This window comes from Quercus suber, unplaced genomic scaffold (assembly GCF_002906115.3).
Source record: "Quercus suber isolate HL8 unplaced genomic scaffold, Cork oak 2.0 scaffold_564, whole genome shotgun sequence".
Taxonomy (NCBI): domain Eukaryota; kingdom Viridiplantae; phylum Streptophyta; class Magnoliopsida; order Fagales; family Fagaceae; genus Quercus; species Quercus suber.
Genome location: NW_027070009.1, coordinates 28517 through 100605, shown reverse-complemented (window position 1 = coordinate 100605; position 72089 = coordinate 28517). Strand labels below are relative to the sequence as shown.

Below are 72089 nucleotides of genomic sequence, written 5' to 3'. Positions count from 1 at the left end.
AGGTGAGGGAAAGCCTTTCCTTCCCAATCCACACCGAGGACCACCTTATCCTCGGCCTGACGAAGGTAATTTTGAGGAGAGACTAACCCCAAAGTAAGCTGTCACTCTCACATTTAATGCATTCAACTAACCCCCCTAGCCGCATTAATGGGGAGGTAACCCTTTGGCAGGATAACGTTGATCAGAGTGAACCACTTGAGTACCGATAAGGCCTCTGATGGGACGGACGGCCAGAAAAGAAGGCAAATAGATGATCAACAGATAGAAGGAGGGGATAGGAAGATGAAAATTATAAAAGAAAAGTTAGTAAAGAAAAGGAAGGGGGAGAAAGAAAAAAAAAGAGGGGAGAACAATAAGGCCTCTTCGGCCACAGGCCGAGGAGCTTCCCCCCATTTGTAAAGAAACTCTTAAGCACTTTTTATAAGAAAAGTTCATGCTTGGTGATCGACGGCCAACACCTAAACCTTTCACCCCACTCTCTATAAATGTATTGTTTGGGCTCATTGGGCTAAAAACCCATCATTCAGGGTCAATCCAAGTCGGGTCCCTACATGACTAATTACGTTTACTTTTAAAAAAATTGACTACTTATTTATATTTTTATGATAAAAATTGTGTTTAATTTTAAATGTATTTATACGTATACAGTGTTACTTGCTTTTTTTTTTTTTAATAATTTGAATAATTATTTATATTTTTATAATAAAAATTGTGTTTAATTATAAATGTATCAAGGCATTTGCATGGGTTACATGCTAGTTTTATTAATAAGTGTGCTTTTAAATCATGTGATTGCTAAAAAATATGCCTCCCTAGCTAAAACAATAGATAAGCGTAGTAAGTACATGATTGTCAAATATACGTGCATCTCAAGAATTTTTAAAGAACAAGTCCCTCACATTGGCATAAAAATCTTTTTTTTTTCTATTATTAAAATTTCACTAGTGTTATTCTCGTGCGTTGCACGGCTTAATAGAAAAGTATATATAAATTAAGCAATTTATTTCAATAATATAATTAAATTACTTATCTAAAAAAAAATTTAAATTAAAATGTTGAACTTGTAAAGGAGATTTTAACTCTTTGATAGTAAGATTACACACAACTAAGAAAAAATTTAATACACTGAGATGATGATTATATGAGAATAAAAATGATTATTTTAAGAAAGACATAACTAATCATATAATGAATATATGGCAATTTGGTTAAAGAAAAAGTTATTTAAAAAATCAGAAATAGAGTTAATAGAGAAAAAAAAAATATTTACGTGGGAATTGAACAGTTGCCCTTAAGAGTGAGAACTACATCTAACCAAGTAAAAAGTTTTAAAAAATAATTGTCTATTAATCTTGACCTTTCTTTTATGGTTAAAGGTTTGGAAAAGCATCCTCATTTATTTGCCATATCAAATTAATAATATATATAAAGGAAAAAAAAATATGTAATCAAAGATTTTATAAACAATTCAATTTTGTTCAAGGGAAAAAAAAACATGAATCATATAAAACAAAAAAATTAATTTGATTTCTGTTATTTTCTCAACCATTAAAGAAAATTTTCAAATGAACTCTGTTACAACATTAAAAAAAAAAAAAAAAAAATCAAATTCTTACTTTTTCCTTATCACTCCATTTTCTACTAAAAATTTAGGATTTTAAGTGTGGTTAAATAATAATAATTTACCTTAGTTTTCCAAGAGGGTTAGAACAAAAGCTTTGCTTCCTGCATCTTGTTTAGGTTGCGTGTGAAAACTTGGATTTGAATTTGGATTTTAAATTAATAGATTTGAAATGCCTTGATTCCAAATCCATTGAGTTTAGGAGTTATTTCAAATTCAAACATTTTAAAGGTTTAAAATTCTTTGTGGATTTGTCAAATTCAAATCCTTAACATTTTTTAAGCTTCCCAAACAAGATTTTTGGATATTAGTCACCCAAATCCAAATCCAAATGCCCAAATCATGTCATCCAAACACACCATTAGAGTTTTAAAGTGAGTATTGGTTCTTTTTTTTTCCTGGCTATGACTTTATTCATTTTCTTCTTGTCCCCTTTTGAATGAAACGTGTGTATATATATGTGTGTCAACTTCTTATTTCTTCAATTTTAAAGGAGGCAATAGTTAGGTTTATTGAATGTTGTGATCTTCGGGTTTGTAGGTCCTAAGTGTGCTAGACCCAAATTTTATCAAGTGCTACCTTAATTTTTGACATCTAAAATAACCAACCAAAAAAATAATAAAGAGGCTGAGAGCAACATACACAACATTTAGAAAATGAAAAGAAAAATAAGCATGATAGAAACCAACTCGGGATTCATGCTAGAAGTCAAAATAGGCTTTGGCCTGAGATTTATTCCCTGTACACTAAATGTCCTCCTAGCTTATGTGTTATGATCCTAATGTTCTACATTGCTTAAGGTTAAATTTAAACATGTGTGTCGACACCTCGCGGCTGCTCGACCACTCATTGTGGCGACACTCGTGCGCCTTCTTATCTGTCTTGGTGCAAGAGTATGGTATGGAGGTGTGTCATACCTTGGGTGTGTGACTGGAATCTGAGTTGATTTTAAGGAAATTACCAAGGGTAAGTGAAGTTGCCACCAATCATTGGATTTTTCTAAGGTATGATTGGTCACCTGACTCCATTTGATTTTATTACCAATCTTAGGCTAAAAAAAAGATCGTTTTTCCTAATCTTATGTGGATGGGTAAAAAATCTTGATTCTTGAGTTCGGAAGTCTGGTTATGTGTGAGGAAGGTGTGAGGCACCCTACAACGCATGTAGACAGTCATTTGTTTTGATAAAATCATAATTTAAGGACATTGGTAGTTGAAAACAAGCTATTGGCATTAACTTTCAGGGCTTTAAACGTATTGAGCCTTCAGGTTTGGTTTCAGAATAAGTGTGGTCTCGATCGATGTTTTCCTAGTGCATTTGGGATCGATGCCAAATTTCCACAGCAAAAATTCGACAACATTTCGCCTTATTTTTGCGATGGAAATCCGGCATTGCTTTACCTCAAATGCATCATAACACACAGAATGCTACTCCCACCAAGCGTTCAACATGAGAATATGGCAATGGGACGCCCTATTTTCACAGCAAAAATCTGGTAAAGTTTCGCGTTTAGTGTGCTATGGTGCACTGGTAGGGTTTCGCGTCTGTGTATATGGTGCATATTGACAAGCTCATACTGTGATGAGCCGAAGCCCTCTAAAGCATCAAGCATGTTAATGCGTGTTGCATACACGAGAAAACCAATGTCACTTAAGTGACTTGGATTAAGACAATCACACAGTGACGATCATACACACAATATAGCATGAATATGCACCTACAGCGATCGCCTTGAGTGCATGCCCACATTACAAGGTCATGAGCACTCGTGATCAACGAGCTAGGGTCACCTACATGACCACAAAAGTCCAACATATAGAGTGCACAATCACCCACACACACAAAAGCATATATACAGATATATATATATATATATATATACACATACATACATCATGCACAATGCTATTACACTGAGCAAGAAAGAAAAATAGACATTGCCAACATTCTAAGGGTATTGTCCAGCAAGGTATAGAAAATGTAAAATAGACATTGTCATGCTTAGGGAATGCGGCCCAAGCAAAGAGCAAGAAAAGTAAAAGGTACAAGGAAAGGGGAAACTCTAATACATGCTCTAGAGAAGAGGCTTAAAGAGAGAGAGAATGAGAAAACCACTCTAGAGGGGCTAGGCCCCCTAATCTATTGAACATAGCCCCTTGGTGGGCTTGTATTCTCTTGCTTGCATCCTTACTCTTTTTGCCTGCGCCTAGGAGGTCGTACCCTTGTTTCAAATTTCCATGCTCCATGCATGTACATGCAAAGACAAAAGAAACATGCCAGTAGACAAGTAAAAAAAAAAGAATAAAAAAATGGAGATAGGGAGAACATGCAAAGAACATACTAACAAAGAGAGCCAAACTGAGGCAAATAAAGCATGCTAAGCATATGAAAGGGCAAACAAGCATGTTATCCAACAAAGGAAGGTGTCCTAGGAGGACAAATGTAGGTTTGGATCGAGTGTCCATAGTTTCATTGGATTGGAGTATGGACGACACAGAGATTCATGCATGAACATGTAGGCAAGCATGCAAATATACAAAAGAAGTAAAGAAAGCCAAACGGGTGGCACCAAGCAAGCAAGGCAAGCATATAAACATCGTACGAAGTGGAGAAAGGTATGTATCAAACACACCAACACCACGGAGGTGTATCTTAACGCCTTAAGATGTATACTTGATATATATTTATGTTGTATAATTAAGTCATGATTTGCATTAATCCCTATTATTTATCTTTATATAATTTCTTGAATAAGATGTCATTCATTGCATGCAATTTCCTACTTTCCAAAAATCATGTGAAAAAGATGAGTTTACAGGAGTTTGTGAGAGAATGGAGGCCAAACTAGAATTAAAGAGGAGCTAAAAGACCATGCTTAAATGTTTAAGGAGGTGAAGTTGGAGTGCTTAGGTCATCTACCATGTTTGAAAACTTCAAATAAGGAAAGAAATCAAAGAGGTAGAATCTTAAAAGAAAAAATAAGATTTGGGCATTGATTAGTATTTTGGGCGTATCTCTCTCCTTAAAAAATCCAAATTGACACAAGGCCAGAAGGGTTGGAACCATGACTTAAATATTTATAATGTTAGGAACCTAGTGGTTCCTAATGGGGATGGATAAGAATTTTAGGTGAGTGTACGAATATGGTAGGAAAATGGACTTGATTCGAGGTAGTCACCCTCCATGGAGAAGAAAGAGATTACGAGAGAGAGAGAGAGAGAGAGAGAGAGAGAGAGATGCACTAATGCACTAACAAATTGGTTTATTCTTCAATTGATATCTAATGTTGAATTACAATCATGTATTTATAGGAGACTAGCTCTAATGTCATTGGCTCACATAGCTCAAGATAATTGGCTAGTTAATTCAACATGTGCTCTATGAATTAAGCCATGTGTTAAATGAGCTACATGTGCTCAAATCCTAACTCACTCATCCTAATCTCAACTACCTAACTAACTAACTACCTAACTAAAGGGCTTACAACAATTATTTCATATTCCTAACATTTCCCTCTCCTTGAAAACACCTTGCCCACAAGGTGTTGTTATTGAGTGACACCTTCATTAGAGGGAACCGGCCACTAATCCAATACGCCAAAGCATCTTGACCGTCGAAAACATCAAATATTTCCAAGCATTTGACCACTGCCCAAAATAAAGTAGCATAATCGGAAAAAACCAGTAGACTTAATACCAGCACTTATTGAAAATCCATATCGTGCTTCAGTGTTATCCTTTGCATCAAACAATGAGTTGTAGCAATAGCCAATGTGAATAGTAGCGTTAACTTCTTTGCATTCCAATTGCAAAGCACATGTAGATTCATAGTAATAATATTGCCACATTGACCCTGTAGAAGTTGCATTGCGTTGCCACCTTTGCTTTCCTTGTGTTGATAATATTTTGAATGATGTTGTTTCTAAAGACAATTCTTGATGCCCTTCCACGTGCTCCAACCTAAGGAAACCAAGACTTCCATCATTAGCAAGATACATCCCATTAAATGGAAAAGCAATGCTAGCATTGGAACCTTGGCACTTCCCACTGTTGCCACCAAGAACGTGAATGTGACCAAGATGATCCTTCAAAACTACTTTTCCAATGGAACCCATCTGCATTACGACATGTTCATCCATGTGCACAACTTCAAGACCAATAAACCGTGAACCAAGTGACACATCTTCATTGTCAAGGACAGTTTTTGTTGATTCAACAACCTAAAACTTGTCACTTGTTCCTTCAAGAAGCTGTAACTCTTCTTCGGACATATTTTCAAGATTCTCCTGCACTCTTGAAAGTTCTTCCTTCATGGCCATGTTAGATTCAGCCTAGGCCTTCATCATCTTTGAAATATCCTTGACTTCTTCTAAGGCTTTGTTCAACATTTGTTGTATTTCTTTCAAAAGTTTTCTTTGATCACAATTGCTCATCTCAAGATCAAAGGCTCTGATACCACTAGTTAGGAACCTAGTGGTTCCTAATGGGGATGGATAAGAATTGTAGGGAAGTGTATGAAAATGGTAGGAAAATGGATTTGATTCGAGGTAGTCACCCTCCATGGAGAAGAAAGAGATTACGAGAGAGAGAGAGAGAGATGTACTAATGCACTAACAAATTGGTTTATTCTTCAATTGGTATCTAATGTTGAATTACAATCATGTATTTATAGCAGACTAGCTCTAATGTCATTGACCCACATGGCTCAAGATAATTAGCTAGTTAATTCAACATGTGCTGTATGAATTAAGCCATGTGTTAAATAAGCTACATGTGCTCAAATCCTAACTAACTCATCCTAATCTCAACTACCTAACTAACTAACTACCTAACTAAAGGGATTACAACAATTATTTCATATTCTTAACATATAACTTTCCAGTTTTGAGTTTTTCAAAATTTATAATTTTTGAAGGCCAAAATTAACTCACAAGTTACTGCTGTAAATCTAGACGAAAATTAAAATAGTAGAAGTATTATTTTCTTTGGACACTTGGACGTGAGGGTTTTGAAGGGAGGCTGTGTAGAACGAATTTGGCAGAAAAAACCTTGTATTTTCCTTTCTCTAATGGCAGCTTAAACTCTTTGCTAGGGCTAAGGATTATGTTTCTTCTATACGGTATAAATATTTAATGTGATTCTTTCTACGATTTTATCAACAACATATTTGATTGTTCAATTAAATTTCTTTTGATGTATTGGTTCTTTCATGCTTTCAATTAGTTTTATCATGTTTTTCTTATTATTTAGATGAATTTCTAATAATTTCAAATAGAAATCAGGTTTTAAAGTAAATGAGTTTTTCTGAAAACTTTTCTAACCATATTATTAATCTAGGTTATCATGTGTTCTTGAATTGTCTCAGTTTAATCGAATCATAAGTATTAATTGTATAAGAAGTAAGAACAATCAATTATGAAACATATAATTTCTTAGATCACAAAGAATTTCAATTCGATACAGGGAAACACCCTGATGTCCTAGTATATACATTATTGATTTAAATCAGTTTTTATTATTATTCTTGTTAACAATCACCAAGTAAAAGTACTTTTCTTCTTCACCTAAATTGTTATTTAATTATATTGTCTTTGAATTTACCCTACTCCTTGTGGTTCGACCTCAGTACTCCGAGAATTATATTGCTACGATCTCCTGCACTAAGGAGTGAACAAGCAATTTTGGCACTATTGCCGAGGAGTTGTTGCGTATTCAGAGGCAATCTTTTTGGAGCAAAGCATACCTGGTGGAAATTCTTCCATTGGTAACTTTGTTCCATTTTTTCCTTATTTTGTTTTTATTTTTCTATTTTTATTTTATTTTATTGTGCATTCATTGTTACATGAGCATTTGGGTTAGAAACAAGAGAGGTGGATTAGAAAATTTTGAAACTTACTTTAGTAATCTTTTTGACACACCTTTGCCTTCACCTTCTTCATCAATCATGGGTGACGAAACACATAATAATCATGATGAGAACAGAAGAACTATGTAGGATTTGTTGCATCCCACACAAAATTATGTTCCTTCATGCATCATGTTTCCACCTAATGCACCACATGTAGAACTAAAACAAGATTTATTAGCAATACTTCCTAACTTTAGGGGACAAGAAAATGAAAATCCTTATGTCCATATTAGAGCTTTTGAAGAGGTAATAAGTAGTTTCTATGCATAAAATGTTATTGAGACTGCTAAGTTACATTTCTTTCCTTTTTCTCTAAAGGATAAGGCAAGAAGTTGGCTTTACACCTTGAAACCTAGGTCTATAGGTAATTAGGGGGAGATGACTCAAGAGTTTTTTAAGAAAAATTTCCCTCCCCATAAAGTCCAGCAAGTAAAAATAAGGATAGCTAATTTTGTCTAAGGAGAAAATGAGACCTTATACCAAGCTTGGGAAAGGTACAAAGATCTTTTCAATTTTTGCCCAACTCATGGGTATAAAGATTGAAGGTTGGTTAGCTATTTTTATGAAGGACTTACACCTAGGAATTGACAGTTTGTTCAATTTTCATGCGGAGGGGACTTTTTACAAAAAGAACCTGAAGATGCAATGGATTATCTTAATGAGATAGCCGAAAACTCTAACACATGGACTAGACATAGCCCTATGGACTTCACTGATAGGACTAGAACTAACACTACCACTTCTAGTGGAAGTGTTTTTAAGTTGAGGGAAGTTGATAACATGAGTGAAAAAATCAGCATGTTAACTAAAGAAATTGAGGCACTCAAAATGAAAGGAAGTACTAGTGTTAGTGCTACATTCAGAGAGGACCCAATGAAGGTGTGTAAAATCTATCATGAGATAAACCATACTACAAATGAATGTGCATCACTTTCATGAATGTGCATCACTTTCATCATTCTTAAATGTGCCAGAAGAATAAGTACATGCATTTAATTCTTATTGGCCAAATAATTCGTCATATTCTAACAATTATAACCCAAATATGCGAAACCATCCGTATTTGGGTCATAAGAGTGACAATGTGCTGAATCAACCTACTCCAAGAAATTTTAATTCACCACATGCATCATCATCATCTAGACCTTCCTTTGAGGATGCACTTAGTACTTTAATTCAAAGGCAAAGTAAGTAAAATCAAAAGTTTGAATCCATGCTCACTAGGATGAAGAGGTAAGAGAGACCAAGAGTCATATAACTAGGCTTACAAATTCATTGAGTGGGATAGAGAGAAGGAAGCTTCCTTCCCAAACTCAAATCAATTCCATCAATCAAAATCTAAAAATTGGCTCTAAGGATAAACGTGAGGAAGTAAAAGCCGTGACCATTTTGAGGAGTGGTAAAGAGATTAATAACAGTTCTCCTTTAGTAACTAAGAAATCTAAGGAGACCCTAGTTGTAAAAGAGAATGATGAAACTAAGTCACTTGGATTTGGTGAAATTGAACAATGCCCAATCCCTCCACCATTTCCACAAGCCTTAAAATTACCTAGGAAATTGGACACCACATCTGAGATATTAGAGCATTTGTATCAAGTCAATATAAATTTCCCATTATTGCATGTTATCAAACAAGTGTCTGCACATGCCAAAGTAATTAAGGACCTATGCACCATCAAGAGAAAGCATCATATGAAGAAGACCGCATTCCTAATAGAACATGTAAGTGCAAATTATTTAACATAAGACCCCACCAAAGTATAAGGATCCAGGTTGTCCAAAAATCTCTTTTACTATTGGAGATTACATTATGGAGCATGCATTGCTAGATCTTGGGGCAAGTATTAATTTGATCCCTTTCAGTGTATATCAAAAACTTGGACTTGGTGAGTTAAAACCTACTTCAATAAATTTACAGTTGGCTGACTGCTCTGTAAGGGAGCTGAGAGGGATTGTTAAGGATGTGTTGGTGAAAATTGAACAATTTTATTATCCAGTTGATTTTATTGTTATAGATTACCAACTTGTTTTATATTCTAGTGTTCGTACCCCGATTATTTTGGATAGACCTTTTCTTGCCACAGCTAATGCTTCAATTAATTATAGGAATGGAAAATTGCAACTCACTTTTGGTTCCATGACTTTGGAGCTAAACATATTTCATGTGGCTAAACAACCACATGAGGATGATGATTGTACTTATGTGGACCTTATTGAGGTGGTGATTCAAGAAGAGTTTAATAAGAATAGTTTTTCTAATCCTCTTCAAACTCTTCTTAATAATTTTGTTGGTTCTTATAATTTAGAATGTGATATTCATGTATCTGAAAATTTTTCTTTAGTGGATTCCTCATAAGTTTTGGAAGAACAACAGATGATGGCAATTAATAAAGGATGGAAGATTTGCTTTGAGGAGCTACTAGAAAATGAAAATAAGCTCGTGCATTCAAGTGAAGAGGCACCAGAGCTGGAGCTTAAGCCGTTGCCCAGTAGTCTTAAATATGCATATTTGGGCCCAAGTAAGTTAAAACCTAGGTGGGATGACCCTTTCATTGTAAGGGAAGTTTTTAACCATGGAGTTGTAGTAGTTGAGGACCCTAGAGATGGTAGGATTTTGAAAGTAAATAGACAAAGGTTAAAACCATACTTAGGGGAGGTTATACCAGAGGAGGAGACTATGTCACTGGAGATCCCTGCCTATTAGGATGCTAAGTAAACTCTAAAAGAGCCTTATGAAATTGTACCATATTTGTTTTAATTTTTTTCTTTGTTTTTTTTTTCTTTTATTTTTGTTTTTTTATTTTATTTTTTCTGTGAGCTAACATTTGTAGCTGTAAAAGAAATTAAAAAAAAAAAAAAAAACATTTTAAATGCCTTAAGTAACTTCTTCCCTTTATACTTGAATTTATTTTTGCTTTGATACATTAAGGACAATGCAATATTTTAGTTAGGGGGAGAGGTCTACCCATTTTGCTGCACCTTGCATTATTATTATTATTATTTTTTTCCTTTCTTTTTGGTTGCAACTTTTCAATTCTTAAAAAAAAAAAAAAAAAAAAAAAACCTTTAATTTGAATGTAGAAGAGTTATAAGCTTTATTTTTATATCATATGATGGTATGAATAATATTGAGTTGGTTATACTATTTGCTACATTAATACTATTTCATGAAGAGCACAATTGAAAAATTTTTAGCACAATAGCCAGGTCAGCAGACGGTAGGATGTTGGATATGCATGGATCATGAACAAGTTAGATATAAGTTGAAACTCAACCCATATAGAGAGTTCTTGAGCTTTTTCTTTGTGAGAGTATATCTTTGTTTGAACTTTTAAATTTCTCTCATATGCTTCAATTTTTGTAAAAGATCTCTATATTTTTTGGTTGACTATTGGAAACATTATTGGGAGTACCATGATCCTACTTATTTTTGTCCTTAGGCATGCTGGTTTATGTGGAATTTTACTAGATGAGAGCCTAAGGCCATCAATTTTTTGTCACTAGCTAAAAAAATATTCAGCCTACCTTGACATTCACCATTTTCACCATCATTTGAGCCATGAGAAATATTTCCACAATACCAAAAAAACATTTTTATTTATGGGTGTTCTCTTGGGGGTTTAAGTTTTGAGCTATTGAAACATTTAGATACCACCATTGTCTCTCTTTTCTTCCAAAAAAAAAAAATCAAAAAGAAGAAGAAAAGAAAAAAAGAAAAAAAGAAAAAGAAAGAGAGGACATACATAATCAATCAATAAATCATTGGTGTCCTACACATCTTTCATGTATTTCAAAAGGATTATATAGTTGAGTAAAGGTTATTTTAATTCAAGTTGGTTGTTACTGCTATGAGTTAGATTTGGCTTGAATTTTTTACATTTGATTAATATACCTCATATTTCAAGGAGAGCAGTTTACCTTTACCTAGCCATAAGATTATACTACCACAGAGCTTAAAGTCCTACTTGATCATAAAGGTGCATGGTTGGTATGTGTTTCGGATAAAAACTAGTGATGAGAATGTTGTTAACTTCATGTTTCCAGGAATTCAACATCCTTTCCAAGAGATTGTTTTCCGTTGTTTTAGTGGTTGTTTTGTATACACATGTGATATTCTTAAAACTTCATCTTTCCTTTTTGTTCACATGTGATTTGAAAAGAGAAATAAAAAAGAAGAAGCCATTACTTCTATGTGTTCTTTCATAGTGTTGATGACTTAAGAGAGGTTTTGGAGTAGAGTCTCTAATCTAGATTATTCTTGATCTATACATGTTTGAAAAAGCCGGTTTGATTGGATGAGCTATGCATACACTCACTCCAAAAGTGACGCTAGTGAAAACTCTTTAATATGATGAATAGTATCCCAACTCAAAAATTGAAAGTTCATTTGTATGATATAATAATAAAGCAGACTAACTTTTGCTGCAGGAATTTTTAGGAAACCTTTAACTTTTGTGGTTAGAGTCACTGCAAACCCTCACTAGAGTAAACTCATCCACTTGGGTTACCTAGGGGTTCAAAGACTTGCTGCACATGGGAAGTGCAGTCATTTAGCCTACGAAAGTGGCTTGTATTTTAGTTTTAATTTTTCACTTTTTATAGACATGAGTGTTTTGTGGATTACTAGGGACTAGCAAGATTTAAGTTGGGGGGGGTGTGATAATACCTTAAAATGTATACTTGTTATATATTTATGTGGACTTTATCTCCTTATTATTATACTTAATTTGTACAATTAAGTCATGATTTGCATTAGTCCCTATTATTTATCTTTACATAATTTCTTGAATAAAATGTCATTCATTGCATCTAATTTTCAACTTTCAGGAAATCGTGTGAAAAAAATGAGTTTACAGGAGTTTATGAGAGAATGGAGGCCAAACTAGAATTAAAGAGAAGCTAAAGGACCATGCTTAAATGTCTAAGGTGGTGCAACTGGAGTGCTTAGGTCATCTATCATGTTTGGAAGTTTCAAATAAGGAAAGAAATCAAAGATGTAGAATCTGAAAAGGAAAAATCAGATTTGAGCACTGATCAGTATTTTGGGCGTATCTCTCTCCACAAAAATCTAATTGACATAAGGCTAGATGGGTTGGAACCGTGACTTAAATATCTACAACTTTTTAGTTTTGATTTTTCGAAATTCATAATTTTAAAAGGCTGAAATTAACTTACAAGATACTGCTGTAAATCTGAATGAAAATTAAAATAGAAAAAGTATTATTTTCTTTGGACACTTGGACGTGAGGGTTTTGAAGGGAAGATATGTAGAACGAATATGGCAAAGAAAAACTTGTATTTTCCTTTCTCTAATGGCAGCCTAAACTCTTTGCTAGGGCTAGGGGTTATGTTTCTTTTATACGATATGAATATTCAATGTGATTCTTTCTAGGATTTTATCAACAACATATTTGATTGTGTTTGGTCACAATCTGAATGACCCCTAATTAATTAATTAATTAGCCAAGTTATTAATTAATCAATTTAACATGCAAATACGTGGAAGCACAAACAAATCACCAAATACTAAATATGCAGCGGAAAAAATAAATGACACGGTGATTTGTTTACGAATGGGGAAAACCCTAACGGCAAAAACCCCACCGGGTGATTTTCAGGTCACCACTCCCGAAACTCCACTATTATCAAATCAAGCGGTTACAAGAAAGGAATCCCAAGTACCTTACCAACCTACAGTTGAACCCTTACCCCAATACCCAATTGGACTTGATCTGTAGTGACAGTCTCCACCTTTGATGCATGGCTCCCAAGTACGTGACTAACCAATGCGCGGATCCAAGTACGCGACTTCAGAACACCAACTTGAGGAAGAATGGTTGGCTGCAAAGTTCTTCAGTTCATCCACATGATGAATAGCAGGAAGATGCTTGGTTACAAAACCCTATGGTGCAAATACACAGCAACTTCTTGATGGAAGATGAACTAGGTCAAGAACCTTGCCTGTTGAGCACAATTTGCATAAACAGAGATTGCTCAATGATAATCCAACTTGTGTCACCCAAAACGGCTCTTAAAATAATCCTTTTATATGTTTAGGATTAGAAGAAAAGAAAGCCCAAAAACATATTCACGGATCCCAAGAAAATCAGATTGGAATTCTGACTTTTTAATTCTCGACAGATAGCAGGTGTCGAGGTAGCTATCGAGAGGTGTCGAGCTTTAAAAATTCTGCACTTCAACTTGCTTTCTCTTGGACAGACTTGATGACTTCAACACTTGACCTTGAAACATTGTTTCTTGAAGTATTAAAACACCTAGAACTACCCAATTACAAGCAGAGTGCGTTTTGTCAAAGGATTAGCCAATTTACATAACTAAGTGACATATGTTCTTAAACAAGTTAAAACATATATGTCCTAACAGATTGTTCAATTAAATTTCTTTTGATGTATTGGTTTTTCCATGCTTTCAATAAGTTCAATCATGTTTTTCTTATTGTTTAGATGAATTTCTAATAGTTTCAAATAGAAATTAGGTTTTAAAGTGAATGAATTTTTCTGAAAACTTTTCTAACTGTATTATTAATCTAGGTTATCATGCGTTCTTGAATTGTCTCAGTTCAACTGAATCATATGTATTTAATGGTATAAGAACAATTAATTATGAAATATATAATTTCTTATATCACAAAGAATTTCATATCGATATAGGAAACACCCCAATGCCCTATATTTACGTTATTGATTTAAATCAGTTTTTATTATTATTCTTGTTAACAATCACCAAGTAAAAGTACTTTTATTCTTCACCCAAATTGTTATTTAATTATATTTTCTTTGAATTTACCCTGTACCACGTGGTTCGACCTCAGTACTCTAAGAATTAGATTGCTACCATCTCTTGCACTTAGGAGTGAGGAAGCATATCTCACAAGTGGTTACCTCCAAACAAGCCCTAGGAAGGATGGATGTAACCACACAAGCAAGTGGCCCCATAGATCGACAAGAACAAGCCCATTAAGGACACAAATCATGGAAATGCCTAGATCTAGACAGGCAAACATGGAGACAAAGTGTAGAAGTAAGCAAACAAACATAGACCAAGAAGGCTAGACCAACAATATCAAAGTGATAAATCATCGCAAAAGCAAGGAAACATGCTAGGATAACCATAAAGACAAACTAGGAAGTAAGAACATGCTAGGAAAAGCAAGAAAGCATATTATTGAGCAAGAAAAAGCTACAAAAAAAAAAGGGTGTGGTTTGTAGCTAAAAAGCTACATCTACACCCTTAAACCTCAAATACAAGGTATTGAACCAAGGAGATGAAGATTGGGTGCAAGAATACTACCTTGTGATTGTGGAGAAAAGAGAAGAATCAAAGGTGTTTGGATGTGTTTGGAAAAGAAATTAGATAGAGGAGAGAGAGAACTTGCCCAAAAAATTCCCCAAATTTTTTTTTTGGGCAAAATAATGGGTTTGGTAGAGGGAGAGCTCTTCATTGGGCTTGGATGGGCTGAGTAGTGGTGGAGACATTGTAGAAACTGCATTTTGTACCCTTTACGACTTAGACCCTTGTTCCCTAATGATTCTTGAACTCTAAGGCCCAAGGCTAGTTTAGAGTCCAATCAAATATTAAATTGACTTGAGAAGTGTTAAAATGGAAAATAAAACCTTTTAAATGAGAAAAGATCTATTTTTGGAAATAAAATAATCAAAAAAGCCCTCGGCCTATGTACGTGGGTTGCTGCCTGCGTACAAGAGCCAAAGCATAAGTACGCAGACACATTCCTGCGTAAGAAGCTAAGGTTTCAAAAGCATAAGAAAGACAAGTTTTCTGCAATAATGACTGAGGTTTAGAACGAATCCCTCATCGTTTGGGAGCCGTTCCAAACCCCATTTTCCCAACTATAAAAAGTCATACATGATATATTTTCAAAACACACAGAAATCCCACGAGAAAAACATAAAATTCACTAGAAAATAGTAAATCAAAAGGGATTTTTCACAAAACACCCTCAAGTCATTTTTATTTTATTGTGACATTTTTTGGCCCCAATCATTTAAGTTTAATTGCTAATCACTATTTTATTGAATTGTGATAGATCTGACTGAGGAGAATAGTCAAAAATCAAGCCTAGGAGCTTTTGCTTTAAGGTATTCTTTTGAACTTTTCTTTTTACATATTTTGCCTTTAATCTTTTCTTTAATTTGTTTCTTCATTTAGTTTATACTTATATATGTTTGTTTAGGTTAGTTTTAGGCTTTCTTTAAGTCTATAAGCATGTTAAGATGCTAGATTTTACGTTATTTTTATTATTATCTTGTTTAGGTTCTACTCTATTTCTGTGTTAATTAGGTTTTCTGGGTAAGGATCTGCATACCTATGATCTAGCCTATGCACGCAGGCTGAACTCATGCGTACGCAGACTTGTTATAGCGTACGTGATGCCGCTACCTAAAAACCCTAATTTTTGTTTGTTTTGCTTCTGCAATTCACATGCCAATCTGTGTAGCCTCTTTTTCACATCTTTTTAAGCCCCTTTTTTTGCTTGTTTAACTTTTAACATGTTTGTTTGTTATCACATGTCTAGGTTAGGGTTTAGATTAGGGTTTCTTAGTTTTAATTCCATCCATTTACATGTTCATGCATTGATGTCATGGGTCCTGTGTTGCTGAGAGGTAAATAAAAGGGTAAGTCATGCATGCATTTGTGTTAGGGTTTTACATTATGATGGAACATGTTTAGGTGTATGATTAAGGTTTTGTAATATGTTTTCCTTGCTATAATGATACGCTTTGCTGCCATGTGCAAGTTGCTACTCTATTTTAGATGTATGATAGGTTTTTCATATGTTAGATGAATGTTAGGGTTTCTTTTGTGTTTGGCTCTCTTTGGTTTGGGTAGATGGATAAGTATGTGTTTTGGGATGAGTAATGCCATGATTGTATGCTTAGATGTATGCTAGTGTGTGTGTGTGTGGGTATAGATACAAGTATTGAGTATATTTTTAATGAGATTATGATATAGGACACAATGATGGGAGGCCAACCTTAGAATTGGGCAATCTTGGGTGCCTAATACCTTCCCAATAGCGTACTTAAACTTTGAACCCAAACTTTGGTAGTAAGATTAAATGTCCTTTCTTGAAAGGTCGCTATATTCATGGTTCCTAGACCATATAATTAGGTGGCGACTTCGTGTTTCCATTGTGCCCACAGACATAAGGTATGCCTTCAACTCCTCAAAGGCCCTCTGGCATTTGTCAGTCCACTCAAAGGCCTTCTTTAGTGTCTTGAAGAATGGCAAGCATTTGTCCATCACTCAAGAGACGAACTTGTTGAAGGGCCACGATTCTCCCATTTAGACTCTATACCTTCTTGATGTTCTTCAAAGGCATCATCTCTAGGATGACTTGAATCTTGTCGAGGTTGGCCTCAATGCCCATAAAGCCAAGAAATTTTCTTGAAGATACTTTGAATACACACTTGCTGGGATTAAGCTTCATGTTGTAAAGACGAAGGGTCTCGAACATTTCCCGAAGATCATCTAGGTGGTGATCCTTCCTCTTACTTTTTACCAACATGTTATCTAAGTACACTTTAACGTTTCGTCCAATCTGCTAGATGAACATCTTGTTCACAAGCCTTTGGTAGGTTGCTCTTACATTTTTCAACCTAAATGGCATAACCTTTTAGCAAAAAGGCCCTTGGTTTGTGAAAAACGAAGTCTTCTTTTGATTAGACTTGTCCAACTTGATCTGATTGTAGTTGGAAAAAGCATCCATGAAGCTTAACAACTAATGCCCAACCGTCGAGTCCATGAGGAACTCGATCCGTATGAGTAGGTAGCTATCCTTTGGGTATTCCCTGTTTAAGTCGATTGTAAATTTGCGATTTGCAACTATTTTTTGTTAGCTTTAATTTTACGCCAAATTTGATTGTAATTTTGTTCAATCTTATGTACCCTGCATTTTATGTGAGATTTCATTTTATGGGTTGTGTGTGAGAGAGAGTGTGAAGACTCAAGACAACAATGAAGATTAAAGGAGTTTTCACAGGTAGCTCACGAGAAGACTTCCCTTGAAGTGAAGCCATGTGCTCAACACATGACTGGAATAAGAAGAGTCATGACAAATGGTGATAGCTAGTTTTCGCGAGTATTTCGTGAGTAAGGCCTTCTTGCGAGATATCCACGAAATATTTTGTTTTGCTATTTTGTCATATTTGATACACTATGTCTTTACCTACACTATATATTCTCATATTACCCACATATTGAGATGAGTGCTTTCAGAGAGAAAACCCTAACCATAACCCTTGAGAGTTAGAGATTGTCATACTGACAATCCTCTACACAATTCATTATGGTTTTCCTCAACTCCTACCTCTCCATATCCAAATCCTTGAGAGGTTGATAGCCCAAACACTTACCATACACATCCTGAGTGTAAAGTGAGGTTTTGGTACTGCTGAGAGGTATTGGAAGAAGCCATTTGTTTGGTGGATGCAATCGGGCTGAATTGCGTGATCCGGAGAGTTAGAGAAGATAAGGCTTCGTTAAGTTAGTTGGTAGCAGGAGCTTGGAAGACTCAAGTACATGGGGTAGATTTGGCTTGGAGGGTCTTTTGTTATTCGTGTACTCCAACTCATTCTCTAGTGGATCAATTTACCGCTTGGAGAGTGGCGGAGAGGTTTTTCGCCGAGTTATTCAGTTTTCTCTTCGATAACACATCGGGGTGTTATCTTGTGTTTGCATTCTTCTTTCTTACTTTTTTAGCTTTCATTTCATTGTTGACATTTGATGAATATGGCTTAAAGTAGTTACAGTATTTGTTTGCTCACATTTACTTTATTCTGCACTTAGTTTAAGTTAAAGTAAAATCAACCGAGTCGTAATTATTAATTTAGGGGTCTAAACAGCTCTTGCATTTTCACATAAATTTGAGCTTTCAATTGGTATCAGAGCGGGTGCACTTGCTGTAGATTCATTACCTTAGTGTGATCCTAGACCCTTTGGCTTGCTATGGATAATGCTATGGCAAAGGCCAACATGAAGCATTGTTCATGTGTTTTTGATAATGACTCTATGAGCATCTTTGGAGATTGTCCTAGCAATGAGCTTTTAGAGTTGTTCAAATCAAAGAAATATGCTAGAATTTTTGTACACATGCTGAAATCTTTAGAGCATAGGAATCACGATATTCATAATAGCTTGTGTGAGTCGAATTCACTAATTGCTAAATATAAGAGAAGGAATAGACATCTGTGTGATAAATTAGATTGTTTGAAAAGAAAGCTACACTCATCTATGAATGGAGTAAAGGAAGATGAGTCTTGCTTTAATGGTCAAGAATGTCTATCTCATGCTTGTCTTTTTGTTCATACCACATTGAAAGTGTTTAATTAATGTTTGTGGTATCTTTGGTTTCCTCTTCGATAATACATCGATGTGTTATCTTGTGTTTGCATTCTTCTTCCTTACTATTTTAGCTTTCATTTTATTGTTGACATTTGATAAATATGGCTTAGAGTAGTTACATTGTTTATTTGCTTCCATTTACTCTATTGTGCACTTAGTTTAAGTTAAAGTAAAATCAACCGAGCCGTAATTATTAATTTGGGGTTCTAAATAGCTCTTGTGTTTTCACACAAATTCGAGCTTTCATTGTTGAAGGTCACGCACATTTTCCACTTGCCATTTGCTTTTTTGACCATTACCACATTGGCCAACCAGTCAAGATAACACACTTCCCTAATGAACCCTGTCTTTAGTAGCTTATGAACCTCTTCTACTATGGCTTTGCCCCTTTCATGGGTGAAGACTCCCTTCTTCTGCCGGATGGGAGGGAAGGATGAAGAGACATTGAGCTAATGAACCATAACACTAAGATCAATTCCCAATATGTCTTTATGACTTCAAGCGAAAATGTCCAAATTATTTTTCACAAAGAGGGCAAGCTCCTTACGGATCAAAGGGTTGGCCTGGGTGCCAATATGGGTATTCTAGTTCGAATGATCGTCATCTAAAGAGATGTCTTCCAAGGCTTCCATAGATTCCATTGTCACTTGTCACTTTTCAATGTTCAGGGCCTGTAAATGATCATCCATTTCTAGCATGGCTATGTAGCACTCATGAGCCGCCATCTAGTCCCCACTTGCCTCTCTTATCTTGTACTCCATCGGGAATTTTACTAGTAAATGGTAAGTTGAGGTGGTTGGTCTCCATGTGTTAAGGGTATGTCGCCCAATGATGGCATTTTAGGTTAAGGAATAGTTGACAACCAAAAAGTTGACCTCTTTGGTAAGCTGTAGACGATAAGTGCCAATAGTGACTGATAGGGTAATGGACCCGATGGGGAACACTTTGGTATTGCCAAACCCTACATGTGGCGTGTCTGATGGTAGAAGCCATTCCTTATCGATCCTCATCTGTTGGAAGGCAAGATAGTAGAGGATGTCTGATGAGCTCCCATTGTCCACCGAGACCCATCAGATATTAAAGTCGCCTATTGGTAGCGTAATGACTAAGGCATCATCATGGGTATGGTGAAGTTGTTGAACGTCTTCTTCAGTGAAACTGATTTGTGGGTTGTTGACCATTTTTAGCTTGGGCAGACGACTAGTGATTTGAACGCTTTACACCATTCGTAGGTAGGACTTTCTCGTGTTCCTAAAGGAACCAACCATTGTGCTTCCTCCTACAATTACCCTTATCTCTCCGGGTAGGGCTCTTAGGCATTCCTTTGCTCGTCGATTGGGTTCCGGATCCTTGGGCGAGTTCTCTTTGGCTCTTTCTCTTATGACAAACTATTGTAGCTTTCCTTACATGACGAGGGATTCTATCTGCTATTTCAAGTCGTATCACTTAGAAGTGTCGTGTCCATGGTCCTAATGGAAATGATAATACCTGTTCCTTGGCCTTTTGTTTGGATCACTCTTTAGCTTATTAGGCCATATCAGTGCTGGGTTGTCCCTTATCTACATAAGGACTTGGTCGAGCAGGGTGTTTAGCGAGGTGAAGTTGGCAATCCTGCCAGGAGGAGGTCTCGACCTTTTGTCATCCCTTCTATTATTCGTCTAGGCTGACTTTCTTCCTCTGTCCGAACTGGGGTCATCCCACTTCTCCCTTTTCTTCGGTCTGCCTTCTTGTGTTATCATGGCATCCTCAACGTTCATGTACTTTGTAGCTCTGGACAACATGTCAATCATTGTCTTCAAGTTGTTCTTGTAGACGGAGAAAAGGAAGTCCCTAGATTGGAGCCCATTGGTGAAAGTTGTGACCAAGACCTTGTCGTTGGCTTCGTTGATTAAAAGAGCTTCTTTGTTAAATCGAGTTACATACGACCTCAAGCTCTTGTCGTCCCCCCCCCCCCTTTTTTTTTAATTATATCTAGTAAGCTTGTTGAGGACCTTTTATATCTCTGTCTGCCAATGAAGTGTATGACGAAGCGTCTGCTTAATTCCTCGAAGGTTGAGATGGAGTTTGGAGCTATCTTGCTAAACCATACTCTAGCCAGCCCTTTGAGTGTGGTGGGAAGTGCCTTGCACATGATTTCATTTGGGAATCCTTGCAAGTTGCAAGTGTATGAGGGTCTTGAATGACTCTAGATGGTTGAGTGGATCCCTCGACTCATTGTATGTCTCCACCTGTGGCATTCAGAACTTGGCTGGAAGGGGGCAAAAGGTGACTTGCATTGTGAAAGGCGAGTCGGATCGATGGACTAGTTCATTTAGGTTGGTATATACTCACCTTCTCATGGCATTCATCATCATATCCATCTTTTCTTCATCGCCTGCATGTCCTACACTATGCATATTGTGCCGCTTTCCAGTTCAAATGGACGATTAGCGTCCTCTTGTCAATCCCACCTGTTGACGGTGTTGATTTCTTCCTGATCTTCCCTTTCTTGCCGATCTCCCATCAGGAGGTGACTGTCATTGCACTCGTCATTGTCTCGTTCGTCAAGATGTCATTCATTCCTCTAGTTCAATTGTAGCTCCAACTTATGATTTTGTTAGGTGAGTCGTTCGATTGCTACAACAAGAGTTTGCACTTATCTTTCCAAGGTGCTTGAGGGGTTTTTGGTCACTTGGTTGATGGTAGCCATTGATCATGTTTGGACTATGCAACTCTTTGTCTTAAAAGTGGTGATATAGCTAGTCACTCGTTTCCCACAGACGGCACTAACTAATGATGCACAAAAAATTAGTGAGTTGATTGTCCACAGTCACGCCGATTAGGGTACTTGAAGAATAAGAGAACCAAAAACCAACAAAGAGCACAAGCGGGGTATTGGCCAAAGACCCTCTAAAGATTAAGTTAGTGATAAAAGAATCTCCAAGAACTCAATAGTATGAGAGCCAGGAAATTTTATGTACTTTAAGAGAGAGGTGGCTTAGTGCTTATATAGTGGCATAGAGCTGACCAAGATCCCTTGAGTGTTGGATCTTTCCTTGTAGAGAAGATTTGGAGTTAATCCCTAAGATATTAGGGCTTTTCTTCCCATACTGGGAAGATATAAACATGTAGTAAGGTTTTTAGATGTAGTGTGCAAGTTCTTTTCCATTTAGGGATGCATGAGTGGAGAACACGTAAAAGTTTGTGGGACCTTATGTATTCAACCATCGGTATGCAAATCATCCGTTGGGTTCAAAAGGAGCTGTCGTCGAGCTCAAATGCATGCTACCCGATGGGTCTAAGGGAAGCTGACGGGTCTCAAGGAGAGTAAGATGCTTGCACTGTCGAGCTTTAAGGAGATCACATGAGATACTTGTCCTGTTAGGTCTTCGAGTCCCATGGAGATTGAGTAAGCCATCTTCCCTGGCAGGTCTTAGGTGAAGTACTTTATCCTGACATGTCAAAGAGTTAAGAAATTTTCTTAACCAAAAATACCCTTATCAGCTACTAGTCCCGCAGCTCAAACCCTTCTCCTTAGACCCCTAAGCATTTTGTGCATGAGAATGTGCTAATAAAGCTACAAAGTTCTTGACTTATTGAGAAGATATGTAAGCTGAAAAAGTTAAAAAGCTATCCAAATGAATGTTGAATGTTTTTCAGGATTGATGGTAATGAGGCAGGGCGGCGTTGAAGGATAGGGTCTTCACCTCCACCCTGCATGGTTTTGTCTTACCCCGTCCCGTTTGGGGACATGACGGGGAAAATTTCCTTACCTTATCCCATCCCTTTGGGACTTCGTAGGCTCCACCTCTCCCTGCAAAACTTTACTTTGTGTTAATTTGTCACACTATGCCCCCACACCTATTAATTTTTTATTTATTTTATAAAACCCATTTCATTAATATAAATACACTTGAAATTGCAATTCAATTTATTACATCAAATCAAACTAATTTTTAGTAAAGACTAAATAATATTATCCAAGGCAAGGTGAAGGAAAATGAACATCCCTATTTGCTAGCGGCCTTGTGTTTTTATTTACTTGCTTAACCTTTTTTTTTTTTAAGAAACCACCCATAAGGGGCAACTTTTTTATTTAAAATGTAAATTTGAATTGTAAACATCAAAAACATCTGGTGGAACAGATTCCATCCTGATAAGATATAAATTTGAACCTCTAACTCTTCTAGCAAGTCCATGGGCAACATTATTACCCTATTTAGAAATGAGAATGCAGAAAATAGGAAGAGATTGTGTTGATATCATTGATGAGGTGACCAAAATTGGAGAAGGGTAAGCCATCACTGTTAATAGCCTTAACAATGATTTCCATGTCTCCTTCACATATCACCATCTTAAAACCTAACTCTTTTGCAAACCAAATAGCTTTATGTGCTGCTAAGACTTCCATCATCTTTACCGAACTAGGTAGTGGAATCAGTTGTGAAAAAATAGCCATAAATAGTCCATTATCATTCCAGACTATAGCTCCCAAACCTGCAGACTTCTCTTCTTAAAACATTGCTCCATCAATGTTGACCTTGACCCAATCTTTTGGGGAGAGGAGGGGGGGGGGGGGGAAGCCCTTTGATGGGTTGTTTGTTGCTGCTGGGGGGGGGGGGGGGGGGGGGGGGGGGGGGAAGCCCTTTGATGGGTTGTTTGTTGCTGCATGATTGAATCTTTCCAAGATCAAACCTCCAAGTTGCTTTCCTCTCCATGGAAACTTATCCCCTTTGATCTATGAAACCACACTCATCCAGGACATCACAAAAGGGTTGCATCAAAGATTATGGTCAACGGGCTAAACCAACCTTCTAATGAGACAAAATGATTTCGTTAAAAGCACCAACACAAATCTAGGGAAGAGAGTGTTGATGATGCAGATGACAGAGTAGAGCCCAAGTTTCTTATTTCCTGCCCATGTTAGCTATGTCATATATACTCGTGAACCTCCATTGATTCTCTTTTTCCTTTGTTGATAATAACATCAATATGGTTCAAGGAAGAGTACATCAATGTCCAAAGAGTTTTTCCAGAACAAAGCCAAACCCCCAACCTTGTTGATTATTGAACTATCCATTTCTTATCAAAATGTAAATCATCACACAATTTGTATAGCCTAGCTTCATCGGCCCACATTTTGGCTAAAAACAAGGTAGAATCTTGTGACAGTATTATATTAATGAGCTCTTGAACTGTATGCGGGCTCCTAAGCCTATGTGCGTTCCAACAGAACCAACTCATTGTTTTTGGCGGTTCTGGTGAATAGTCGCTACTATTGTGTAGACACCTTATTTTGTACCCCTTACGACTTGGGCCCCGTTCTCCAATGATGCTGAAATTCTAAGACCCAAGGTTGGTTTATGGTCCAATCAGATGTTAAATTGACTTGAGAAATGTTAAATAAAAAATATAACTTTTAATGAGAAAATAAATCTTTTTTTGGAAAAGTAAAGCCAAGGAAATTCTAAGCCCGCGCGTGCTGGAATCAACTTGCGCTTGCGGCCATAATGCATGCACATGCAGGTCTGAGCCTACAAGTGCATGAAGGGTTTCAGAAATTATGAAAGACAAGTTTTTTGCATTAAAAACTGAGGTTTGGAACGAATCCCACATTGTCTAGGAGTCGTTCCAAACCCCCATTTTCACAATATAAATAGCCATATATGGTACATTTTCTAAACATACAGAAATCATAAGGGAAAACACTAAGATTACTAGAAATAGTGAATCAAAGAGAGAGTTTTTCACAAAACATCCTCAAGTCAATTTTCTTTTGATTGGGCCATTTTCTGGCCTTAATCTTTGAGTTTAAGATTATTAATCACTTTTTATTGGTTGTGAATAGATTTGACTGAGGGAAACGATAAAAAATCAAGCTTGAAGAGCTTTTGTTTTGAGGTATCGAGTTCTAAACTCTTTTCTCTCTTTTACGTTTTTTAATCTTGTTGTTAATCCTGTTTCTTTGCTTGTTTTATGTTTTAATATGTTTGCATAGCTTAGTTTTAGGTAGCCTTTGTATTTCCAAGCATGTTAGGTTGTTAGATTTATTGTTTTAAGTATTACTTTGCTTTCTGTGCTTGCTGCGTTTCTGGGCTAGGGTTTCTAAGCAAGCCTGCGCATGCATGCATCCTGCATGCACGTGCAGGTCAAAGTATGCACATGCATGTAGCTGGCCCGCGGACCTAGGCCTCTACATGTGTGCACATACCACGACCTAGAAACCTTAATTTGGATTTTTGCTTTGTTTTCTTTGTTTATTTCACATGTTATGCCTTTATTTTCCCCTTTTTCATAGATATAAATCTTTGCTTTATTGTTTATTTGTTTATTTGCTTTTCACATGTTAAATTAGGGTTTATCTTTTGTTTCTTTATTTTGATGCAATGAACATGCATTCATGTGTTCATGCATTAATGCCATAGATGCTGAGATGCAGTAAGGTAAGTAAGGTAAAACATGCATTCACATGAATACGCATGATGTATGTTTAAAGATAGATATGAATATGCTTGTTTGGATGAGTTTTCCTTAATAGATGCAATCACATGTTTACTTGAATCTTTCTATGCTTGTGTTTCTGCCTCGATTAAGTGTTTATATGCTTATGCCTTGGATATAATATGATGACATGATGTTAGATGGATGCTAGGTTGATATAAGATGCCATGATAGATGTATGCTAGGCTTGGGTTGTGATATGCCATGATAGATGAATGATTAGGTTTTTGGGATGATTGATGCCATGTTGTATGCTTAGATATGTGCTAGTGTGTGTGTGTGAGTATAGATACAATATTGATTATGTCTTTAATAGGGTTAAGACATAAGGCACAATGAGACTATGAGAGGAAGCCAACCCTAGGGTTAACACCTTTCCAAAACTGTACCTAAACTCCGAACCCATACTTTGGTAGTAAGATCAAAAAGGTCTTTCCTCAAGAGGATGCTATATTCATAGTTTCTAGGCCATGCAAAAATTAGGTGGTGACTCTCTGTTGTGTCCTTACATGGAGGAGTATTTTCAAGCTTATCGAGGGCGCTAAGAGCTCTATGCTTGGAAAAAAAAGGATATCATGTAGAGGGCTTTTGTTAGGGGGTTGCTCATGTCATGGGCCGTGAATATAGGTAAGACCCTTGAAAGTTATCCATCTAGTATGGGAAAGGGCTCAATGTCGTTCATGATTTCACAGATCACTATATTCTTGTCTAAAATACCCTAATTTGAGTCTATAACTACATTTGCCTCCCCGTCGCTGTATAAATGAATGCCTTCATCAATTGAAGAAAGTTGTTTCACAAAATCAGCGAGTGGATCCATTTTTAGCAAAAATTCATACTTGGTTACATTTGAAATATTAGGGGAAAAAAATCCTATCATAATGGGAGCCTAAAGGCCTATTTGGTAGCAGATTTCAAGTATTGTTGTTTAAAATTATGTCAAAATTGTGATTTAAAAAATGTTGTGAAAACACGTATTTAAAGTATTCGTAATGCAAAAAATGTGTTTGGTACCATATTTCAAATAACATATTTTAAATTGTGAAAAAATATAATTGTGTATTTGGTATTTGTATATTTTTTTTAAAAGCTGACGAGTACAATAAAAGTATTATTATTTTATTTGAAGAGAGAGAAAGTTCCCTTAAGTGGTCTAATTAGGTGGGACCTATAGTTTACAAAAATGCCATTGAACAAACACTCTAAAATGAAAAATGTAATTCAAACACTGCTAAAAGAAATCCCCTACCAAACGTGTTTTTTTTTTGGGCTCACAGTTTTCAATATTAAACACATGTATTCAAACACATGTATCAAACATCTCTTTAAATACTGAAAACTGTTATTTGAACTCTCTTACCAAACTAGCGTATTTCTCTTGATTTGTAATTTGATTGCTTAGCTATATCTTATCAAATTTTGACTAAATAAAAAAAAAAATCATTAAATTACCGAAATAGTCCCGTTGGATTTAGGTGCAGCAGCCCTTTTCTACTTAAAATTCAAAACTTGGGGTGTTTGTAGCTGTGTAGGTTGAACCGGGAAATGTGAATCAAAATTATCCATATCCACGAAACAATGATTGGAGTAAAATGGGGTGACTAGTTCCACGTGGGCTGTTTGTAATTGGTTGAAGTTGATAGCAAGTCGTATAACTGTTCTCTAATGTTGAAGCCTCCGTCCGGTCCCAACCATTTAAAAACCTTTCCCCAACATCAGAGCACAACAAAACTCAAATAAAAAGCCGTCGAAGACTCCGACTCAAAGCCCTGCTTTTCTTTTCTTTTTTTTTTTTTTTCTTTTTTTTCTTTTCACTCTTCCCTCCCTCCCTGCCCAACACTGCCTAATTATAAAAAAAAAAAGAAAAAGAAGAAGCTTAAAACCCTAAAAAAAGCAATGGCCGCCGATCTGAATCAGCAGCAGCAGCAGCAACAGCAAGTGGGTCTCCTGTTGGGTCAAGACCCATCCCACTTCGAAACCCTAATCTCCCACCTAATGTCTTCAGCCAACGAGCAGCGTTCACACGCCGAGTCCCTTTTCAATCTGTGCAAGCAGTCTCACCCAGACGCTTTAGCACTTCAACTATCTAATCTCCTCCAATCCTCTCCTCGCCCCGAGTCCCGAACTATGTCCGCCATCCTCCTCCGCCGGCAGCTCACCGATATCTGGCCCCGACTCGCCGACTCCACTCGCTCCGCTCTCAAATCCCTCGTCCTCACCTCCCTCCAGACCGAACAAATCAAATCCATCTCTAAAAAACTGTGCGACACCGTTTCTGAACTCGCCTCCCTTCTTTTACCCGACAATTCCTGGCCTGAACTCCTCCCTTTTATCTTCCACTGCGTCACTTCCGATAATCTCAATCTTCAGGAACTTTCTCTCATCATTTTCGCTCAATTGGCTCATTATATCGGCGAAACCCTCGTCCCTCACCTCACCACTCTCCACGACGTTTTCCTCAGTTGCCTCGCCTCCCCTCGCAGTAATTCCGATGTCAGGATCGCTTCCCTTGGCGCCGCTATCAATTTTGTTCAGTGCTTGTCCAGTGCGTCTGATCGGGACCGCTTCCAGGACTTGTTGCCGTTGATGATGCAGACTTTGACCGAGGCGTTGAATTGCGGTCAGGAGGCCACGGCGCAGGAGGCGCTGGAGTTGTTGATCGAGTTGGCCGGGACGGAGCCGAGGTTTTTACGAAGGCAGTTGGTGGATGTGGTTGGGTCCATGTTGCAGATTTCCGAGGCGGAGAGTTTGGAGGAGAACACTAGACATTTGGCCATTGAGTTTGTGATTACGTTGGCAGAGGCGAGAGAGAGGGCGCCTGGTATGATGAGGAAATTGCCACAGTTCATCCGGAGGCTTTTTGCAGTGCTGATGAATATGCTATTAGATGTGGAGGATGATCCTGCGTGGCACAATGCTGAGACGGAGGATGAGGATGCTGGCGAGACTAGTAATTATGCCTTCGGTCAGGAGTGTTTGGACAGGCTGTCCATTTCCTTGGGAGGGAATACCATTGTGCCTGTTGCTTCCGAGCTTTTCCCGGCTTTCTTGGCTGCTCCTGAATGGGAAAAGCATCACGCCTCACTCATTGCCCTTGCTCAAATTGCTGAGGGTTGCTCCAAGGTATTAGAAACCAAACAAAAAAAAAAAAAAAAAATTAAAGCAGAAGCATTGCCCCTTGCTGAATTTGATGTTTTACATTCACATTCGGACTGATTGCCAATGTTTTTCATTATTCACCTGGAAATTACCGATTAGATAGGCTGCTTTTCTTAAATTTCATTATTTCTTATCCATGTTTTATGATATCGCCAAATAGTTGTTAATGCCACTCTTTACTTCTTGATAATTCTATACTTACAACAATGGGAAGGGGGGATTCGAACCCACTGAACTACAATGTTTGATTGGGACTCTTTAATATTTGTACTTTTGTTTTTACTTGTTTTTCACAAACATTTGTTATTTTAGTGTCTCTGGTTCAATATGGTTCTTGTTTCTGCTATGGTCTACTTTTGGTTTTTCACTATGTTGACTGGAAGACTTAATTTGCTCTCAAGTATGGTGTTCTTACCTTCTGTCTTTCTTGATACAGGTAATGATAAAAAATCTGGAGCAGGTAGTGTCAATGGTTTTGAAATCATTCCAAGATCCCCACCCCCGGGTGCGATGGGCAGCAATAAATGCAATTGGGCAATTGTCCACGGACTTGGGCCCGGAGTTGCAAGTTCATTATCATAGTCAAGTTCTACCTGCATTAGCTGGGGCTATGGATGATTTTCACAATCCCCGAGTTCAGGTTCGTGATATTAGGAGTACTATATCCTACTTGTTATTGTTTCTTTTTGGCCCCTTTTTTTCTTCTATTTTATTTTTTCCCTGTAAATAAATGTTTATTGTTTGTTTATTACAGGCCCATGCGGCTTCAGCTGTGCTCAATTTCAGTGAGAATTGCACCCCTGATATTTTAACACCATATTTGGATGTTATTGTAACCAAACTTCTTGTCCTCCTCCAGGTAATCCTCCTTGTCCTCAACCTCACCTTGAGCTTGTGTGCACTTTTCCATATTTTACTGTTTGATGATAGAATCAAAAGTAGATGGAATTCTTAGATTCTTTTCCCTCTTAGAAGTAAAAAAAGAAAAGAAAAGAAAAAAAAAAAAACTGCAGGAGAAGAGGGTGCAACCCTAACAGGATGTACATGAAGGGAGGTACTGGGAAAAATTACTTAAAAAGAAGAGGGAAAAAGGGAAATGTTGGTAAAACAAATGAAAATGTAAAAATTGCTAAAAAATTGAGCTAAACTAAAAAAGAGTAGTCATGGGACTTTTTCTTTTTAATTTTGTGGCTAATCATACGGTTATTGGATTTGTCGATTCATGAGAATGATCAGACTGCTGAATGAATGAGCTCTTGTTATTTTTGTTGAAGCATGTAATTATTGTTCTTGTTATTATTTTCTCAACAAGGATGATGCCGGACAAGATATGGGATTTGTTTTTATCATTTGTTATTTTTTTTTTTATAACAATAAATAACAGAACATCTTTGCAAAACAAACATCCAATCCAACGAAGTTCTAAAGAAAATTAATTTGAGGTTAGGCATAGTTCTCTCTGTATCCTCAAAACTCCGATCATTCCTCTTCCTCCATAAACGCCGCATTAAGCAATGTGGAGCAGCCATACATAAGTGACCATTCCGATGAAGCTAACAAGTCAACAATAGTCTTCAGCATTACCCAAAAAATCCAAATAAACCCAACACCATAGACTACAAGACATGGGATTTTGTTTTATCATTTGTTATTTTATTTTTTATTTTTTACGTAATTTTCAGAATTTTATGATTTAGGATTTTATTTTAGGTGTTTTTAAGGATGTCCTAGTAAACTTAGAGTCCTATTATGATTTTGTAACTATTAGAATCTGTTTAGGATTATCCTTACTTGGAAAATAAGTTTTTTTTTGGAGCCTTTAAATAGGCTAGTGATCTATAAACAAAAGCGAACAATCTGCTTTCTTCTTCTTCTCAAAAAAAAAAAAATTTTTTTTTTTAATTTTTTATTTTGGAGTTCTTCCTTGTGAATTCAAGGTTCCCTTATGGATTAAGGGTTTGCTTCTAGCTAGAAAGATATCTAGCCTTACCATGTTTCCTTGATTTAAGTGTGTATATATATGCTTTTATATTATATTATATTATTTTATATATTTGTAATTTTACTTTTAAAAAAAGACTCTTAAATCAAGGAAATAAAATCCTAAGAGCACACCAAACACCAAAAATCATGCTTCATGAGATGTGCCAAATCTCAATTTTTTTTACATGCTTCAGTACCCTTATACTAGTAGAAGGGCACTGTAGCATGTTGTAAAAAATTTATTCTTTTTTTATTCTCTCCTCTCTGCCTCTCTGTCTTCACTTTCTTCCCCTCTTAAACTGCTCTCTTTCTTCCCCTCTCAAATCTTCTCTCAAACCGTTCTCTTTCTTCCCCTTTCACACTGTTCTCTTTCTCAGTCGAATGTCCATGGCCGTAGCCTCTTTGCTCTGCCCCAAATTTCTCGGATCTAAACCTCTTTCCCTTGCTTGACTCCTTTTCTTGGTGATGGCTGGTGTTATGGTCCAATGTGGTCTCGTCTGTTTGTGGGTGTTGGTTGGTTGGTTGTATGGTTTTTTGTGGTGCGATTGGTGTTTATGGGTGTTTTGTGGTGTGATTGGTGTTTATGGGTGTTTTGTGGTTGTGGGTGTGGGTGTTTATGGGTTGTTTGCCAGTGGCTGTGGGTGTTTGGCTGTGGGTATGAGTGTTTGGCAGTGGCTGTGGGTGTTTTGGTTGATTTTGATTTTGATTTATGTGGATTTGGTTGTTGTCAGTGGGTGTGAACTTGGTTGTTGTCATTGATTATACACGATTGTGTGAAAACCAAAGCTTTTCTTCAATATTTCAATGGGTTAGCAGTGGGGGTAGTAGTGTGAAAACCAAAGCTTTTCTTCAATATTTCAATGGGGGTAGTGGTGGCTGGTGGCTGGCTGGTCGTGAGAGGTTTTTTGTTTTTTTTAATCAAGGTAGAAGTTATCTTAGGTTATTTTAATGGGTGATGTGTTAAAGTAAGAGATGGGATGCAGGGTATATTTTCAAATGCTATGTTAAAATAATAAAGTAGCTTTTTGATGTGTGAAAATAACATATTTTTGAAACAGCTGATGCTGATGCTCTAAGTCCTAAAATTACAAAAATTACATTAAAAAAAAAAAATGATATAAACAAAACCCCGTATCTTGTCCAACATTAGACCCCTCCACCTGAATGAAACTTGGCCTCGAGTTTTCATTTGAAAAAGTATTCCGCTCCAAATAAAAAAATATTTTTAGTAATTTAATAATTTGATTTGGTTTTGAAACTTGCATCCTTGTAACATAAATTTTTTCTCATTGGACTGCAATTCTTGTAACATCAATTAACAAAGGATTGAAGACAAAATCAAAGTTTTCTACTCAGAATATGAATAGATTGTGTTATAGTGGTCTTCTAGAAATCAACTTGATCTAGGGAATTATGGGTTATGGGCTAATCATCATATTTGAATTCAATTGGATCTTCCACAATATTCCATTTGATGATTCAATCATTCTCCTCAATCAACTCCATCTTCTTTTCTGTGACCTCTTCATCAATCTCTTGGAAAGTATTATCTTCAAGCTTCAATTCGTCAACTTTTTGCATGAATTTTCAACTTTATTAATCACTTCAAGATTTTCATTGAAACTTGGTTCTATATTGTCGATTCCCAATAATGTTATATCTTCTCTTGAAGGTTGAATGTAGAGTACATCAATATAATTCATGGAGTAAGATTTTTTTGCCATATAATCTTGTTTTGTAAAGCACAATATTACATCGTAATTCTTGGGAAAAATTTCGATTCCAAGCATCTTTTCATCCTTGGCCATGAACAAATTTTGTCTTGGATTCTATGAAATTGTGTTCATTCCCACCAATCTAAGGCATACCGAATAAGCTTATACAAAGTGAATTGACCTCTCTCCTTAGGAATATCCATAAGTCAAAGAATCCTCTACATCAAGTGTCCAATCATGAAAATTTGTGATCCTTATGAATAGTATGAAACGAAACGTGCTTACCAATAGGTTGTGCAGGGGCTATATATCTGCTATTTTTTATCCCTATTTCTAACATGGTTCAAACTAGCTTGATGAGCATGTCCCAAATGTCATGGGCTGCTAGTTATCTTCTCACCCTTAGTTTGAATAGCTACTTTGAGGGCTTGCACCCAGAAATCACCGTTAATAGGGTGCTGTTCTTGCTGTTGCCCTTTGCCATATCAGAAATTTACATAAAAAACAAGAAAACAAAACCCTATATGTTTCCTATATCAAAGGAGAATTACAGATTTCTAGATTTAGATAAATATATTGATTTTTTCATTATGTAAGAACACTAATATTCTTTTGAGCTCTATTTTCATTACTTTTGAATTTTTAGGTTTCTATGTGATAAACATACAAAACACACATTAAATATGCAAATTGGCATAGATGGCCAACCAGCCAAACAGCTCTAATTTTCATTTTTCCAGTTGTTATTCTTCAACATTATTGCTGTGAAAATACATGCTTTCAAACTTATTTTGTGCCCATGAGAGAATAGTTAAAAATGACTAATTTCCATGAATGTCTGCTTTCTTAACTACATAAAACTGAAATGATGACTCAACAAAGGGGTTGGTTGGGGAGTGACATCAATAGATTGTATTTACTTAGTTGCGAAGGAAATAAGGAAGAAAGTCATGGAAGAGAATAGGGAATGATGCCTGATTGATTATGGATAAAACCATGGAAACTACATTCTATTAATCATTTATGGTTTCCTTTTCTAGTAGGATTCAAGCTGTAGTTTTTGGAAATTAAAGGCTTTTTAAGTTTTATAGTTGAGGTGTTAATTTAGAAGTTGGAGGGTGATGGAGAAAATGATAGAACTGTGGGACAGGGAAATTGTAAAGAGTAAGACTTACAGGTATGAATGAGAAGCTCTTTTTTAGCTCTGGTACGAAAGTACGCTTGTTTTTTTTTTCTTGGAATGCAGATGCTCTCCCACATTACCTATAGATGATTTAATATAGCATTATGTGTTGGTGTGTTGGATTTGTTAAAATTGATAAGCTTACAATCCCTATGTTCTATGCTTAAAACTTCTTGGCTTGGGGATGGAGAAGTAGGAGGATAGAAAATGAGGAGGGGATGGAAAATTGGAGGGATAGAAGAGATTTTAGTTTTTCCCCTAGGCCTAGTGTGTTTGGTTGGGAGGATGGAAAAATAGAGGGGTGGAAAACTCCTTTGGTTGAGAAAAAAAAATGAGGGGATAGAAAATATAATTTGTATGAATTTACTCTCATGCCCCTTTTTATATAAATGTTATAATTATTTTATTTTATATTATATTACCCACAAACATATTAACTACATTTACAAGCATATTATATCAATTTACCTCTTTTTTTTTAATTACGCAAGTAATTTCTCATAAAAAACACACAAATTATAGAAATAACAACTGATGCTTGTATGAAAATACAAAACACATTTGGTAGTTCCATAAAAAAAAAAAAAAAAATCATCCATATCCATTTCCTCTGCCTCTTCCTACGAAACAAAAAAAATAAAATCTACTCAAAACTCCAAACTCCTTTACCACACCACGCCACCAAGCAACAACAAACATTACATTTCATTTCACCATGGCCTCCTCCAAGCTTCTTGCTTCTACTCTCCTTTGCCAAACCCTAAAATCAAAATTCACAACTCACCACGTCCGCCCACTCTCCACCGCTGCCGATTACCACGAGGATGACACAGATGGAATCACAGTGAAAGAAGTCAAAATCTCTGGCAGACCACTTTACCTGGACGTACAAGCCACTTCACCAGTGGACCTGCATGTCCTCGACGCTATGCTACCTTTCTATCTCTCTCGCTACGGCAACCCTCACTCCCGGACCCACCTCTTCGGCTGGGAATCCGAAGACGCCATCGAAACCGCTCGCTCCCAAGTCGCCTCTCTCTCTCTCTCTCTCTCTCTCTCTGTGTGCAAAATTCATGGCAAAACTGGGTTTTCTTTGGTTTATACCCTAGTGTTAATTCTGATGTTGAAATTATGGGTTTAATTTTCTGGGTTAGTTTGCTGAAGGTAGGGTAGTGAATTTGAGATGTTATAGAGAAGGGCAGAAGAGGGAAAATGTGTAAATGTGTTTATGCCCGTGTTTTCTCCTGTGTTTTCCTCCCAAATCAGGGGTATTGATTTTTGATTTTTGGTGGGCCTGGGGAGAAAACACCCGGGCCCCTCCAAAATCCACTCCCTTTTCTCCTATCAACCAAACAACCAAAAAATCATTTTCTTGCTACTTTTCTTTCCCCCATTTTCCATCCACCCAATAATCACCCTGAACCAAACACACTGTAAATTGCTTTCTGAAGATTAAAATTGAAAAGCTTCTTCTATATCTTGTTGTGGTGATATATTCTGGACCATGCTTTTTAGCTTTTTTTCATGGGAGTTCTTATTTTCTTTGGTCAGTCATTACACCTCCTCCCCCCACCCTCATTTCTTTGAGCTTATATCCTTTGTGTTATTTATACACATTCCAGAATGGGAAGCAAATGGTGCAAGAGGGTGCTTTGACAGCTCTAGCATCAGTTGCTGATTCATCACAGGTACTTTAGCTACCCATTATACAAGTGTTTTCATTTTTATTTTAGAATGCATCAATATGACATGGTATTGTTGAACAGGACCAATTCCAAAAGTATTATGATGCTGTAATGCCATACTTGAAAACTATTTTGGTGAATGCAAATGATAAGTCTAATCGCATGCTTCGTGCCAAATCTATGGAGTGCATTAGTTTGGTTGGAATGGCTGTTGGGAAGGACAAGTTTAGGGATGATGCAAAGCAGGTGATAATTTATAACATTTTCTAGTCTTTTGATTCTTAGATTGTCACACTACCCATAAATTATTACGGATGATGACTTTTTTTTTTTTTCCTCTCTCTCTCTCTCTCTCTCTCTCTCACACCTAGAATATTGGAGTGTGTCCTTACTAGTTTTTTTTTTCTTGGAAGGTTATGGATGTCTTAATGTCATTGCAAGGATCACAAATGGAGTCAGATGACCCGACTACAAGCTACATGTTACAGGTATGTTCTCACCATTTGAAGAAATAACTTGGAGATCTACGTAGATATCATGTTCTTTTATCTTCTGACTGATAAATGTTTAATTATATTATTTGTTTCAATATTAATGGTAAAAAAGTTAACTACTTGATTATTTTCCAGGCATGGGCCAGACTTTGCAAGTGTCTTGGGCAGGATTTTCTTCCTTACATGAATGTTGTCATGCCCCCATTGCTTCAATCTGCTCAACTTAAGCCTGATGTAACTATTACATCTGCAGATTCAGATGATGATATTGATGAAGATGATGAAAGGTTTCCTTTCGCCCTAGCTTTAAATTATAGTATTGGGTTTTTTTTTTTTTTTTTAATTATTTGAGATTATTTCTATAGAATTTCCTCTCCTTTATCACTTAGCGTGGTTTGTCTTATTTTATTTTATAAATATTTTAAAATCTGCCTTTTTGCTTTTTACTTGTTTACATTTTATTCATTTAGGGTGGAGATAAACTCATCATCCAGATTTTGAACTGCTTCTTAAATCAGTTTTGTTATCTATGGTGGTATTAGGCAAGATAGAGGTGCACTTAGCCATCTCATTAAAACATTTAGGTCACATACTAACATACATGTACATACAAACATATATCTGTAGTCATCTATCATTTCCTGGCCCCAGAACTTGATCCTAGACTTTTTATTTTTGTTGTAAAAACCATTAAGTTGAATGACTGGCCTTGGGTGTTTACCATGTTTCTTACCAGCTCATGGATTTATCATTATTATTATTTTTAAAAATATTTGTTTTAGGAACTTATCATATATTGCCTTCTGTTGTTGTCTTGTTCTTGCAAAAAAAGAGCACTTGCTCTTAAATGAAAAAGAAGAGGTCATCAAAGAAAAATAATGATTATGTTTAGATACCAATGTTTTTATGGTATTCTCTATGTTTCTTATTGCAGTATTGAAACTATTACTCTTGGGGATAAAAGAATAGGAATCAAGACTAGTGTCTTGGAGGAAAAAGCTACAGCTTGTAACATGCTTTGTTGCTATGCTGATGAGTTGAAGGAAGGATTTTTCCCATGGATTGAGCAGGTTTAGCTTGATTTACATTTTAGGGGCTTTTTTGTTTTTGCTTTTTTTTTTTTGTTGTGTTTTTATTTCATTTTAAAAATCTCCTTAGATCCTTCGGGTGCTTACTTTGAAGGATCTCAAAAAATATGATACTGACTACGAATATGTATAGGTTGCTCCTACATTGGTTCCCCTTCTTAAATTTTATTTCCATGAAGAAGTTAGGAAAGCAGCTGTTTCGGGTATGGTCATGAACTTTGCTCTTTCTTTTTCCTAATGGTAGTTGTTGCAGAACTGACTGAAATTCTTGATGTTGTCTATCCACTTTGTCCATAGCCATGCCAGAATTGTTGCGTTCTGCTAAATTAGCAGTAGAGAAGGGCCAGTCTAATGGTTGTAATGAGTCTTACATAAAGCAATTATCTGATTACATAATACCAGCATTGGTGGAGGCTTTACACAAGGTTGCACTTCTGTTTGAGTCGTTTGTATTTTATTTGTATGAGTTTGTTTAAGGTCATTAAATACCATTTAGGTTTGTTGCTGATTTATTTGAACTGTGGCCGACTTTCAGGAGCCAGAGGTAGAAATTTGTGCAAGCATGTTGGATGCATTGAATGAATGTGTACAGGTTTGTACATCCATTTATGAGGTTGGAGTATGTATTATTAGTACAAAAATGCTTTTTTTTTTTTAATATTTCTTTTTATCCTTGGTATATCCATTGTGTTGTGCCTCCTAGCAAAGCCTATTTTAACTAAGATGGGTCCTAATGAGATTGTCTCTTTTTGACTTGTAACATTACACCTGAAGAGGTTTTATTTGGTATTATTCTTTTGATACTATAACAACTTAGCCTTAGTCTCAAAACTTTGATGTTGTATATGGATCCTCAACAAGCTATTGATTCTTTTTATAATGGACTGAAATATCTCTGAACTTACAGTGAACCTTATGTTACTTTGTAGCATCCTATGATTCTTTCTTTTGGTAAATGTTCCTTTTCAGCAATAATAGTCCTGTGCCCATTGTTCAGCTGTTCTATGTCTAGAGTTTAAATATAATTTTTTTTTTCTCTTCCTAGTAAAAGGTCACATCACTCACATGCCACTTTGGCTGCTTCCTTTAATTACCACAAGTGGTGCTGTATTGCAGCAAGGCGGTCATGCCTACTAACTTTACGCCATTTAGCTCTAGCTCGCATCTTCTCCCCCTGTAACAGTAGGGTGGAGGTGAGGTTGTGAATTTGAGATCCATTTGGTGTGAACTTATCAATAAAAAAATTATTTGGTGTCCGTTTTCCCCATTCTGGTTGTTCATGCAGTTTCTTGAATGCTGTTGCTAATAGTGTTTCTTCAGATGTTCTCCTTCTGTGGAATTTTTCTATACAGTCTAGTAGATGCTGCTTGCTTTCTGTAGACATCTTCAATTTTCATAGCTTAAGATCTTTACATGCATGGGGCCAGCATGCAATGTCTGATTGAAGCAAGACCTATATGGTTTTGAAGCTAATATAATGAGTATCTTAGGGTTAAATTGAATTGAGTTCTTAGTTTATGAGTTGTGGATGTTTTTGTGTAAGGGCAGATCTGGAATTAAATTCCTACATAAAATTTTACTTTAGGGTTACTTCTTAATTGCTTGATCTGGAGTATTTTAGAATATGTAATGGAAGTCTGTTATTGGGTTTGACCATGTCTTTTCTTGTCAAATTGGGAGACTTAGTCCTAGTAGGTTAAGAATCAAGGAGTGCCCACGACCACCCTAAAATACCTAATTTTGCTGCTGTCCAGAATTCTTGCACCCTGTCATTCTCTGTTTCAGCTGCTTCTTCATCCCTTGAAATTGGAGTGCAGCTCATGTTACTTTCTTCTTGTTTGGTATTTACTCTTTTTTTTTTTTTAATACACCCAAAATCTCCTCACAATTGAATCCTGGTATGTTTTTGTTCTATGTTTTAAATTTTTATAAAGCATGGCGAGCACCTAGGAAGCACAGATACAACAAAATGCCCAATGTGTCTGTGTTATACACATGTTGGACACAGAATATATATATATATATATATATAAAATTTCAGACTCTGCTTGGTCACGGTCTCAACACAGCAGTAAAAAAAGTTAAAGAAAGGGGAAAAAGCAAGATTTTTTAGAACTTAGCACAATCCGAAACATCAGGCTTTAGGGCTGTAAAATTTTGATCAATCTCACTAGAATTTCTCATTTCTCTTGCCGATTTGGTTGATCGGCACCTTAGAGGCTCTAGACTTGGCTCGATGACAATAAAATAATTTTTGGGCAAGACTTAGGTACAATATTTAGTTGCTGTTTCTTAAGTTCTCCTTTTAAGATTTTGCCATGTGCATTTTTTCTCATGAATAGAAGTGTATTTTTTTATTTAAGTAGCTACATGGCTGAATCTTAAAAGGAGAACCTAAGGAACAACACTTAAAAGTATTGTATCTAAGTTTTGTCAATAATTTTTTATGTTTGTTGTTATTGTTAAAAGTCCATGAAACTAGAATGCCAAGAAGAAATTGGAAGAAAAAGTTATTGAAAAGGGATTGCACATATTGGAGATGATGAATGAGATGTCAATGAGGAAATGGTTTTGCAAGATGATGAAGAGGATGATAACATTGACTTGGAATATGGATATGAAGTTGATTTGGCTAGATAATGAACATGATAGAGAGAAATTATTATGCTGTCTTATATATCATGTCTACATTTGAGTTTGACCAATTTCGATGTGAATATTATATTTATATATTAATTTAATTAATTTATTTAGATTTATTAAATATTAGTACATAAGTGATGATTAAATTCATCATTAGGCCAAGAACCTCGTAGTTTAACTGGCATCTCTTGGTGTTTCCAATAGAGATGTCCGGGGTTCAAATCCCCTCTCCCCATTATAACAATTATTCGTTATTAGTTAAATGTGTTTCAAATTTATAATAAATATACCCTTTTATATGTGTGTGTGTATATATATATATTTTAATAAAAAAATAAATTTATAAAGATTTTTTGTATAAAAATAGAAAATAAAATCACAATACGATTCAGTTTTGACAACCATACTTGCTAGGTAAATTGCACTGCTCTTTCTTAAGGCTAAGCAAAATACAGAGACTGCCATTGTATCATCTCCCCGGCAGTGTTGTTATGTGAGCAATTACATTATTATTGCTTTTGCCTTCATTGTGTACTTTCCCATCTCTGTCACTGAATTCACTAGCTTCTCAGCACGGATCAAAACATTATAATGATTGTCATTATCACGATTTTGTACCTGCAAAATTGGGAACCCTACTGCCAACACCAAACCATTTGTGGCATTAACTATAATTTTAAGACCAGAACCATTCCTAAAACCCACTCCAACTAGGATGCTCAATCTAAATTTTACTAATGTGAATGAATACTTGTATTTTTCACCTAACTTAAAGAAAAATTTTAATTTGCCCCCATTTATTTGACGGACATGTTTGACTTACAAGTGACTAGTAAATTTATTTTTCAAGAACTCTGTTGTAACTACTTTTCTTCATGCTTCTTGGCTTTTATGACATCGGCTGTGTGTACAGGTTATGCATATCTCTATCTCTAATGGTTTGAAACTTGCTTCCTTTATTTGTTTGTTTTTGGTTGGAGGTGGGTGATTTGGTGGTAATGTCCCTAATAATTTCAGGATGTTTTGTCAATGAGCTCTAGCTCAAATGGCCCTTCCTCCATAAAGAATGGGGTGGAGGGTGAGCTCATGAGTTCAAGACCCACTTAGTACATGTGTCTCGAATAAAAAAAATTATCAGGATGACTGGATATATGTTAATTTTGATTTTTTTGGGTTAGGTTTCTGGACCACTTCTAGATGTTAGCCAAGTAAGGTGCATTGTGGATGAGATTAAACAGGTGATCACAGCCAGTTCTTCTCGAAAACATCAAAGATCGGAGAGGACCAAAGCAGAGGACTTTGATGCAGAAGAAGGGGAGCTGCTTAAGGAAGAAAATGAACAAGAAGAAGAAGTATTTAATCAAGTATGTTATACGAACCTATATGTCATGGTATCTGGTTTATCAGTTTCTGCATTCTATATTGATGTAAAAATGACCATTAAGTTGTCATCTCTGTTGACCTTGTATATCTTTTCTTGATCAAGGTTGGTGATTGCTTGGGAACTTTGCTAAAAACTTTCAAGGCGTCTTTCCTGCCTTTCTTTGATGAGCTTTCATCCTATGTTACTCCTATGTTGGTGAGCTTTCCTGCCTTTCTTTTATCTCTTTGATTTTAGTTATTTATTCATTGATGTTTTTTGGGGCAAGGGCATTATTTAGTACTGGGTTGTGGGAATGTGCTTGCAACTTTATTACGGAACTAATGCCCCCTTGGCCCCTCAAAGGGCTTAATATGTTACCACTTGACCAGCAGGAGGTTAGCAGCCACCTAATCAAAAGTGGAAATAAGAAACTACATTTATTTTCTTGCCACTAGATGTAGTTCATTGAGGTTTTTTTTTTATTAGTTTTAATTTTTTCTATTGAAACTGAAGGAAGCAGAAGGAAGGAAATGACAAAGCTAAATTGTTTTTATAGCATTGCCATCGTTTTTATTTTTTATTTTTCAAATGAAGTCATGGAAATCCATGGCTACCTTGAATGAAGCACTTTTTTTTTGGCCTTGCTGACCAAACTTGTTGATCAAGCAGGGCAAGGATAGAACGGCAGAAGAGAGGAGGATTGCCATATGTATATTTGATGATGTTGTGGAGCACTGCCATGAAGCGGCCCTCAAGTAAGCATTTGCATATTTCTGATTTATTGAAATTGTTATTGGCAGTTGGTTCCATGTATTTATTCAATTTGTTTGAACAGATACTATGATACGTACCTTCCTTTCCTATTGGAAGCCTGCAATGATGAGAGTTCAGATGTTCGTCAGGTTTGCCACGTTGATTAGAACTTTGTCATTGTGTTGTCAAGTTAATCATGGGTCTCATTTAAAATAACCTCAATCCCTTTTCAGGCAGCTGTTTATGGGATTGGTGTTTGTGCAGAGTTTGGTGGATCTGTGTTCAAACCTCTTGTCGGAGGTAGGCTGCTTTGCACTTGTATCTGCCTTTCTCCTTGGAGTTGTTGTCTTTATATATTATAGGTAGACAAATTGTTCATTTGAATTTTTGCAGAGGCTCTTTCGAGGTTGGATGTTGTAATAAGGCACCCTAATGCACTGCACTCGGATAATGTAATGGCATATGACAATGCCGTTTCAGCTCTTGGGAAAATATGCCAGTTTCATCGTGATAGTATAGATGCAGCACAGGTACGTAGTATTTTTGTAGCTATGTCTTCTGGCCTTCTCAAGTGTCATTTTTTCCTTTCTCAGTGGACTTTGTTTCTGGCATTTGTCCCTTCATTTGGAGAAAGTGGAGGCCTCTGCTCTTGTTTTGGTCTTACAATTGTTTTTGGATAAGTTTAAGAATTTTCTTCCAAAAAATTAAGGATATACAACAAAAGTGCAGAACAAGCTTAGTGACCTGCTATGGAGCACGAGTACCATCACAGTACAGGGTACATCGATACGACATATCTTGAAAAATTAGGGTACAACATGTCAAGGATACAACGACAATTAAATAATTAATAAATATATATTTTTCAATATAATTTGTTTATTATAGGCTTTAAAAATAAATAAAAGCCATCAAACTATTTGAAAATATATCTAAAATTAATTCAAAAGGATTGTCAAAAAACAATTAATTGAAAAGGAATAATATATAGCAAAGAAGTACAATGATAAACATAAGATGGTGTTAATAAAAACAAATAAGCAAACAAATGATCTGACATACTAACCTAAGTCTAACTACCATCAACTTTATTGATATCTAACAATCTTAGCTAGGGGTGGCAAATTAAGCCCAAACCCATTTGCCTACCCAAACCCACCAACTCTAATTGAACCCAAACCCACCCACTCTAATTGAACCCAAACTCACCCAATTATTAGTTGGGTTAAATGGACATCAACCTAATTAGACCCAATGATTATTTGGTTTTAACTTAAAACCCATTGAGCCCCATTTAATCCAAAAACAATATCCTCACATTCAACCTAGCCCTTCCCATTAAAAAAAAAAAAAAAATCTCAGACGTTTCAGTTTCAAGGATTTCATTTTCCTTCACTTTCTCAGCCTCCAAACACTTCTCTCTCTCTTGCTCTCTCTCTCTCTCTCTCTCTCTCTCTCTCTCTCTCTCTCACAGATAGGAGTGTCAAATGGAACAAAAAGATCCAAAACACCAAGTCCGACCTGAGTTGCGTACCCATTGTGCACCGTCGACTCAGCGAGTTTCTCCAAACTCACGGCCCGAACTCGCTCTTGACTCACCTCCCGGCCTTCTACTCCTCGGCGAAGCTCCTCTGCTTCCCCGATTTAGCGCTGAGTCTCAAGAAGCACTACAAAGACTTGAACTTTAATGGGTACGCGGGCCGGAACTTCACCAACTATGGCATCGATCGGCTCGGCGGAGCCGACTCGTTCAAGACCTACTCCAGCGACCAGAACTTGACTCGTTCTGCCGATACAGTCGGGACTCTACTGGTCATAAGGACAAATTCAACAACTACACATCGAATGGAAACATGTTGGACTAGGGTTTCAATGGTTACGCCACTGGCTCCACCGGCTGTTCCGGCGAGTTCGCGAAGTCCGACTCAGTCAATGCAGGTTGGATTTTCTCGGGAAAGTTAGAGAGGGATTTTCTCGGGAAAGTTAGAGAGGGAAATCAAACAGAGAGAGAGAAAGAAAGAGCAGAAGTGAAAGTTTTTTTGATTTAATGGCATTTTGGTAATTTTGATAATTGGGTAATTGGGTGGGTTGGGATTTACCCATAATAATTGGGTTGGGTTTGGGTTTCGGTTAGAAGCAATTAGTTAAATGGGTTTTAATTGGGTAAATGAGTTTTATATACCCAACCCAATTATGCCCATGCCAAACCCACTCAAACCCGCCCATTTGACACCCCTAATCTTAGCCAAACTAAATCTATAATAATTTTTTTTTTAAATAAAATAAATATTAGTAGAAATCATGAGCCACACAGTTGTAAGCAGGTTTTTAATCACTTTAGTCAGTACAGTACAAAGTTCTCGAATAGGTGTATTAGTGACTTGAATAGAAAAAAAAAGTTCTAAGAGAATGAGAAGAGTGCAGAGAAGAGAGAATAAAAAAGCCAACTAACGTCTATTGTTGCCAGTAGAAGAAGATTTACAATGGGATATTGATGCTTGGTGGCAGGGTCGGCCCAAGGCCCCCACCACAAAAAGTTTTTACACCCTAGGAAGCATTTTTCTTTTTTCATTTCTAACAAGGCCGTGTCCGATCTGAGTCCTCATTAAAATAGCATTTTTTTCCCCTTCACTAACACATACAAGAATCCTCACTACTTAAGGGCTAGAAAGAACCAAGTTTTACAAACACCTGGACTAATCACCTAAAATTTAGTTAAATTTAGAAGTTCTGTTTCTGTAGGAGGTTTCATAATGATATTGGATATGTTTTGGACCCCACTCTCTCTTGCCATCTCTAGTAGACACATTTTTTTATTAAGTTTCCTCTTGTTTACTTCTTTGGCTGGATCACTATTCTAAACAAGTTAGCTGAAAATGCTCATTACGTTATTTCTCTCGAAGGAATTTTAGTTGACTGATTGTAGATGGTTGTGCACCTGGTTGGGCTGAAGCAAGCTTCCTTATCTAATTATCTTAGAGTTTCAGTATGATTAAAAGTAATTTGATGAAGTGCTTTACAAGATTGAACCCTAGTTCTAGTATAAGAAATGCTGGTAACTGATAGTTGCTTCTCATTGTGCCTTGCTCTATTCTTATCTGCCATTCTATTATATCTGAAGTCCTAGGACTATTACTTTCTTAATTGAGATGTCCTTTTTTACTTCTTCTACATGGACTTGTAGAATCTTAATTGGTTCATTACCTTGTAAGGCTTTAAGCAATAGGACCTTTGCTGATGCAGAGGTAGGATTGTTTGTCTTATGGAGTTTTGGGTTCCATATCTGCTTCCGTTAGTAGTTTATGAGCCCTACTTAATGATAATTCTGCTTCCACAATGACTTACTGTGAGTTCCGGACGGTGGATGCATTGGTTCTACTATGTTTCTCATGTCTTCAATGGTTTTTCAGGTAGTCCCTGCCTGGTTAAGCTTCTTGCCCATAAAAGGTGATTTGATTGAAGCCAAGATTGTGCATGACCAGCTTTGTTCAATGGCAGAAAGGTAGAAATATGAATTGTTGGAACATGATAATATATATATATATATATTTTTTTTTTGTTTGTTGGGGGGGGAGGGGGGTGATTCATTTTTAGTGCATGGATGTATTGAAAAAAAAAAAAATCTGTGTTGCATCTACGTATCATATGATACGTTCAATTTTACAATACGATACAATACAATTCTTACACTATGCATTTGCCTATCATATGATTCATGAGTATTGTTGATATGTATCTACAATACAATACTTTTTCACTGGATACAATACGCATTTGCATATCGTACGTGCGATTCATGAGTATTGTCAATACATATCTACAATATAGTACTTTTTTCACTCAATAAAATACATATCGAGTATCATACGATACTATGGATATCAAATTATTAATTTTAATTATTGAAATATAAATAGCCAATTTTATAGTAAAAACATGTCTTAATAATACCATGTTGATATATCTTTTGAGAATACTAAGTATTTTTAACACACACACAAGGGAAGATGGGGAAAAGGTCTTTTAAAAAACTTACAGTGATATATATCCAAAAAGGCCTAACTCTTGGATACACAGCACAGATTTTAAATCTCTTTAACTCACACTTATTTTCCAATGTGGGATTAATCCACTGTTTTTTCTTTTGAGAATACTAAGTATTTTTAACCAAGGAAGTTAATTTCGTACCATACCGACCGGTACCGCCGGAATTTGCCGTACCGGTGCTTTGGCTGGTACAGAAATGCTCTTGTTTCGTTTCGGTTTAGATACCGGCTGTACCGGAGCCGTTTCGGACATACCGGGATAAATACCGGATTTCGGCCGGAAAATAGATACCGGGCGAAACAGAAAAAACTCAGAAAACCCCCAAATTTTAAGATCCACCTCGTCAATCTTACCTCGGTTTTTCCTCCTCTTCTTCGTATTTGTCTCTGCTACACATTTCTTCTTCTTTTCCTTTGTTTCGTTGGCCTCTGTTTGTACAGCCGCTTCATCTTCTTCATTTATTTCTCAGCGTGGTCTCTCTGTTTTTAGTTTTGGAACACTCAGCTGAAAGTAGAAACAAAAATGAAAAAAAGCAAGTGACAAGATTCAAAGCAAAACGTGTGGAGGTGAAAAAAAGAATGAAAAAATATAAATAAAAGACTAATGGGCTACAGCTGTTTAGCAAGATGTGTGGAGGTGAAAAAAACGAATGAAAAAAAAAAAAAAAAAATCCTAATGGGTTGGCACTTCCAGTAGAGTAGCTGACCCTATAGGTGTAGTCCTTGAAACTCTAGGCATTTCAAATAATAAAAATTTATTGGTTAACGTAAACCATTTTAATTTTTTTAAAGGTTTAAATTTTTTATTTTAGCTATGGCTTTATTATTGTAACATATATTTTTGTATTTTGATCAAATTAAAATAGCTATATAACTATTTAGCTTCACTGTAGTTAATGCTCTAACTATACCAAAACATATAAAAAGTTGTCAAAGTGATATATTGAGTTATTAGAAATATAACTTTGTATATTGTATAAAATAGTAAAAAATAGCAGTAAACTCGAAACGGTACACCGGTATTGACCGGTATCCGAAATATACCGTACCGTTGGCCAAACCGGTACAGCCTCCGGTACGGTATTAACTTCCTTGTTTTTAACACACAAACACAGGGAGAGAGGGAGAAGGTTTTTTAAAGAAACTTACAATGATGTATATCCAAAAATGCCTAACTCTTGAATAAATAGCACAGACTTTAAACCTCTTTAACTCACACTCATTTTCAATGTGGGATTAACCCACTGTTTTTTCTTTTGAGAATACTAAATATTTTTAAATAATGTAATTTCAACTATAATTTAGTTATTAATCCTTAATATAGATTTGTGATGAATAAAAGTTGTAGTCATGGCGTTTACTACATAGAAGAAAAAAATAAGTTGATTAAATAGCTCGTAAACGAACTCAAGCTTATTCAACAAAAAACTAAACTAACCTTTAAAAATAAATGAACGAATCCTAAATTTTAACCCTCGGCTCAACTTGGTCATTAAAAAATATAGAGATGCAATGTCATATAATGCACTATGCCCATCTTGAGGGTTGTAAATGGAGGTATTTGAGTAGGTTTGACAATTATTAACAAGTTGGGTAATTAACTACCCATTTTCCTATTTATTAAATCCATTTAACTAAATAATCAATATCTATATAAAATATTACTCCATTTATTCCATTTTGTTTAGCTTGTTTAGAAAATTCAATTTTTTAAGTGAACATCATTTAATGCATGTTTTTTTAATTAAAAAGAAAATTACAACTTTCCAAAGCTACCCTCCTTAACTTAAACTTTAACAAAAGAGAGGTATTGACTTTTAAAATAAAGTGTGGGTATGTTAAGAAATTTATTTATCTTGAGACTCAAATAGGAAAAAGGACATCATCTTACGACATCCCGAAATGAAATAAATGCTAAACAATTCAAAACACAAGGAGTATAAAACATACAATGAAAGCATTTGGTTTTTTTAAAGTTATTATTCCAAGCACCAAGCCAATGAATCAAAAGACCCGACTAATACCAACACCCAAACAACCCGAATCTGATTACTGGTACAATGATAGATCTTGATTGATAATAACTCACATTCTTGGAAACCCAGCTTAATCAGATCACTCTACCCTTACCCCTTGAGCTTTGAAATTCTGAGACTCCCTATCTCTAAGACAGGAACAACCTCTGATAAATTGCTATGGAAACATTCTTACTCTGGTTACTTTCAAGTTAAGAATGCTTACAACTCCATAGAAATTAGAGCTCATCCCATCCAAATCCTAACAGACGTCTGCACATCCCTTCAGAAGTTTGGTGCCTCATTTAGAAGGTGAAAGTTCCCTTGAAAATCTGTAACTTTGTGTGGAGACTTCATCACAGCCTTCCAACAAATCTCACCTTAAAAGAAAGCGGGATCCCAATAACTAGCACATGCCTTCTTTGTAATGCAGGGGATGAATCCACCTCACTTATTCCTTTTTTGCACATTTGCTAAAGCCAATTGGCACGGATCTCCTTTGGCAGTTCACACTTCTGATCTAAATAATACCTCTGTACAACATTGGATTGGGACTATTTTGCTCAAATATAAAGGAATGGATCAGGACATGCACTATCATCAAGCCATTTTCATAACCCTTTGGACCATATGGACTCAGGAGACTGGTGGCACATGCTTTCAACAGTTGCTTGATTCTTCTCATCAGAATGCAGACCAGAATTGAGCTCACCAAAGAATTGGAGGTCCTTGGCAGTTGATCATCAAAATTGCTGGAGCTAGGAGGAGTGGCTTTGCCTATGAAGCCAAAAACATGCAAGGAGTCATCATTTTCTACGGTAGTTTAAGCTGTGCAGTAGGGTCAGCACTCATCGCCATTCAGGAAGCAATGGTGGAAGCAGCTATAAAAGCTAGGAATCTTGGTATAGTCAAATTTTGTTTCTCAGTGATAGCAAGAGAACAGTCCAAGTTGCCAACAAAAGAAACCACCAATTGGCAGGAAAGGATTCTGATGACAGATCTGCTACACTTGCATCAGAATGGTCTAGCTTATCATTCTTGTTTTGTTTCCAAGGTTACTTTGCAATGTTTGCAACCTAGCTAATTTGGCAACTAGAATGCCAATTCACTACCGTTGGGTCAACCCAACCATTTTGAAAGACTCTTGTTTCCTTTGAATGGTATCAAAAAATAATAAAAAAGACTAGACCGATGATGTTGCCATGTCAACTACAACCCATCCTCTGACGCCAAAGTGCTTCAACAGGTAATCTTGATAGTTGGGTCAATCATCTTGAGTACATGTTTCTGGTCGATGATTGCTCTTTCATACATAGCATGATCTTTGACAATTGACATTGAGCTGAGAGATACCATTTGAACTAGAGCTATTGGCTTAATTTGGAATATCTTCCAACCCCATGCTTAATTACTTAACTCAATCTATGGATTGAAGTACCCTGCAAGTGCAAGCTCCGAATATGTGGACCATAATGAAGAGGTTCAGCAGTAGTCCATGTCTAGCAAGATAATATAGCATAATGTTTCATTCAAAAAGTGGTAGGAAACAGCACCCCAGAAACATTCACACCAGAAATTATCAAGGAATATATGTTGAGGACAAAATAAAGGTATTACACTGGACTGTTTTCACATTCAGCAAAAATTCAAAGCACCAAAACTGCTAGAAGTTTGCTTCCATGACACACCTCAACCTCACATCCATCCACTAAAAAGCTCCACACTGGTATGTTTTTAACAATTTGCTGTTATTTCATTTGGTTCCTTTTTGACAAGGACAGACTATCAACAACTCTAGTATACACATTCTATACCAAAAATTCTCTACTCCTCACCCTTACTCTCTATTAACCAAAAACATTGCCTCAGTAGCAAACCATACAACAAATTATGTAATACAATTTGTAAAAGAATGGGTGATCAAAGCACACCAACCGGACACAACTGCTTCTCCAGAAACAAAACATGCCACCAATGCCATATGGAATAAAAATTGATCCAGCAGCTTCCCATATCAGGAACAATGACACTGTGACAACCCAAGGAAGGCATCACAAACACGCTCACCAATATAGAAGAAAAATTACGATGACCAGGTGAGGCGACTTCCCAAAGAGGTACAATAAAAAATCCACCAATTCAAAAGCAACTAAGATGAAAGGATAGATTGTAGCGCAAGCTGCTGTTGAGGCTGCAAGGATGACCACGTTGATGCAAGGGTAGAAGGAGGTAAAGTTTGTTGAAGCTGCCTCAACAGATTAATCATTCGACTGGCAGTTTGGTCCGTTGCAAGATCTTTACCTGCACATAAAACCTACACCAACCAATTTTACCAAAAAGTAAGTGTAAATGAACCCAAAAAAAAAAAAATTAAACCCAAAATATAATTTTAAACGATTGAAGTAAACGGGCATCAGAATACAGAAGATTATACCTCAGCAAAGACTGCAACTATTTTAGGAAGATACTGATTGTTAGGCCCTAAAAGTTCTCTATCTGACCTGCAAAGATGCAACACAGATTTTTTTTTTTTTCAATACATCCATGCACTAAAAATGAATCACCCCCCTCCCCCCCCAACAAACAAAAAAAAAATATATATATATATATATTATCATGTTCCAACAATTCATATTTCTACCTTTCTGCCATTGAACANAAAAAAAAAAAAAAAAAAAAAAAACCCTAAAATCTCAATGAGAAAAACCCATAACTTTTTAGAGAAATTTGCCCCAAAGTCTGTCAATAGAGATACCTTCAAGTTGATCCACCCTCCTCACAGCACTGCAAAAACCCCCAAACCAATCACATTATTTCCCGTAGTGATGAGAATGAGCAAGAGCTGTCGAGAAGCAAATGAAGAGAGAAGATGAGAGGAAGAGCTCAAGAATGAAATAGGGAGAGACTATTGAGAGGCGTTGGTGTTGCTTAGGTGAGAGGAGAGAGCAAAAAAGAGTGAATTTTTTTTTTTTTTTTTTGTAGTATATGAAGAAAATATTAAAATAATAAATAGACGAGCTACAGTAACCATGCATATAAGCACAGTTACTGTAGCAATTGTGCATAAGTGCACAATTTTACACCCACTGATGTGGGTGCTTTTTTTAGGTCAAAATGTGTAAAATGGGTACATTTTTCAATTTTAGAAGATTATACTCATGCTGATGTGGTTGCTCTTATAATACTTATTTGGTAGCTCATTTATTTGAAAGATAATATAGAAAATGACATTGGGTTAAAGCGGAAATTCCTATCCTTGATGAGTAGAACCATTCAATGCTTTATTCTTATATATGTAAGACTCTGTTTGCTTAACTTACTAAGCAAATCTAAAGCGAGAGAGGATGACCCAAACTCAGTAGTAAGTGTAAATAAATAAATAAATAAATAAAAAGAACCAAATCATTTCTTTTTCTTTATATCCTTAGTTGTTTGTGTTTGTTTTTCTTCACTCTCTCTTCGTTTCAAGTTTGTTACTTGACCAAGAAATTCAATACTAAAGATTAAAGCATTATCATTTCTTTGCTAATTTTTCTTATGATTAATTCTTGATGGCGGCTTTAGCAGTGGATCAGAGTTGGCAAAGTTTGTGGTGAACCTTGATATCCTACAACATGCATGGACTGCAATTACGGAGCTATGCAAAGAAACCAGTCAAAATGAAGGACCATCTTCCTTAGTGAAATTCAAAGTTTTTGAGCTACCAAACTATACCATCATTGCTTTTTTCACTTGGCCTGCTAATAGCAAAGACTATGTCCAGGGAAATGGAGGAGGAGATTTTGTTACATCATCAACTCTTAAGGATTCTTTTCTCTAAAGCACCGATGTAGCTGGGAGGGTGCCACTCTAGAGTCCGGCGCGGCCCAACGCGAGGTGCGGCGTCCAACGCAGCTACTTGGGCATCGGTGCCGCATCTGAGGCTTTTTTTTTTTCTCTCTCTCGGATTCATGCCGACTCAACTCGATTCGCACCTATTCACACCAAACTGGGCTGATTCAGCCAGAATCGGGCCATATCGGTCAAATCAGGTTGTATCAGCCGACGATTGAAACGGCTGATACCGGCCTTGAATCATGCTGGAATAGCCAAAATCAGCTTTGAATGAGGCCCAAATATCCTAAATCTATCCTTCCTCAATTTTATTCTAAATATTTGTTGCTTTTTTGTGTTTTCTTTTTGTTTTGTGTTTCTTGCCTTCTTCTTTCTTTGTTTTGTGAATCAAGGCCATAGTAATGTGTTTTTTTTAAGAATATTTTAATAGTAAAAATATATAGAAAATATAAATAAAAATATTTTTAATAATTTTTTAATCACCGCACCCCGCCGCACCCGCACCCTACTTTTTCAAAAATTGCTGAGTCCCGCACTCACACCCGTGCTTCATAGATTCTTTTCCTCTCTTTAGTTTCCTGTGCACCAAAGCTAAACCAAATTTCTCCATTAACAAACCTGCATTTTATCTTTTTAGCTCCATTTTTGGTGTGCTCTCTTTCTTGAAATCAAAGGTACCTATATATATACCCTGAATGTTTTTAATTTTTAAATTTTTCATTTTTGGGGTCATATATAGCAGTTGTAAGTATTAAGTTCGACCCATGTGTCTTCTTGTCGAGAAACTTGCACTTGCTGGCTTCAATGATTTGATCCAGCTCAATGTTCCACACTTGATTGAATTACTATTTGGATGAAATCTGATCTCTCTTTTTTTATTTTTTTTTCTGCTAAATAAAAGACTTTTAAACCACACAAGCAACAATTGCCTGGGATGCCTCTGCCAAGATAACATTACCAAAACTTGGGGGGCCAAATCCTAGATCAAAAGTTGGATGAAATCTGATCGAGTTTCCTTTTCTCTGAATTGTATATATAGAAGTCTAGCAGAAGCTCCCTCGTTATACTTTTACAAGCTAGTTTTTTTACTGATGTGCATGAGTTGCTAGATCAGTACTTATTTGTCATAAACAGTTACTATTATTATTATTACTATCAAGGATTTAAATTAAATATCTATCCTTGAAATGATATCAAGTTGAATTGGTATGACAAAAAATAATAACTCGTGTTGAGATATCATTATATTAAAAGAAAAAAAAAAGTATGATATTTGATTATTGTAGTCCTTTTAAAATTTCTGGTATTAATTTTCCGATGTATTGATCCGTAAACCTAATATATTTCAGTCTTTTAAAAACAATTAAATAAACAAATCATTTGGCAATCTTTCACATATTTCTGTTCGTATTCTCAGCCCAATTTTCAAGATTTTGATATCACTTTTCATATCTAAACCTACACATTACAAGATGCTACAAACAATGCATCTAGACTACAAACACATATTCTTTTCCAACAAATTTCATAATTATTGAGTGGGTTGATTGCGAGTGGTAGACACATCTTAAATTCATAAACTTATCATTTTTTTTCTTTATTACTCCCAGTTAACTAACTCAATGATTGCGAAAATTATTGTGAAAAAAAAGGTTATGTTCATAGCACTACTACATTTTTATCACAATCTTTTTTCATAATCATTGAGGTAACAAGTTTTAAAAGATAGACAAAAAAAAGAAAAAAAAAATGGTATTAGTGATGGTCCCGATAAGAATCAATGATAAATTAACATTTATGAAATCAATTCTGAAAAAATATTTTGTCTGGTATTGTCCTGTTCCAAAACACTAACTTTTGACCTTTTTTGTATAAATATAAATTAAAGAGTAAAATGTTAAAAACTTATCAATTTTTTGATGAACAAAAAAGGGTTAGGGGCGACTTGAGTTGGCGTCTTTCACTTGGGCGTAACTATAGTGGCACTTTAGATAAACTATAGTTATGCACCTAGTCCCATCCAAATGATAATTCTTTTTTCTTTTTTTTTTTTTTATGAAACTTATCCTTTTTATTTAATAGAAAGATTTCCATTTTAATTTTTTATAGGCTTACCATCATCATTATTACATATCTCACTCTTCCATGTTAGTGGTGTCTATTAGGACATATGTAGTTCACTCATAAGAACATATGTCATTACTTTTATGTAATTGACTAATCCTTTGACAAAACGCACTTTACTTGTAATTGGATAGATCTAGGATGTGTTGAAATACTTCAAGAAACTATGTTTCAAGATCAAGTGTGGAAGCCTTCAAGTCTGTCCAAGAAAACAAGCTGATAGTGCATTTTCATTAAAGCTCGACAACTGGCTCAACAGCTGTATCTATCGAGCTTAAAGAATGCTGTCTCAAGCCCGTAAGCTCGACACCTGCTCGATAGCTTCTATCTATCGAGGTGTATAAAAATCAGAATTCTAATCTGATTTCTTGGGATCCGTGAATATGTCTTTGGGCCTTCTCTTCTTCTAACCCTAGACATATAAAATGATTGTTTTAAGGGTCGTCAAATAGTTCACAAGTTGCACAAGCATTGAGAAAAATCTGTGAAGCAAATTATGACCAGAGACAAAGTTCTTGCCCTTGTTTATCTCTTCTTGAAGAAGTTGCTGTGTATGTGCACCTTTGGGTTTTATGACTAAGCATCTTCTTGATCTTCATCGCGTAGGATGAACTGAAAAACTTTGCAGCCAACCTCTCTTTCAGTTGGTGTTTGAAGTCGCGTGCTGGGATCCGCGCATTAGTTAGTCACGTACTTGGGAGTCGTGCATCAAAGGGGGAACTGTCACTATAAGATAAGTTCAATTGGATATTGGGGTAAGGGTTTAACTGAAGGTTGGTAAGGTACTTGGGATTCCTTTACTTGTAACTACTTGTTGTGATAATAGTGGAGTTTCAGGAGTGGTGACCTGAAAATCACCTGGTAGGGTTTTTGCCGTAAGGTTTTTCCCCATTCGTAAACAAATCACCATGTCATTTAATTTCTGTTGCATACTTAGTTTATTGGTGATTTTTTTGTACTTCCACGTGTTTGCATGTTAAATTGATTAATTAATAACTTGGCAAATTAATTAATTGGTTTAATCACAAAGGGTCATTCAGTTTGTGGCCTATCAAGTGGTATTAGAGCAAGCACACTCTGATTAGGTTTAATCTTTGCTGTGTTGATCCATTGACCCATGTTTGTCATGGATAGAGGACAATCATTAATCATACCTCCTTTATTTGATGGCACTAACTATGCATACTGAAAAGTACGCATGAGAGCCTTCTTGCAGTCTTTAGATGAAAAAGTGTGGCAAACTGTAGAGATTGGCTAGACTAAGCCAAAGGAAGCACTGACCGATTGGGATGAAGCCAAGATCATGGCGGCAAACTTCAATAGCAGAGCTTTGAATGCCCTATTTAGCGCAGTCACCAATGAGGAATTCAAGAAGATATCCTCTACTGAAACAGCAAAGGAAGCATGAACCATCTTCCAGACAACCTATGAGGGTACAAAGGCTGTCAAAGATTCAAAGCTTCAGAGGCTCACAACAAGTTTTGAAGAAATAAAGAAGGAGGAGGATGAGTCGTTCGATGAGTTCTGTGCCAAGCTCAAGGATATAGTGAACTCAGCCTTCAATCTTGGGAAAACCATTCCTAAACCCAAGATTGTAAGGAAAGTGCTCAGATCTCTACCCGAGAGATTCCATGCGAAGATTACTGCTATAGAGGAATCAAAGGACATTGACAAGATTCCTTTAACTGAGCTGGTTGGAAACTTGCAGACCTACGAGATAGGATTATCTAGGATTGGCAAGTCAGGTAAAGGCAAGAGCATGGCCTTGAAGGCAAAGAGTAGTGACACAGATGAGTCTTCTGATGATGAAGGGGTATGTGTGTTGTAGAAAACCTATGTAGGGTTTTTCTCTCTAAATAGGCTCTCATACATTTGTGGGTAAAAAGGGTATATATAGTATGGGTGAAGAGTAAGAAAGTCACTCTTAAAAATCCTTCACGCAGAATGTTTCGCGACTATCTCGTGGGAAGGCCTTACCCGCGAGACGCTCACGAAAACGATAGCCTGGCATGACTCTTTAGCTTCCAGACATTTGCTCCTCACATAGCTCTTTCGCGAGTTAGCTTCTAGCGAGATACCCGCGAGATCCACTGATTCTTCATTTAAGCTTAAGTCTTCACCAACTTGATACTAAACCCAATAAAATAAAATCCTACAAAATACAAAGAACAAAATTAAAGCAATTACAACACTTTTTGTCATGGAATAAAGACAACATAAAACGTAGTTGTAAATCACAACTTTACACATTTGTTGAAGCATGTGAGCCATTCTTTGCTCCATCTCTTTGAATTGAGTAAGTCTTTCTTTCATTTCATCAAAACATGCTAGTTTCTCCTCCATGGAAGCCAAGGAAGCCTTCAGTTGTGCAACTTCATTGTCCCTTGCTTCACTTGATTGTACTTGACCGTCCGTGAGAGCAGCACTCTTGCTACTTCGACCACTTGGGCTTGGACCAAATCCTACTCACGAATAAAACCTTTGCGCTCCTTATACATTACTTGGGCATTCATATCATCTGTTAACCATGCAATACTATCAGATGTGTCAGATGACTGCAGTTGATTGAAAGGGTCAGCCAACAATTCCTTCATTTTGTCCTGATATTTGGGTTTGAACAAAACAAAAAAGTTAGAATAGGGGCTGTTGGCAGTTGCAAATAATATATGATACAGCCGAATCAGTTTGAAAAGTGTTAAATAACAAGCTTTAAATGAAATAAAGGGAAGAAATTGCTCTTCATCTTTCACTATCACACCTTTCACCTTAATTGATGCAAGACATGCCACCAACCACTACCAAGTACCACAATACAGCTCACAGTAAGTACCAAGTATCACAATTACAATTCACACTAAGTACCACAACAAGTATACACAAACAGCAACATTAGCCCTTAGTATAGCAACCATAATCTATATATTATTCTAAAGATGAGATGAGTTACCTTTTTAGTGGTGGGGGACCATTCTCATAGATCCTAGATCTTTGTTTTTTTTCTAGACCATACTTTTTGATCAACAATCTTAAAAACAAAAGCAATTCTTTGAAAATAAGAAAAAAATGCAAAGTGGCAAACTAGCCCCCATTAAAAAAATTATAAACATGTTTCATATTTATTATTCTTTATACTATAGATAAATCCCTAAATATCAAATAGTTTGAGATATGAACATGTATTACAATAAGATGTGGGGGTCACCTCATAAAGGTATTATACAAAGATGCTTATTATATTAATCAAAATCCCATTACTCCATAGAGCCATAGAGATTCTATCCTATATTCCTATAGCTCCACATGTATTTTTTTTTTTTTCAATATTAGTTTTTTTTTTTTTTTGTTAAGTTTTAAGTCGACGTTTTAAATATTTTCAACTCAGTAAAAAAAATAACTAAAAGAGAGAAATTATAATAATGGATTTAATCACAAAAGAGAGAAATTATAATAAGGCAACAGTTGTTGCTACTATTGCCACTACTATTCCAACTTTAAGTTATTTTTCTCACAATTGCCTCAATCTGTAAATATTTACATCTTTTTTTTTTCCATTATTTTACAAGTACTAGCCGTTGATGAAATTGTCCTTCTAGCAATTAATTTCTTAACTTCTAGTAACCCCTCAATGATCCATATGATACAATTCTCATAGAAATTACTCACTAATTTTGCTTGCACCGCAGGATTAACTGCAGATCCATTCTTTCGAGTTTGCAGTATTGGATATAATGCAGCACACTCTACAAGATGTCCATCCGTTTTTGCCTACATCATGAATAGCATATTTATGTAGTGAGGAATATTGGATCCATATAAGGCTATAAGAAGTGGTCAAAATCATTTACAAATTATTACCTTTTTTGCACTATGCACAGCAAAGCTACAAGAACCAACAAAGTGTAAGTCATCCTGTTTAGAACGACGGTCCTTATTCTTCTCTGACTCTATCTACATTCAAGAAAATTACATGATTATATATAGTGTGCTTTAAGTGTCTATTTCACAAGTACAAAGGTAAATATATGATCTTCATGAAACATGTGAAGTTAGGTATATACCACTGCTTCATCAGTATTCCAATGCTTAACAAGTACATCACAATCTTCAAGTATGCATCCCTTGGGTCGGTTTTTCTTCACCAGTGCTTTGTTTCTTGAATTTAGTATATAATGCATATTTTTTAGCCTACACTTATGGTCCCTCCAAGCCTTCCCAATTTTTTGTAAGGTAAATGTCTTCAGAGCCGCATATGCAATAGGATTAGTAGGCACGGAGTACTTTCGCTGCAATCAAAAATTGAGTTAACAAATTACAAATGTTTTCATGCCAACACTCTTCTTTAAGTTCTTCTGGCATGGCCTTCCAACCAAGATATCTAATTGCGCACATGTGAGGTTTTCGTGCAATCGTACCCAACCATCTAGTGAAAGTCCTCGCACTATCATCAACCGGCTGATGCATACTATTTAATGGCAACTCTATCACTTGGTCATCGAGAAGATCCCAAATATCCAAGTACTTGCTTGGCCTGCGAGTGACACGTGCACCTGGTGGCACCTCTAAAATTCAAAGCAAACAATATCAACCAAAGGTTAAAATTAGGTAGATAAAGTAAATAAAAGAGAAAGTATGTAGCTTAAACATAGAATCAGACTCTAGGAAGCATTTGCAAATGCAAAAGTTAATTAACTCGAATTCCATCCTTCAATTCTAATTTAAATGTGAATTAAATCCTTTAAAGAAAATAGGGCATTATGAAATGTTGATGCAATAAAAATTTTAACAATTCCAATCAACAATGTAAGAGTATTATTATATGAACACTGTAAGAGTATAAGAACTATTAGTTAGCTTGTGATTTGTGTTCCTGTTCTGCTTCTCAATGTTCTGTTTTGGCTTTCTATGGACATACTAAGATGAAATCCAAAGCATGAGTCACATTTAACAAAATGTCTATAGCAACTGAACTAGAGTAGCACAACCAAATCCCATTAATTCACAATTTGGTTGGTGATTATAATTTATATAATAAATAAAATAAACTTTAAAACTGACCTTTGTCCTTAAACTTTGGTTTATTTGATTCTAATTGCCTTTGTCCTTAAAATTGAATTACTGATAATGATATTTGTTCTCTCTTGTTGAGCTTAAAACGTTCCTCTAATAAGAGACAAGAAAATTACTAGTATTTAAGATGATTAAACAATGGCTAACTATAGGTGATACTAAAAGTGATATAAACATTAAACAACTAAAAAGAAAAATTCATACATTTTTAATATATATATATATATATTTATATTTGCTGACAGTAACTAATCAGATTCTCCCCCAAATATGAAAGTTTTGAACAAAAGACAACAAATAGGTTCCAAGGCTTAAACATCACACATACATGATGAGATAATAAGATGATAAAATAAGCACAATAATGTTCGAAAAATTAATAAAATTTTCAAATTCAACTACTTTCTGTTTCTACATGAGCTTAGTGTAAATTAGGCAACAAAAAAGTAATAAAACCTCAAGAAGATCTATAACAAGCAGGCAAAAAAGTGGAACCAAGACTCCTCAGAAGCTTAGTGTAAATTAGGCACCAAAAAAAAATGAAGATCTCAAGAGGAACACAGATGGTATTGTAAAGTTGTGATTTATAGCTATGTTTTATGTTGGCTTTATTCCATGACAAAAAGTGTTGTAATTGCTTTAATTTATTTCCTTGTATTTTGTGGGATTTTATTGTATTGGGTTTAGTATGTGACAGGAATTTAGACCCCTTAAAACACACAGATTGCGTAGCCTAGATTAATTAGCCAAGTTGTTACTTAGTCAAATTAAGCAATTCTAGGTTAAAACAATCCAAACAATCATATCAAGATATAATGCAGCGGAAAATAAATAACACAAGATATGATCACCCAGGAAACCACACGGTAAAAACCTGGGGAGGATTTGACCCACCGATCCTCAAGGCTAACCTGAATTCACTATGAAAGAATTGAAGTTCGTACAAAAGGACTACAAGCTCCTAAAAAAAAAAAAAAAAACCCTTTACCAAACATAAAACCCCAAGAAAAAAAAAACTCACATCATCAGCAATCAAGTTATCAATCATCATACACCAAATTTGCAAAGAACTCTTGGGAGGCATTGATAAATGATACTTAAGCAGCCAACAGAGAAACTTTGTATACATGTCTCCAACATCTTCTAAAACTTGAGGACCAACCCCAAAATATTCATACATCCAAACCTAAAAAAAATCAACACATCATTAACGGCACAACAACCAAAATGACCTTCCAAAACACACATAACCAAGAATTCAAAACCTCACTTGCCAAACAAAGGGTGCACCTCCTAAGCTTAAGAGGCTACGCCGAGAAAGTTGAGTCATGAAGTGCAAAAGGGTTGTGTAAGCCATGCCACCCCAATCATAATTTTTGATCTGGCCAATATCCCTCAGACTCCACAAAAAGTGCAAGCTCACAGTACTACCCAAGTTTGGACATAAGAGAGTTCCAATGAAAAGAAGCATAAACATGTGAGTGCCGGTTGCTACAGTTTTACAGTTCTCAATATTGGTGTATAACCACATTAAGGATACATTTTTGCCCCTAATTTTTGCAGGCATCACACTCAAAAGACTTTTAATCTCTCCTGAGGTGATGGAATAACTAGCTTTAATTCTTTCACCACCCAATTTTAAGCCAGTAATGGCTGGGAAGTCATAGGGTGTCAACATCGCCTCACTAATGCTTGGAAAATGGAAAGTGCTAGTGTCCCAGAATCGCTCTGACAAAGCAAGGAGTAATTGGAGATCCTTATACTCATTGGTATCATGATTCAATAGAGCTTGTTAAAAGGTTTGGAAGCTGGCTTCATTAATGATGTTCTTAATGTTCGGTGACAATATCTTCCACCTGCCTTTCAACATTTGGAGGCTACCTCGGCTCTTGAGGTTTTACAAAACATAGTTTAGCCAATCATTGAGATGTCCACTCATTCCAAAAAAATCATATGCCAAAAATTCCATGTTCAATAAAAAATCCTATGCCAAAAATCCCATGTCTAACACCAACAAAAAAATTTTCCATGACCAAAAAAAAAAAAAAAAAATCCAACAAAAAAAATTTCATGTCTAACCAAAAAATTTCTCCATGTCCAACAAAAAATTCCATGACCAAAAAATCCCATGTCCAATGCAAAAATCCATACCACGACAAAAATTTTCCATACCCATACCCATAAAAATTTCCATGCTCATGAAATAAGACTTACACATTCCAAAAAAATTTCCACACTCATCAAAAGTGAGTTTGTTTAATCAAGTCTACACATCCAATTTTCATGATTTCAATACTGTTAGGTTTTGATTTTGTAATGTTGGCAAACCATGACAAAACATGACAAAAACTAAGTCTCATTAGTTTATAATGGTCTACATTGAAGCCCAAGACAAAAAACTCAAGTTCGGGATAAAAACAAATGAGTTACAATCTGGTCCGTTCGATTGATACTCGATTGATGCTAGGGATTTTCGATTGATCAAAAATCGCATATCAGCAAAATCAGCAAAACGTAAAAAGGCCATAACTTATCTATTTGAAGCCTAAATCGCGAGCTGTTTTTTCCAGTATTTAAAGGACATCATAAGTTAACCCTAGGTAGGGTTTTGAGAGTTTTTTTAGAGAGATTAGAGTGCATCTTGTGCCTCTTTTGCAGATCTAAGGTTTTGTACCCAAAAGCTCTCTTATGTCTTCTACCGGTGTTATTCCTTGAAGAATCTCAAGATCTGGTGTTGTAGAAGTTGCTGCCTTCTCTAGTCATCAAAGGTGCTGATGATCTAAACCTTCAAGGGTGGTCTTGGAGTCACAAATCGGAGAGTTTGTGTTGCTAAACCTTTGAGTGGGATTTCAAAGTCACAAACGTGGGTGTTTGTGTTTTGCAAAGTCTAAGAAAGAAGGAGTCCATGGATTCGGAGCTTGCACATGGTCGTGTCAGTAAGTTCTACTAGTGGGTAGCATTAGGAAGTCAAGCAGGGAGCTTGTAAGTCCTTTTGTATGAACTTCGATTCTTTCTAGTGGATTTGCTTTTTACCTTGAGGATAGCTAGGTTAAATCCTCCCCAGGTTTTTTACCAGTTTGGTTTTCCTGGGTGATCATATCTTTGTGTTATTTATATTTCTGCTGCTTTATAATTGATATGATTATTTGATTATTTTAACCTAGAATTGCATAATTTGACTAAGTAACAACTTAGCTAATTAACTAGGTTAATCCAATTGTTGTTTTAAGGGGTCTAAATTTCTAACAAATACCCATAAAATTCAAGTCAAAATTCATTCAACAATACCACAAGTTACATAGATTGCCAAACTTCATGAGTCATCAACATTGTCCAAGTTTCATACCAAATAACTCAACAATTCAAAAATTCCCCAAAGCCAAGAGCACAGCATGTTCACACAAGGGCTTCCAACCAAATCATACAATGTTCAAAAATTCAACAAGGACAAACAACAACAAAATGACAATGTCTCAACATCAAGCTCTCAACAAAGCATAAAATTAACAAATTTACCAAAAAAGAAAAATGAGCTCACCTTGAAGTCCTTTTTGGAGTGTGGAGCATGGGTCTTAGGGTCTTGAAGAAGCCCCTCTTCCTCATTCCATTCAAGGGATGGATGATATTTCTTCCCATTGAAAGTAAGAAAAGATGGCCCCTTACAAGATGCCATTGAAAATGCAAAAAAATTGGAGGTTTAGAGATGGGTTTCAAGAAAATGGGTTTGTTGCAAAGGTGGTCAAGAACACAAAGATTTGAAAAGATATTGAGGAAAGTGGATGAAATCAAGTTTAGAAGTCTAGGGAAGTGATTTTCTAAGGAAGAAATGGTGAGAGAATGATGAAAATGCAAGTGGAAAAAGCTTGTGAATAGTGACAATGGGGGAAGAAGGGAGAGTGAAGAAGGAGGGGTGAAAGAAAAAGATGAAGACAAGAAAGAAAGGGGTCCGAAAATCCCCCCCCCCCTTTTTAACACACTTGAGTTGCTGAGTTAACTTAAGATTAACTGAGTTGACTTAATCAACTCACCCAAAAAAAATTTGTTTTGTTTTTATTTTGATTTTTTTTTAATAAAAAAGATGAAATAAAAAATATATATAAATATACTTTTTCAAAGATTTTCAAAGATAGATGATATCAATTTCAAGAAAATTTCAATTTTGAAGGAAGGAGAAATAAATTTTCAAGGATGGTCAAGAACAAAAGGTATCATTTTTCAAAGAAAACTTCAAATTTCAAAATGAAAAAAAAAAAAAAAAATTCAACTGACTACAAAAATCAATCAAGGTTTTCCTTCTAAAGAGGAAATTCAAGTCAAAGAAAAAGAAAGAGAGGAAAATCACACTTCTCAAAATAGTGGAACAACAGATCGCCCATCATTTAAAACCTAATCCCAAATTTTGGTCTTTTGCAGGCAAAACCCCAGCTTCCAAGATAGAGAAGCCTCTTGGTTACCTCCCATTCAGATCAAGATAGAGAAGCCCCTTGGTCATCATAGTTTCAAATTTAGATAGAGAAGCCTTTATATCGCCCCAGGTTACAAGATAGAGAAGCCTTTTGGTTACCTCCCATTCAGATCAAGGTAAAGAAGCTCCTTGGTCATCACAGTTCAAGATTGAGATAGAGAAGCCTTTCAATCTCCCCAAGTTCCAAGATAGAGAAGCCTTTTGGTTACCTCCCATTCAGGTTAAGGTGGAGAAGCTCCTTGGTCGCCACAAATTTAGATTGAGATAGAGAAGCCTCTCAATCGCCCTAGGTTCCAAGATAGAGAAGCCTCTTGGTTACCTCCCATCCAGGTCAAGGTAGAGAAGCCCCATGGTCGCCATAGATTCAGATTAAGATAGAGAAGCCTCTCAATCACCCTAGGTTTCAAGATAGAGAAGCCTTTTGGTTACCTCCCATTTAGGTCAAGTTAGAGAAGCTCCTTGGTCGCCACAGATTTAGATTGAGATAGAAAAACCTCTTAGTTGCCCCAGGTTCCAAGATAGAGAAGCCTTTTGGTTACCTTCCATTCAGGTCAAGGTAGAGAAGCCCTTTGGTCGTCATAGTTCAAGATTGAGATAGAGAAATCTCTCAGTCGCCTAGGTTCCAAGATAGAGAAGCCTCTTGGTTACCTCCCATTTAGGTCAAGGTAGAGAATCCCCTTGGTCACCACAGATTCAGATTGAGATAGAGAAGCCTCTCAATTGCCCTAGGTTCCAAGATAGAGAAACCTTTTGGTTACCTCCCATTCAGATCAAGAGCCTCTTGGTCGCCCCCACATGCGGATTGAGATAGAGAAGCCTCTCAGTCACCTTAGATTTCAAGATTTAATTCAAGTTTATCAATTGTCAAGTAGGTCAAGTATTCATAGTTTTCATTTTTCAAAATAGCAAAACGCTAGTTCTATGTTCCAAGGTTTTAGGTTTTAGGTCTAGGTAATCTTTGAAAGATCAATCTCGATAAAATCATGGCTGCTAAAATCAGTGTCTTTGTTTTACATTGACATTCTCTTTACAAGCTCTGTCAATGAGGGGCATTCTATAGGCACTTGATTTTGCACCCATAATTTAATCTTGGAAGATGGCTAGAGTGACCATTCATATACCTAAAATTTAGAGTGATCATAAAAATGATCTTGAGATTCTAACGATCGTGATGGTATGTCCAATTCCTAATTTGGATAGTTGGATTGAAAGATATCACAAGATCAAGTTTTCATGATTTGCATGCATTTTGTTTGGGTGGAACCGATCACACATGATTAATTTAAATTAATTCTCATTGGTTAAACAATTAAAATGAATTAAATAATTTTGTGATTGGCTGTTGATTAGTGTAAAAAATAAGCCTACTTGCATGAGAATAAAGTGGATAATCAAATAACAAAGAAGTTATTGATAATCAAGTCTTTTTGGAATATTTTTATATAAGATAATTATCACTTTAAAGATCTGAATATCGAGAAAAAGGGATTAAGTTTTAGAATACGAATTGAAAATTCGTCTAGGTGCAATTTCTAGCTAAAAAATCCTCAAAAAAGAAGTCCAAATCGAACCAAAACTCGAACGTGGGCCTGGCACCCAAGAGGGCTTGTTGGCACTCTTGGAGTGTTGATCGGCACATGGCAAATGCCGATCGGCACTTCCCAAGTGCCGATTGGCCCAAATGCTCGGCTTGGCCCGAGAGCTTCCTAATTAAGATAAAGCCTATCTTTTTCGACTTTTTAGAGATAAGATGCGTTCTGATTCGTATTTGACATTCAACTTATTTTTTAAGCATCCCAACCTCTATAAATAGAGAAAAAAGATTAGAATTAAGGACTCTTCTTTTCTGACTTCTCTGCCCCCCTTACGTTAAAGACGTTCTAGAGGCTTTTGCTTTAAGAACTTCTTTTTTGTAAGTAAAGTATTTTAAACGTCAAAGAAGTAAAAACTTCTTTGATTTCTAAAATATTCTTCTATTTGAAGAGCATGCTCATGCAAGAGGTATTTAGTTATATTCTTCTATTTGTTTTTTTTTTTTTTCCTTTCCATTAATTAGTATGTTGTAATTGTTCGTTACATGAATGCGGTTAATATGTTTGATCGTTATTGTGCCTTGTTCTTAATTCTTGTTTGCCATGCTTAGATATTTAGTTGAAATTTTCTTTGACATGTTCCTTAGTTGATTTTTTGATTTAATTTTCTTCTTTGATTTCAAAATCTGCTAATGATCATCAAAACCTTTTTTTTTTCAAAGATCTCACACGAGATTCACACAAAACAGCAATGTATGAGCAACAATACAATATGGACAACCTTCAAAAATGTGGCTAGGGTTTTATTTATATACCTAGGGTAAAAACATAAAACCCTAAACGTTTAATGAAGTAGGGCTGAGTTGGAAATTCTGCAGAAAATTCAACCTGTGCGATTTTCGATCGATCGAGTCTATTCTTCGATCGATCGAGCCAGGCCGAGAGTCCCAAGTACTTCTGCAGCCACTCGATTCTAACTTTACAATATTAAACCAACTTTGAGCAAGTCTAAATAAAACTAAATACAATGTTTTGATCATGGTTTGCCAACATTACAAATTAGAGTTCTAAATACATAAAATCCTAAGACCTTAGAACCTAACAGTATGAAGTTGGTGAAGACTCAAGCTAAAATGAAGAATCTGTGGATTTCGCGAGAAGCTCACGAGAAGCTAACTCGTGAAAGAGTCATGTGAGGAGCTCATGACTGGAAGCTGAAGAGTCGTGTCAGGCTGCGAGAGTGTCTCGCAGGTAAAGCTTTCCTGTGAGATAGTCGTGAAACATTCTGCCTGAAGGATTTTAATGTGTGACTTTCTTACCCTTCACCCATACTATATATACCCTCATTACTCACAAATGTATATAACGCCATTTAGAGAGAAAAACCCTAGATAGGTTTTCTACAACACACACACCTATCTTTAGAGAGAGAGAGCTACTCATCCTTAGTGAGAAATCATTGTAGCCTCTTCTACATCCCTCTCCATTGTCATACCTTGAGAGGAGATTTGTACCCAAACACAAACCACACATATTCAGAGTGTAGAGAGTGTTTTGGAGCTTGGGAAGCTTTGGGGATTTACCAAAAGAAGCCGGTGAGGCTTGGTGGATGCAATCAAGCGTATTGCGAGATCTAGAAAGTTAGATAAGACACGGTTTCGAGAAGTCTTGTTGGAGTAGGAGCTTGGAAGGCTTAGGTACATCGGGTAGATTAGGCTTGGAGGGTCTCTTGCTAACTCATGTATCCTAACAAATTGTCTAGTGGATCGATTTCCGCTTGGAGGGTGGCGGAGAGGTTTTTCGCCGAATTCTTTAGTTTCCTCTTCGATAACATATCGGCGTATTATCTTGCGTTTGCATCTTTCTTCACTACTATTTTATTTTCCATTTTACTGCTATGTTGCTTAGATTATGGATTAGAGTAGCTTGTTTATTTATCTGCTCGCTTTTACACTATTTCGCACTTAGTATTAAGTTAGTGTAAAATCAATCGAGCCGTAACTTTAATCTGGGGTCTAAACAGCTCTTATGTTTTCAACACATTTTTTAGCTTTCAATTGGTATCAAAGCGGGTACACTTGTTGTGGTTTAAATACCTAAGTGTGATCCTTGACCCCTGGTGTGTTTTGCCATGGATAATGTTTTGTATGCTTTTATGGATGTTGTTGATTGTAACATGCCATGTGTTTGTGAAAATGCCTCTATGAGTGCTAATCCTCATAATTGTGATGACATTTGACTTAAATTTATGGGTGTTGTTGACAAACTCTTGAAGAAAGAAGCTAAGAAGTTTCAAAAGAATTTGAGCAAGTTCATTTGTGAAAAGGATGATTTGATTGCTAAGCTCAATGAATCCAATAAATTGGTTGAAAAATATAAGAAGCTTGCTAAAAATTCTCTTGAAAAGATGAACGATTTTAAATGTTTAAATATGGACTTGGATGCTAAACTTGTATTGTCTAACAAACTTGTGTTGTCTAACAAACTTGTTGATGAGCTAAAATGTGAAAATGAATCTCTTAAGATGCATGCCAAGTGTTTGATTGCTGAACCTATTGCTAAAAAGGAAGATAATATATGTTGCAATCATATTGTGGTGCCCGATTTTGTGCCTAATATGAGGTCTACCTTTAAAGACAAATTGGTGTACATTCTTCTACACAAAAGAAGCCAAAAAGTGGAAAGAGAGACTCTTAAGCCTAAGCCTATGTTTAGGTCACAATCTAAGGCTTTGGATGGATCTAAATTTGTTCCAACTTGTCACCATTGTGGTGTGAGTGGTCATATAAGACCTCAATGTCATAAGTTGAAGAGAGAACAAAACCAAGTTGCTAGATCCATTCCCAAAAAGCCTAATGGGCCTAAACACATTGTTTGTCACCATTGTGGTGTCTTTGGTCATCTTAGACCTCATTGCTCTAAGTTTCAAGCCCTTAAAAGAATCAAAAGAAAAGAGAAACTTGAGCTTCTTAGAAGTTGTGCTAAAAAAAAGTAAACCGGATTTGAGTAAAAATAGCATGTTGTTAAAGAAAGTGTTTAATGCTCTTAACTCCTTGACTATGTGCATCTCTGGTTCTCATTCTTCCAACCCTCGTCTCACTTCTCATGAGACACTCATTCCAAACAATCATTCCGTTTGGATGATGAAGGGTTCCTATGGTTGAGTTTTTGCTTTTTTAGTCCTTGATCTGTTTCTTTCGATTTTTGTAGGACCCTTCATGCATTAGATGCTTCATTGTCATGCATTTGTGCATCATGCATCTCTTTATATGCATTATTTTTGTTGTTTCTGCATTTGATCTTACTTTTATGCTTCTATTTTTATGTGTGTAAAAATCCAAAAAACATATAAAAAGTGAAAAATTCAAAAAGTTTGATCGTATATGTTTGAGCACATATCTCATGTGAGTTTGGCCTAGTACCTTCGTACTAATGGCGTAGTGTATTTACAAGATTAGCTTGTTTTGTATGCACATTTATCTGTGTAGAAGAAATCTTGAAAACTATGTGTGATTATTGTAAATAGATCTTCAAACTTGTCATGAATGATTGGTCAATAGTCTCGACGATCTTGATACTTGCATAGACTTGTGCCTATATCTCTTCCCACTTTATTTTTATGTTTTTGCTGAAAGAGCTCAACAAATGTAAATCTCAAAATGAAAAGAGATAATGAGCTGCAAAAATCATCGCACATACTAGTACTTGACTAAAAAAAAGGGAAAGCGACATTTTAAATTGAAATATATGGTACTCAAAAAGCTAAAAGGCTCATTTTCCATATTGAAATATCAAAAATTTCAAGCACTGATCTCAAAATGAGACGTATTGTTCTAAAATGATCAAATGTTGTGATTTGTATAAAAGCCAAATGAAGAGCTTCTAAGTTTTGTAATCATTTTCTTGTGGGAGGTCATATATGTTCATTTCTATAATTGAGATAGACCACTTAACTTAATGCTAGTTGTATATGACTTGATTGAATTGATCATTAAAGGTTCACTCTAGACTAAGGACTATTCCGCACTTGATCCACACACACAACACACAAGTTTAATGTTCAATGAATACCTATTTCATTTGTATGTTTATACATGCTCAAATGTGATGTGTGTGTGCTCAACCATATGTGGATCAAACCAAAAAGATTTTTATTCTTTTTGTTTGCTTTTGGAAGAGATTTTTATCACCCATGTTTTTCAAAGTTTTTCAAGTTGTTTTTTGAGTGAAAACCATGTTTCTAGGTGTTTTCGTGACTTATTTCATGTTTAAGTTCAGTCACGAGTGAAAGGGTCTAATTCTCAGTTTTTTTAACTTTGGATAGAGAGTTTCGTGGCTGTTTCGCGACTATTTCGCGAGTAAGGCTTACCAGCGAAATACCAGCAAGATACCAGCAAAATTTTGCGGGATTCTAACCAGCAAGATACTAGTGAAAATTTTTAGATGAACTTTTTAAAGGGCATTTCATGGGTCATTTGTATTAAACGCCTCCCATCTTCTCCCAAACCCTGTTTTAATGTTTCTACATTAAAAACCAACTAAATTCAAGTGTTTTTCATTCCATTAACATCTCTAAGGTAATCTTTAACTCTTTTCATTGATTTTGATCCTTAGATTATGTTTTTGGGTGTTTTATGTTTATAGTTGGGATTTTCTCAAATGGGAGTTGGAAAACTTAATTTTTGTCAATCTTTTTGATTGGGTTTTGTTTTAAATGATGATTTGCTTTGGATGTTGGCCCCTTGTGGCAAAAATAACATATATTTAGGCAAAATTTTCATATGTTCATGCATTGTTTAACATACATATGTAGAATGTGCACTTTAAGTGTTTGATAAAATGCTCAAATGACATTTTGTTGTTGTTTTGGACTCCAATGAGTACCAATCTTTGGGGATCACCGTAATTATTCATGTTTATCATGTTTTAATCATTGGTTGTGTATTTTATACACCTTGCCCCATGAGTGCTTATTCATGCATTGGTCATGCGTCTCACATGCATACTAGATGCACACTAGATGCACCTTTGCTGCACACACTTGAACACTTGACATTTTTTTGCATTCACTCATGCTAGTTATGTCTTTTTTGACCTTTTAGCACTTATAACATGTTCTTGTTTCTTTGTCATGCCTAGGTTTATATCATGTTTCATCATCCTTAGCATGTCATGTTCTTTATGCTTTGTAGAATTTTTAAAGATGTTTTATTTTGCATTTGAGCTTCATTTTCTCATACATCTTGCACCTCTCATGCATCATCTTTTACCCTTGTTCATATCTTCTTTTCTTTCCCTCCTCCCTCTTGATTAATTTGTCTATTCGTGACAAAAAGGGGGAGAGTATCGTCATTTCTATATGACTCATGTGCACACTCTTAGGGGCAGAAATTCTACCTTGTACAAATTCGTAGAGGGAGAAAGCCATAGGAGAGATGCATATACCAAGGGGGAGAAGACATTGTTTTTTTTTTAGAAAACCTTGATTTACTTTATGCTTGTTTTCTCGTTGTTTTATGGTGGTTTGAATTATATTTAGTATCTATACTTTGCTGCTCTCATCGCATCGTGTTTATGTGTTGGACGTGCATATATCTTTTTGCCAGTGTGCTTTATTGATTGCATGTTCGGATGATCATTTGCTTTGCTATGTGATCATTGTAGTCATTTCCATAAGATTGTCATGTGTTTGATCAAGTTGCTCACATGTTTCACATCATGTTTACTTGATCGCATTTTACTTGTTACATTATACTTGTCCTTTTATCACTTAATTTACCTTGAGGATCTAATGCGTTTTGTGCAAGTGTTTCAGGTTACAGGTATCTTGTTCCAAGTGCATCACAGTTTTTAGATTTAGGTGTGTGTGAGTTTTGCCATTGTTCCCAAACTCACGTTTAAATCTAGAGTCTGTTATAAGGTGTTTTGTCATGGAATAACCAAAGGGAGAGATTGTAAAATTGTGATTTACAACTATATTTTATGTTGGCTTTATTCCATGACAAAAAGTACTATAATTACTTTAATTTATTTCCTTATATTTTGTGGGATTTTATTGTATTGGGTTTAGTATGAAGTTGGTGAAGACTCAAGCTAAAATGAAGAATCTGTGGATTTCGCGAGAAGCTTGTGAGAAGCTAACCCGCAAAAAAGCCATGTGAGGAGCACATGACTGGAAGCTGAAGAATCGTGTCAGGCTATCGTTTTTGCGAGTGTCTCGTGGGTAAGGCCTTCTCGCGAGATAGTCGCGAAACATTCTGCCTAGAGGATTTTAATGTGTAACTTTCTTACCCTTCACCCATACTATATATACCCTTATTACCCACAAATGTATATGAGGCCATTCAGAAAGAAAAACCCTAGATAGGTTTTCTACAACACACACACCCATCTTTTAGAGAGAGAGCTACTCATCCTTAGTGAGAAATCATTGTAGCCTCTTCTTCATCCCTCTCCATTGTCATACCTTGAAAGAAGATTTGTACCCAAACACAATCTACACCTATTTAGAGTGTAGAGAGTGTTTTGGAGCTTGGGAAGTTTTGGAGATTTGCCAAAAGAAGCCGGTGAGGCTTGGTGGATGCAATCGGGCATATTGTGGGATCCAAAAAACTAGACAAGACATGGTTCCGAGAAGCCTTGTTGGAGTAGGAACTTGGAGGGCTTAGGTACATCGAGTAGATTAGGCTTGGAGGGTTTCTTGCTAACTCATGTATCCCAACTAATTGTCTAGTGGATCAATTACCACTTGGAGGGCGGCGAAGAAGTTTTTTGCCAAGTTCTTTAGTTTCCTCTTCGATAACACATCGGCGTGTTATCTTGTGTTTGCATCTTTCTTCCCTACTCTTTTATTTTCCATTTTATTACTATGTTGCTTAGATTATGGATTAGAGTAGCTTGTTTCTTTATCCGCTTACTTTTACACTATTCCGTACTTAGTATTAAGTTAGTGTAAAATCAATAGAGCCGTAACTTTAATTTGGGGTTCTAAACAACTCTTGTGTTTTCAACACATTTTCGAGCTTTCAGGAATAATAGGAACAATGGTCTATAATAGGAACAATGGTATAGCTAGATGTGCCATCAAGGTTGATTTGAGGAAAGCCTATGATTCTATAGGCTTAAGTTTAGTCTTATGTGTCTGCTATCAGCTAGCTTCCCTACCAAATTTTTACATTGGATCATGGTTTGTATTACTTATCTTTGGTGGTGCAATAAATCCAAGCAAGAGTGAGGTTTTTTTTGCTAGTATCCTTTCTAGTATCAGGGAATCTGGCAGATGCTTTGTCAACAAACTCAAAAATAACTTAATAAAAGAAGTGTAATTTTTCCAAAGGTTTGTCAAGTATACATGGAAGTATTTCTTGACATAGACTCTCATGCTATTGGCAGCATACACATCGCTAAAGGCAAGACTGAAAGTAGCCAAAAGAATCTCCAAATTGTAGAGAATCATAAAACAAGAATTTAAGGGTGCCCCTAAGTTTAATTTTTTTTTTTTTTTTAATTATTGAACTAAAGAGAAAGCCATATATGCATACAAGTAAAAT

General features: G+C 36.0%; 1 protein-coding gene and 1 long non-coding RNA gene across 2 annotated transcripts; one reads left to right on the top strand and one right to left on the bottom strand.

Annotated features, from left to right (window-relative positions):
• Positions 1–27101: 27101 nt before the first annotated feature.
• Positions 27102–44971, top strand: LOC112003905 (uncharacterized). The gene is made up of 18 exons (XM_024036131.2): positions 27102–28513; positions 28986–29189; positions 29304–29408; positions 35053–35118; positions 35197–35361; positions 35529–35603; positions 35745–35896; positions 36544–36679; positions 36831–36900; positions 36995–37122; positions 37233–37289; positions 40519–40704; positions 40827–40919; positions 41373–41458; positions 41539–41605; positions 41690–41756; positions 41850–41986; positions 44867–44971. Exons 1-18 carry the CDS (start codon positions 27287–27289, stop codon positions 44960–44962), a joined length of 3117 nt encoding a protein of 1038 aa, XP_023891899.2. The 5' UTR covers positions 27102–27286; the 3' UTR covers positions 44963–44971.
• Positions 44972–49093: 4122 nt separating this feature from the next.
• LOC136063710 (uncharacterized) lies at positions 49094–50177 on the bottom strand. Its single transcript, XR_010625328.1, has 3 exons — positions 50159–50177; positions 49952–50018; positions 49094–49831 (listed from the first exon to the last, which is right to left on the bottom strand). It is a non-coding gene; the product is annotated as an uncharacterized LOC136063710 (long non-coding RNA).
• Between the last annotated feature and the right edge of the window lie 21912 nt (positions 50178–72089).

Coding starts and splice junctions, on each gene's coding strand:
- LOC112003905 (XM_024036131.2), top strand. CDS start 27,287: ATGGCCGCCGATCTGAATCAGCAGCAGCAGCAGCAACAGCAAGTGGGT. Junction 36,901..36,994: donor TAGGAAAGCAGCTGTTTCGG/GTATGGTCATGA, acceptor CTTTGTCCATAG/CCATGCCAGAATTGTTGCGT. Junction 41,987..44,866: donor ATAGTATAGATGCAGCACAG/GTACGTAGTATT, acceptor ATGGTTTTTCAG/GTAGTCCCTGCCTGGTTAAG.